General features: G+C 46.9%; 2 protein-coding genes and 1 pseudogene across 2 annotated transcripts; 1 reads left to right on the forward strand and 2 right to left on the reverse strand.

The window, feature by feature from the left end:
* Positions 1-19,675: 19,675 nt before the first annotated feature.
* S100A8 (S100 calcium binding protein A8) lies at positions 19,676-20,781 on the reverse strand. The gene is made up of 3 exons (XM_036864546.1): positions 20,647-20,781; positions 20,024-20,186; positions 19,676-19,873 (listed from the first exon to the last, which is right to left on the reverse strand). Exons 2-3 carry the CDS (start codon positions 20,162-20,164, stop codon positions 19,748-19,750), a joined length of 267 nt encoding a protein of 88 aa, XP_036720441.1. The 5' UTR covers positions 20,165-20,186; positions 20,647-20,781; the 3' UTR covers positions 19,676-19,747.
* Positions 20,782-45,472: 24,691 nt separating this feature from the next.
* Positions 45,473-49,399, forward strand: LOC118886876 (protein S100-A7-like). The gene is made up of 4 exons (XM_036837211.1): positions 45,473-45,553; positions 47,133-47,290; positions 48,645-48,705; positions 49,299-49,399. Exons 2-4 carry the CDS (start codon positions 47,150-47,152, stop codon positions 49,397-49,399), a joined length of 303 nt encoding a protein of 100 aa, XP_036693106.1. The 5' UTR covers positions 45,473-45,553; positions 47,133-47,149.
* A 13,597-nt stretch (positions 49,400-62,996) lies between these two features.
* Positions 62,997-64,661, reverse strand: LOC118902491 (annotated as a pseudogene).
* Positions 64,662-72,089: the final 7,428 nt, after the last annotated feature.

Here is a 72,089-nt window from a genome sequence, read left to right on the forward strand (position 1 = left end):
GTTAACATGTATCCTTCTCAAACTCTTCCAAAATATAGCAGAGGGAGGAACACTCCCAAACACATTCTACGAGGCCACCATCACCCTGATACCAAAACCAGACAAAGATGTCACAAAAAAAGAAAATTATAGGCCAATATCACTAATGAACATAGACGCAATAATCCTCAACAAAATACTAGCAAACAGAATCCAACAACACATTAAAAGGATCATACACCATGATCAAGTGGGATTTATCTCAGGGATGCAAGGATTCTTCAATATACACAAAACAATCAATGTGATACACCATATTAACAAATTGAAGAATAAAAACCATATGATCATCTCAATAGATACACAAAAAGCTTTTGACAAAATTCAACGCCCAATGATGATAAAAACCCTCCAGAAAGTGGGCATAGAGAAAACCTACCTCAACATAATAAAAGCCATATCTGACAAACCCACAGCAAACATCATTCTCAGTGGTGAAAACTGAAAGCATTTCCTCTAAGATCAGGAACAAAACAAGGATGTCTACTCTCACCACTATTATTCAACATAGTTTTGGAAGTCTTAGCCACAGCAATCAGAGAAGAAAAAGAAATAAAAGGAATACAAATTGGAAAAGAAGAAGTAAAACTGTCACTCTTTGCAGATGACATGATACTGTACAGAGAAAATCCTAAAGATACCACCAGAAAACTACCAGAACTAATCAATTAATTTGGTAAATTTGCAAGATACAAAATTAATGCATAGAAATCTCTTGCATACTTATACACTAACAGCAAAATATCAGAAAGAGAAATTAAGAAACAATCCCATTTACCATTGCAACAAAAAGAATAAAATACCTCAGAAAAAACCCTACCTAAGGAGGCAAAAGACTTTTACTCAGAAAACTATAAAACACTGATGAAAGAAATCAGAGTTAACATAAACAGATGGAGAGATAACCATGTTCTTGGATTGCAAGAATCAATATTGTGAAAATGACTATACTACCTAAAGCAATCTACAGGTTCAATGCAATCCCTATCAAATTACCAATGGCATTTTTCGCAGAACTAGAACAAGAAATTTTACAATTTGTATGGAAACACAAAAGACCCCAAATAGCCAAAGCAATCTTGAGAAAGAAAAACGGAGCTGGAGGAATCAGACGCCCTGACTTCAGACTATACTACAAAGCGACAGCAATCAAGACAGTATGGTACTGGCACAAAAACAGAAATATAGATCAATGTAACAAGATAGAAAGCCCAGAGATAAACCCACACACATAGGGTCACCTTATCTTTGATAAAGGAGGCAAGAATATACAATGGAGAAAAGACAGTCTCTTCAATAAGTGGTGCTGAGAAAAATGGACAGCTACTTATAAAAGAATGATATTAGAACACACCCTAACACCATACACAAAAATAAACTCAAAATGGATTAGCAACCTAAATATAAGGCCAGACACTATAAAACTCTTAGAGGAAAACATAGGCAGAACACTCTATGACATAAATCACAGCAAGGTCCTTTTTGACCCACCCACCTCCTAGAGTAAGGGAAATAAAAACAAAAATAAACAAATGGGACCTAATGAAACTTAAAAGCTTTTGCACAGCAGGGGAAACCATAAACAAGATGAAAAGACAACCCTCAGAATGGGAGAAAATATTTGCAAGTGAAGCACCTGACAAAGGATTAATCTCCAAAATATACAAGCAACACATGCAGCTCAATATCACAAAAACAAACAACCCAGTGCAAAAATGGGCAGAAGACCTAAACAGACATTTCTCCATAGTAGACATACAGATGGGCAACAAATGCATGAAAAGATGCTCAACATCACTGATCATTAGAGAAATGCAAATCAAAACTACAATGAGGTATCACCTCACACTGGTCAGGATGGCCATCATCAAAAAATCTACAAACAATAAATGCTGGAGAGGGTGTGGAGAAATGGGAACCCTCCTGCACCGTTGGTGGGAATGTAAATTGATACAGCCACTATGGAGAACAGTATGGAAGTTCCTTAAAAAACTAAAAATACAACTACCATATGACCCAGCAATGCCACTACTGGGCATATACCCTGAGAAAACCATAATTCAAAAAGAGACATTTGAGCTTCCCTGGTGGCACAGTGGTTAAGAATCTGCCTGCCAATGCAGGGGACACGGGTTCGAGCCCTGGTCCAGGAGGATCCCACATGCCACAGAGCAACTAAGCCTGTGCACCACAACTACTGAGCCTGCACTCTAGAGCCCATGTGCCACAACTACTGAGCCCACATGCCACAACTACTGAAGCCTGTGTGCCTAGAGCCCGTGCTCCACAACAAGAGAAGCCACCGCAATGAGAAACCTGCGCACTGCAATGAAGAGTAGCCCCCACTCACCGCAACTAGAGAAAGCCCGTGCGCAGCAATGAAGACCCAATGCAGCCAAAAATAAACAAATAAAAATAAAGTTTAAAAAAAAAACAGCTATAAAAACAAAAAAGAGAGCTTCCCTGGTGGTGCAGTGGTTGAGAATCTGCCTGCCAATGCAGGGGACACGGGTTCGAGCCCTGGTCTGGGAGGATCCCACATGCCGCGGAGCAGCTGGGCCCGTGAGCCACAACTACTGAGTCTGCACGTCTGGAGGCTGTGCTCCACAAGAAGAGAGGCCGCGATAGTGAGAGGCCCGCACATCACGATGAAGAGTGGCCCCCGCTTGCCGCAACTAGAGAAAGCCCTTGCACAGAAATGAAGACCCAACACAGCCAAAAATAAAAATAATAAATAAATAATAAATAAATTTTTTAAAAAAGAGAGAGACATGTACCACAATGTTCATTGCAGCACTATTTACAACAGCCAGGACATGGAAGCAACCTAAATGTCCATCGACAGATGAATGGATAAAGAAGATGTGGCACATATATACAATGGAATATTACTCAGCCATAAAAGGGAACGAAATTGAGTTATTTATAGTGAGGTGGATGGACCTAGAATCTGTCATACAGAGTGAAGTAAGTCAGAAAGAGAAAAACAAATACCGTATGCTAACGCATATATATGGAATTTTAAAAAGCGATACTGATGAACCTAGTGGCAGGGCAGGAATAAAGACGCAGAGGTAGAGAACAGACTTGAGGGCATGCGGGGGAAGGGGAAGCTGGGATGAAGTGAAAGAGTAACATTGACGTATATACACTACCAAATGTAAAATGGATGGCTAGTGGGAAGGTGCTACATAGCACAGGGAGATCAGCTTGGTGCTTTGTGACGACTTAGAGGGATGGGATAGGGAGGGTGGGAGGGAGGCTCAAGAGGGAGGGGATATGGGGATATATGTATACATATAGCTGATTCACTTTGTTGTACTGCAGAAACTAGCACAACATTGTAAAGCATTTATACTCCAATAAAGATGTGGGGGGAAAAAAAGAAAGAAAATGTGAGACAAATGAACCTACCTACAAAACAGAAACAGACTCACAGACATAGAGAACAGACTTGTGGGATTGCCAATGGGGAGGAGAGTGGAGAAGGGATGGACTGGGAGTTTGGGATTAGCAGATGCAAACTATTACACAAAGAAGGGATAAACAACAAGGTCCCACTGTATAGCACAGGGAACTATACTCAATATCGTGAGATAAACCATAGTGGAAAAGAATATAAAGAAGAATGTATATATATATCTATAAGTGAATCCGTTTGTTGTACAGCAGAAATTAACACGACATTGTAAATCAACTATACCTCAATTAAATTTTTTAAAAATTTAAATAAAATAAAGAGCCTTTTAATAAAAAAAAGAATAATTTGTTACAACAAAAGAAATCAGTAATTTTAAATAAGGCAAATACTTCCCCTTAGGAAAAGAAAAAAAAAAAGGAATGATTTGTTAGCTTCTCTACCTCAGACTAAATTTCTTAAGACACTGAGCCTCTTCCGGGAAGAGGGCTGGCCCACAGTGCTTGGATCAGAGGATTCTGGGAATGAGGCCGCCCCAAGGCTCTGACCCAACCCCAGGGCAGTTGGTGGAGCCAGTCAGGTGCCAAGAGGGAGTGTGGTTGATGGGAGTTGACATTACAGTCTCAGGGGAGCATCATTCCAGACAGGACTGGGAACCTGGCTGAAAATTCTAAGAGAAAAGGAGAGATGAAGGAGGTCATGAAACCCTTCAAGATCCATATGGGCTTCACATAGAGAAAGCCTCTGCCACTGTGGTGGAGAAGCAGAGGCCACACAATGTGTACTTGCAGCTGTGATGAATTATGTGGCCCCAGTGGGATTTCCTAGAAATCTGGGAAGGCGACTGATGTTGCTAGATCCTGTGCTCCAGAAGCTGCTGGAGAAGGCGCCACGGCCCAAGGGTGCACCAGGCATACCCGACCAGGCTGAGTCATGGGGATGGGGGGCACCCGTCACAAAGGTCTCTGTGCTGTGGGCCTCCAGCTTGACTGGTGTCCCTGAGGCTAGTTCCAGAAGGCAGGGGAGGGGAGTAGGCTGTGGTCCATAGCAAGAGGGAAAAGAGAGACAGACACATCTCATTTGAGAAAGCAGCTAAGGGCCCCATGCAGGCCAAGGCACCTGGCTGGGACTTTTGAGTTCCACTCATGGCATCAGTCAATGTGAACTTCTAAAGCTCTGAAGGTCTGGGAAGGGGCTATTTCCAAGACAAGCTCTAAAGGCCTTGAAAAAATGAAAATGGCCATCCTCTCACCTACCTGTGGGAAAGATGCCCATTTTCTGGTGACCTAACCCCACTTGGTGAATCTGTCTATAGCATTCCAGAGGCTAAGGTAACGTACACAGGAGATGGCTCCTGAGGAGCTCCCCACCCCACAGGATTCAGCTCAGTTAATACGAGGGTCTCTTCCTTCCCCCGGGGAAGAAACACTAGAGGAAGGTGGTAAAAACTCAGGTCAGGGAAAGGCGGCCATCCAAAAGAAAGTCAGTAGAGATCTCTGCTCCCCCAGCTGCACCCCACCGCAGAGAACAGGAGAGGAAGGAGAGAGGGTTTCCTTGGCAGGGAGCGAGAGCCGCCCCTTCCCAGCCTGGGGAGCCCCAGAACTGGAGAAGTCCACCACCCTGCAGGTGAGAATGGCGTGAGTGATTGATCAGCCACTAGTGTCCAAATCCAGATGGATTAAAGCCTGAAACAGGAGCTGTTTACTTGTTTTCAGAATAGGGAATGCAGAGAGCTATCTTGAAGCAGTTCTGTTTTGCTCTGTGGGGCAGTGGTATTGAGTTGCCTGCCCTCTGACCCCCGGTATGCAGTTAGTCAGCATCACTGCTGGCTGATCTGGGGAAGAGAAATCTCCTGGAGATGTGAGGCAGGAGAAATGTATTGGTGCCATCCAGATCCATAGGCAGGAAAAGTTTCCTGAAGTCAAGTTACCACGAGGAAATGGGGAGACCATGCCAGTGACAAAGGAGACCCAGGGATAATAAGAGTGATGGAAATTCTTCCAAACCCAGCCTTCCTGTGTGCTTTGGGTGACAATGCCTGGGCATCAGAGTAGGAAGTAAAAAGAACAGAACTTGTTTCCCAGCACAGAGCACCACAGAGCCTGGCCTTTATAGAGGGCATCCCAGCAGCTTGCTAGAGAAGCGTCATCTATGGCATTGTGCAGACTGGCCTTCAACATCAGCTCCTATAGCAAATAGAAGCAACCACAAAAGAGACTGCTGCTGTTCATGAGAGCAGAATTGATCCCCAGACCCCCACTGGCCTGAGTGAGCCCTAGCCTCAAGAAGGAGATACCAGGCTTCCTCTTAATAGGGGATGTGGAAGCCTGAACAGCTAACTGGGAAAATAAAAAACACGTGACTGTAATTGATCAAATCATACCTATTGCATTTGGGGGTTCCTTGGAAGACTCCCGTCTGCCTCGTGGATCAATTGATTTCCCTGGAATTGGAGCCAGCTGCTTTATGAGACAGTAGCTATAATTGTGTTGAAAGTTTGGTTTATGGGGACGGATGTGATGTTGACTATCAAATGTCAGTGCTGGGATGGGCTGAGTTTGAAGGATTCCTACAGGATACCTCTAAACCCTTGGACGGTACAGAGTGGTTGGCAGAATATTCTGGAGTAAAAAGAAGGCAAATAAATAAAGCATTTTTTGAAATTAGTGAAAAGGTAATTCTCTGTGAGACCCAAAATAGATAATAGAAAAGGAGTGCATCAGAAATGACTTTTTGAGGTCCCTACCTCAGACTGTAAATTTCCAAATTTCTGAACCGTTTCCTAGAGGAGGGGACTCTTAGTATCTGATGTCTCCAGAGTGCTAGAGTATGGCACCCTCTATTCTGCTCCAAGCCTGGGTGTTCCAGATGCAGGCTATGGAAAAGACCATTCATCCTACAGAGGAAACTAAGAAACACCAACAAGTCAGTAATGTTACCAGTAATGTTTTCCAGTAATGACATTAACAGCCTCAGGGGAGGAACTAAGTTCAACTTGGATGGACACATTCCTGAAAAAATAGTAGCAGTTATACAGAAGAAGAAATAAGGGAGGCAATGAAATGCAGAAACAAGAGTGCCCTGCAGGGTATTAGTGTACTTCACATGGTCAATGCCTCCAGATCTCCCATTACTTCTCATTTAGTTTTCCTTGTCTTATAACACTGGCTAGGGCCTCCAATACAAATATTAAATAGAAGTGGTAATGGAGTCATCATTGTGTTCTTCCTTTCATTAAAGATGAATGTCTGGAATCAACCTAAATGTCCATCAACAGATGAATGGATAAAGAAGATGTGGGGCGGAGGAGCTTCAACATGGCGGAAGAGTAAGACACGGAGATCACCTTCCTCCCCACAAATACATCAGAAATACGTCTACATGTGGAACAACTCCTACAGAACACCTACTGAACGCTGGCAGAACACCTCAGACCTCCCAAAAGGCAAGAAACTCCCCCACGTCCCTGAGTAGGGCAAAAAAGAAAAAACAGACACAAAAGAATAGGGATGGGACCTGCACCAGTGGGAGGGAGCTGTGAAGGAGGAAAGGTTCCCACACACTAGGAAGCCCCTTCGCGGGCGGAGACTGCGGGTGGCGGAGGGGGGAAGCTTCGGGGACATGGAGGAGAGCGCAGCCACAGGGGTGTGGAGGGCAAAGCGGAGAGATTCCCGCACAGAGGATCGGTGCCAAGCAGCACTCACCAGCCCGAAAGGCTTGTCTGCTCACCCGCCGGGGCGGGCGGGGGCTGGGAGCTGAGGCTCGGGCTTCGGTCGGATCGCAGGGAGAGGACTGCAGTTGGCGGCGTGAACACAGTCTGAAGGGGTTAGTGCACCACAGCTAGCCGGGAGGGAGTCCGGGAAAAAGTCTGCAGCTGCCGAAGAGGCAAGAGACTTTTTCTTGCCTCTTTGTTTCGCGGTGCGCAAGGAGAGTGGATTCAGAGCGCCGCCTAAACGAGCTCCAGAGATGGGCGCGAGCCGCGGCTATCAGCGTGGACCCCAGAGACCAACATGAGACACTAAGGCTACTGCTGCCGCCACCAAGAAGCCCGTGTGCGAGCACAGGTCACTGTCCACACCGCCCCTCCCGGGAGCCTGTGCAGCCCGCCACTGCCAGGGTCCTGTGATCCAGGGACAACTTCCCCGGGAGAACACACGGCACGCCTCAGGCTGCTGCAACGTCATGCCAGGCTCTGCCGCCGCAGGCTCGCCCCGCATCCTTACCCCTCCCTCCCCCTGGCCTGAGTGAGCCAGAGCCCCCGAATCAACTGATCCTTTAACCCCGTCCTGTCTGAGCGAAGAACAGACGCCCTCAGGCGACCTACACAGAGAGGCGGGTCCAAATCCAAAGCTGAACCCCGGGAGCTGTACGAACAAAGAAGAGAAAGGGAAATTTCTCCCAGCAGCCTCAGGAACAGCGGATTAAATCTCCACAATCAACTTTATGTACCCTGCATCTGTGGAATACCTGAATAGACAATGGATCATCCCAAATTGAGGAGGTGGACTTTGGGAACAACAATATATTTTTTTTTCCCTTTTTCTCTTTTTGTGAGTGTGTATGTGTATGCTTCTGTGTGTGATTTTTCCTGTATAGCTTTGCTTTTACCATTTGTCCTAAGGTTCTATCTGTCCATTTTTTTGGTTTTTCTTTTCTTTTTTTTTTTACTTAAAAAATTTTTTTTTCTTAAAAATTATTTTTTATTTTTTATATCACTTTATTTTATTATACTTTATTTTATTTTATTTTATCTTCTTCTTTCTTTCTTTCTTTCTTTTCTACCTTGTATTCTGAGCCTTGTGGAAGACAGGCTCTCGGTGCTCCAGCTGAGCGTCAGGGCTCTGCCACTGAGGTGAGAGAGCCAAGTTCAGGACACTGGTCCACAAGAGACCTCCCAGCTCCACGTAATATCAAACGGTGAAAATCTCCCAGAGATCTCCATCTCAACGCCAAGACCCAGCTCCACTCAACGACCAGCAAGCCACAGTGCAGGACACCCTATGCCAAACAACTAACAAGACAGGAACACAAACCCATCCATTAACACAGAGGCTGCCTAAAATCATAATAAGGCCACAGACACCACAAAACACACCAGCACACGTGGACGTGCCCACCAGAAAGACAAAATCCAGCTTCATGCACCACAACACAGGCACTAGTCCCCTCCACCAGGAAGCCTACACAAACCACTGAACCAAGCTTAGCCACTGGGGACAGACAACAAAAACAATGGAAACTATGTATTTGCAGCCTGAGAAAAGGAGACCCCAAACACAGCAAGTTAAGCAAAATGAGAAGACAGAGAAACACACAGCAGATGAAGGAGCAAGGCAAAAACCCACCAGACCTAACAAATGAAGAGGAAATAGGCAGTCTACCTGAAAAAGAATTCAGAATAATGAGAGTAAAGATGATCCAAAACCTTGGAAATAGTCAGGAGAATATACAAGAAACGTTTAACAAGGACCTAGAAGAACTAAAGAGCAAACGAACGGTGATGAACAACACAATAAATGAATTTTAAAATTCTCTAGAAGGGATCAATAGCAGAATAACTGAGGCAGAAGAACGGATAAGTGACCTGGAAGATAAAATAGTGGAAATAACTACTGCAGAACAGAATAAAGAAAAAAGAATGTAAGGAATTGAGGACAGTCTCAGAGACCTCTGGGACAACGTTAAACGCACCAACATTCGAATTATAGGGGTCCCAGAAGAAGAGAAAAAGAAAGGGACTGAGAAAATATTTGAAGAGATTATAGTTGAAAACTTCCCTGGGCTTCCCTGGTGGCGCAGTGGTTGAGAATCTGCCTGCTAATGCAGGGGACACGGGTTCGAGCCCTGGTCTGGGAGGATCCCACATGCCGCGGAGCGGCTGGGCCCGTGAGCCACAACTGCTGAGCCTGCGCGTCTGGAGCCTGTGCCCCGCAGCGGGAGGGGCCGCGATAGTGAGAGGCCCGCGCACCGCGATGAAGAGCGGTCCCCGCACCGCGATGAAGAGTGGCCCCCACTTGCCTCAGCTAGAGAAAGCCCTCGCATGAACCGAAGACCCAACACAGCCAAAAATAAAATAAAATAAATAAATAAAGTAGCTATAAAAAAGAAAAGTGCTAAAAAAAAAAAAAAAAAAAAAAAAACTTCCCTAATATGGGAAAGGAAAAGTTAATCAAGTCCAGTAAGCACAGAGAGTCCCATACAGGATAAATCCAAGGAGAAACATGCCAAGACACATATTAATCAAACTATCAAAAATTAAGTACAAAGAAAACATATTAAAAGCAGCAAGGGAAAAACAACAAATAACACACAAGGGAATGCCCATAAGGGTAACAGCTGACCTTTCAGCAGAAGCTCTGCAAGCCAGAAGTGACTGGCAGGACATATGTAAAGTGATGAAGGAGAAAAACCTACAACCAAGATTACTCTACACAGCAAGGATCTCATTCAGATTTGAGGGAGAAGTTAAAAGCTTTACAGGCAAGCAACAGCTAAGAGAATTCAGCACCACTAAACCAGCTTTACAACAAATGCTAAAGGAACTTCTTTAGGCAGGAAACACAAGAAAAGGAAAAGACCTACAATAATAAACCCAAAACAATTAAGAAAATGGTAATAGGAACATACATATCGATAATTACCTTAAATGTACATGGATTAAATTCTCCAACCAAAAGACATAGACTGGCCGAATGGATACAAAAACAAGACCGGTATATATGCTGTCTACAAGAGACACACTTCAGACATAGGGACACATACAGACTGAAAGTGAGGGGATGGAAAAAGATATTCCATGCAAATGGAAATCAAAAGAAAGCTGGAGTAGCAATTCTCATATCAGACAAAATAGACTTTAAAACAAAGACTATTAAAGAGACAAAGAAGGACACTACATAATGATCAAGGGATCAATCCAAGAAGAAGATATAACAATTGTAAATATTTATGCACCCAACATAGGAGCACCTCAATACATAAGGCAAATACTAACAGCCATAAAAGGGGAAATTGACAGTAACACAATCATAGTAGGGGATGTTAACACCCCACTTTCACCAATGGACAGATCATCCAAAATGAAAATAAATAAGAAAACACAAGCTTTAAATGATACATTAAACAAGATGGACTTAATTGATATTTATAGGACATTCCATCCAAAAACAACAGAATACACATTCTTCTCAAGTGCTCATGGAACATTCTCCAAGATAGATCATATCTTGGGTCACAAATCAAGCCTTGGTGAATTTAAGAAAATTGAAATTGTATCAAGTATCTTTTGTGACCACAACACTATGAGAAGAGATATCAATTATAGGAAAAAATCTGTAAGAAATACAAACACATGGAGGCTAAACAACACACTACTTAATAGTCAAGAGATCACTGAAGAAATCAAAGAAGAAATCAAAAAATACCTAGAAACAAATGACAATGAAAACACAATGACCCAAATCCTATGGAATGCAGCAAAAGCAGTTCTAAGAGGGAAGTTTATACCAATACAATCCTACCTTAAGAAACAAGAAACATCTCAAATAAACAACCTAACCTTACACCTAAAGCAATTCAAGAAAGAAGAACAAAAAAACCCCAAAGGTAGCAGAAGGAAAGAAATCATAAAGATCAGATCAGAAATAAATGAAAAAGAAATGAAGGAAACAATAACAAAGATCAATAAAACTAAAAGCTGGTTTTTTGAGAAGATAAACAAAATTGATAAACCATTAGCCAGACTTATCAAGAAAAAAAAGGAAGAAGACTCAAATCAATAGAATTAGAAATGGAAAAAGAGAAGTAACAACTGACACTGCAGAAATACAAAGGATCATGAGCGATTACTACAAGCAACTATATGCCAATAGAATGGACAACCCGGAAGAAATGGACAAATTCTTAGAAATGCACAACGTTCCGAGACTGAACCAGGAAGAAATAGAAAATATGAACAGACCAATCACAAGCACTGAAATTGAAAATGTGATTAAAAATCTTCCAACAAACAAAAGCCCAGGACCAGACGGGTTCACAGGCGAATTCTATCAAACATTAGAGAAGAGCTAACACCTATCCTTCTCAAACGCTTCCAAAATATAGCAGAGGGAGAAACACTCCCAAACTCATTCTATGAGGCCACCATCACTCTGATATCAAAACCAGACAAAGATGTCACAAAAAAAGAAAACTACAGGCCAATATCACTGATGAACATGCATGCAAAAATCCTCAACAAAATACTAGCAAACAGAATCCAACAGCACATTAAAAGGATCATACACTATGATCAAGTGGGGTTTATCCCAGGAATGCAAGGATTCTTCAATATATGCAAATCAATCAACGTGATACACCATATCAACAAATTGAAGGAGAAAAACCATATGATCATCTCAATAGATGCAGAGAAAGCTTTTGACAAAATTCAACACCCATTTATGATTAAAAACCCTCCAGAAAGTAGGCATAGAGGGAACTTACCTCAACATAATAAACGCCATATATGACAAACCCACAGACAACATCACCCTCAATGGTGAAAAACTGAAACCATTTCCACTAAGACCAGGAACAAGACAAGGTTGCCCACTCTCACCACTATTATTCAACATAGTTTTGGAAGTTTTAGCCACAGCAATCAGAGAAGAAAAAGAAATAAAAGGAATCCAAATTGGAAAAGAAGAAGTAAAGCTGTCACTGTTTGCAGATGACATGATTCTATACATAGAGACTCCTAAAGATGCTACCAGAAAACTCCTAGAGCTAATCAATGAATTTGGTAAAGTAGCAGGATACAAAATTAATGCACAGAAATCTCTTGCATTCCTATACACTAATGATGAAAAATCTGAAAGTGAAATTAAGAAAACATTCCCATTTACCATTGCAACAAAAAGAATAAAATATCTAGGAATAAACCTACCTAAGGAGACAAAAGACCTGTATTCAGAAAATTATAACACACTGAAGAAAGAAATTAAAGATGATACAAATAGATGGAGAGATATACCATGTTCTTGGATTGGAAGAATCAACATTGTGAAAATGACTCTACTACCCAAAGCAATCTACAGATTCAGTGTAATCCCTATCAAACTACCACTGGCATTTTTCACAGAACTAGAACAAGAAATTTCACAATTTGTATGGAAACACAAAAGACCCCGAATAGCCAAAGCAATCTTGAGAAAGAAAAAAGGAGCTGGAGGAATCGGACGCCCTGACTTCAGACAATATTACAAAGCTACAGTAATCAAGACAGTATGGTACTGGCACAAGAACAGAAATATAGATCAATGGAACAGGATAGAAAGCCCAGAGATATACCCACACACATATGGTCACCTTATCTTTGATAAAGGAAGCAAGAACATACAGTGGAGAAAAGACAGCCTCTTCAATAAGTGGTGCTGGGAAAACTGGACAGCTACATGTAAAAGAATGAAATTAGAACACTCCCTAACACCATACACAAAAATAAACTCAAAATGGATTAAAGACCTAAATATAAGGCCAGAGACCATCAAACTCTTAGAGGAAAACATAGGCAGAACACTCTATGACATAAATCACAGCAAGATCCTTTTTGACCCACCTCCTAGGGAAATGGAAATAAAAACAAAAATAAACAAATGGGACCTAATGAAACTTCAAAGCTTTTGCACAGCAAAGGAAACCATAAACAAGACCAAAAGACAACCCTCAGAATGGGAGAAAATATTTGCAAATGAAGCAACTGACAAAGGATTAATCTCCAAAACATACAAGCAACTCATGCAGCTCAATATCAAAAAAACAAACAACCCAATCCAAAAATGGGCAGAAGACCTAAATAGACATTTCTCCAAAGAAGATATACCGATTGCCAACAAACACATGAAAGGGTGCTCAACATCATTAATCATTAGAGAAATGCAAATCAAAACTACAATGAGATATCATCTCACACCAGTCAGAATGGCCATCATCAAAAACTCTACAAACAATAAATGCTGGAGAGGGTGTGGGGAAAAGGGAACCCTCTTGCACTGTTGGTGGGAATGTAAATTGATACAGCCACTATGGAGAACAGTATTAAGGTTCCTTAAAAAACTAAAAATAGAACTACCATACGACCCAGCAATCCCACTACGGGACATATACCCTGAGAAAACCATAATTCAAAAAGAGTCATGTACCAAAATGTTCATTGCAGCTCTATTTGCAATAGTCAGGACATGGAAGCAACCTAAGTGTCCATCAACAGATGAATGGATAAAGAAGATGTGGCACACATATACAATGGAATATTACTCAGCCATAAAAAGGAACAAAACTGAGTCATTTGTAGTGAGGGGGATGCACCTAGAGACTGTCATACAGAGTGAAGTAAGTCAGAAAGAGAAAAACAAATACCGTATGCTAACACACATATATGGAATCCTAAAAAAAAAAAACTAATTGGTCAGAAGAACCTAGGGGCAAGACGGGAATAAAGATGCAGACCTACTAGAGAATGGACTTGAGTATACGGGGAGGGGGAAGGGTAAGCTGGGACAAAGTGCAAGACTGGCATGGACATATATACACTACCAAACGTAAAATAGATAGCTAGTGGGAAGCAGCCGCATAGCACAGGGAGATCAGCTCGGTGCTTTGTGACCACGTAGAGGGGTGGGATAGGGAGGGTGGGAGGGAAGGAGGTTCAAGAGGGAAGAGATATGGGGACATTTGTAGATGTATAACTGATTCACTTTGTTATAAAGCAGAAAGTAACACACCATTGTAAAGCAATTATACTCCAATAAAGATGTTTAAAATATATATATATATTCAAAAAAATTTTTTTAAAAAGATGTGGTACATATATATGATGGACTATCACTCAGCCATAAAAAAGAATGAAATAGTACCATTTGCATCAACATGGAGGGACCGAAAGATTATCATACTAAGTGAAGTGAGCCAGACAAAGACAAATGTCATATGATATTGTTTATATGTGGACTCTAAAGAAAAAATGATACAAATGAATTTATTTATAAAACAGAAACAGACCCACAGACAGAAAACAAACTTTTCGTTTACCAAAGTGGAAATGGGGGAGAGGGATAAGTTGGAGGTTTGGGATTAACATATACACACTACTACATATGGAGTAGATGATCAACGAGGGCCTAGTGTATAGAACAGGGAACTATGCTCAATATTTTGTAATAACCTATGAGGGAAAGGAATCTGAAAAAGAATCGATATATATATGTATGTATAACTGATCACTGTGCTGTACACCTGAAACTAACACAACATTGTAAATCAACTATACTTCAAAAAAAAAAGATAAATTTCTCCATTAAGTATGACATTTATGATTGGGTCTTAATAGATACACATTATCATGGAGGGTTCTAGGACCAAAGCAGGAAAGAAATCCAGAACATCCTATCTGGGTTAGATATTTTGCTCTAGAAAGCACAGGGGGGAAAAAATGTGCCGTAGCAAAACAAGATGCTGAGCAAGCTGAACTGGATGGAGCCCTTGCTGGGCTAGGTTGATGAAGAGCCTCCTTCTGGCTTTGGCTGCAAGATAGTCCCATGCTTTCTGCTGCTAATGAGGCCTATTCAGGAGGAAGAAGAGGAGGTTTCTGTCCAAAGAAAGAAGAATGGTTACAGATCATTTGAATGGGTACAGATCATAAATGTCTATGCCCTGATCTTAGCAGCCAGTTCAGACCGTGATTTTGCAACTGAGAATTATTCACATGGGAATTTCCACCACTCCTAAGACTGGAAGGAAGCTCCCCAACCCAGAAGGAGGCACAAACCCTAAGAGCTTACAGACCTCAAAATGTCAGTCCTCTATTCTACAGTCATTGTCTGGAGGACTGCTCATACCAGGAAAAAAAAAAAAAAACACAGTAATCAGCCCCAAGGCAGGGTGAGGTCCTGGGCAGAAGAAAGAGGCCCAAGAGAGAAGTTCATTCTGGCACCTGCTGGCCCTGCTCTTCACCCCTGGAAGGCAGAGACCCTGCAGGGGGTCCTCACCCTTCTGTCCTCACAGAGACCAGAAAGGCCAGCAGAGGAAGGGCGGGCCCTCTGCACTCACAGGATGGAAATCAGCTAAAAGAAAGCGCTTTCATGTCTGAACCAGGGTTTCTCACCTGGAGACAACCACAGATCTAATCCTAGCTCTGACATTTGCCAGATTAATAATTTGGTCAAGTTTCTTAACTTCTCGGAATCTCCTCATATGCAAAATGGAAATAGTAATTACGTGTCTTATAAGGTTGTTACAGGATAAGCTATCACAAAGTCTAGTGCTTAAAAGCAAAATTATCAACAAATATAGTGGGCCCATGTCAAAATTCTTGTTTGAATTCATTAATGAGAGAATCAGCAAAGAAGGTTTTTTAAAGCTGGTTTGAAGAATATTTGAGAATACATAAAGACATTCAGGAAAGGAACGCTTAAGTAAGATTCTTAATTTAAATATGACTCTTTTAACTTTCAATAGGGTGATAAAAATTAAAACAGGGGTTTAACATCTCTACCAGGCTATAAAATCATATTACCCCATCAAGCAGATATATAAACTGCCTACTTCTTTATCCACTGTGACTTGTTAATCAAATATACTGTGCCGACCATGTTACATTCCCCAAGAGTGCCAGACGATAGAAGGTTAACAAGTAGCAAGGACTTGCTTCCATTCAGGCAGACTCTAGCATGAGATCAAAGATTTAAGCAATCACCAGTTTGTCTTTCTCTAGGTTTGAGATGATTTTTTTCCTTTCACACCAACAACTAGAAGGAGCCCAGTAAGTGTTAGCAGCTTTCCCTCCCCTCCTCAGCCCATATGAAATTAGGGTGAATTCCCTAGGTCAGGAGGCCAGAAGGTAGGCTGGTATCTGGACCCGACCAGAATCATTCTGGCTCCCAAGTGGAGGGATGTACGGGGAAGTCTTTTCCACTGGAATAAGCTCTGTGTTCAGCTGCTAGACACCAGTTGCCCAATTCCAGATACTCCCCATGCTCTGTAAGACTTTTGTCACAACTGTGAGACACTTGGCTGAAGTCAGGAGTCTTGGGTGGAGAAGTGGGATTTCAGACAGGTCATACTCTAAGGCCCCAGAAGTCTCAGTGGCCAGATCTGCCGCAATTGGTGAGCCAAGGTCTACTCTGTGGGCTCAAACATTGCATGAGGTTTCCTGCTAAACCACTTATTTCTCAACTTCCCACCGCCTTGTTCTTCTTTTGTAGCTGGGGAAACAGGAAACCAAAACATCTTGCTCTGTGCTACAAGCCCTGTCTGATTCTGCCCAGTAGGTCCTGTAATGGCACAGCCTTGCTTGTAAATTACCATCTGCAAGCCTGGCTACTCCACGGACCTTCCAAGGATGGCCTCCCTCACCTCCTCCTCGTTCTCCAGGTGGCCAGTGCCAGCTGGGCCACGTCCCCACGTCCCATGTCCAGCCATGAGCCCAGGTATCAACCATTTGATAGCTCCAGGTCAATGCAATTCTTCACAACCAGTGGCCCATCACTTATGGTGAAACTCCAAAGGACACTCTGGGCTCCCTTCTGCATGGTCCTCTGAGAGGACTCAGAGAAAGCAGACTCATTGGACTTTCAACTAAAGGCAAACAATTAATAATGGTAAATCTCCCCCAAAGGATCCATTAACAGCAAGTCTAACAACGCATTTTCAAGGAGAGAGAAAGGCACTGTGATATGTTGCCCCTCACCCACACTCAGACACACACACACACACACACACACACACACACACACACACACACACACCCCACCACCACCACCATCAATGTGGATAACTGAGAGGCAGAATCAGGTTGCTCTCTCCTTTTGTGCATTCACCCATTATATTCCCTAAATATTGAGTGAAGCCTGGGATGCTGCTTGGTGAACCCTGCCAACCCTTCCTGTCTTTTTTTGCCTGGGCCACATTTGCGCCAGCAGTTCAACTTTAAAGGTGCCTCTGAGAGCTGCATGAGAGTTTCCTCAATGCAGAGAGTGTGTTCACACTCCTGAATTAGGTGGAAGCACTTGCTTTGGGAAATAGATAAAGTGATCCTTCAGGAAAGCTGAAAAGGAAGTAATTTTGTCCCTAGCCTTCCCAGGCTTGCCCAGAGGAGCGCATCTCCATATCTGATAACTAGACCCCCCCTATCCCATTTTATGTCCCAATCTTAGTTCTCTGCTGGCTGCCAAACATTTTCACTGGTACGTTAACTGATAATAAAACTGGTTGGTAATTAAAGCCTTGGTCAGTGAATAAGGGTTTAAGCTGTTACCTTTCCCTGTTCATTTGCATTTCTATATAAGTAAAGTCTACTACAAAGGAAAAACCCTGTGATCTGGGGTGAGTAATCTTCAGCATTGTGATCCAGTTCATCTGAGTGGCATTTTGTTGGGTGGGGGAGGGACTTGCTCCTCCTGGGCACGAAGCACTTCTGTCTTCTCCAAAGATGCCCTCCTTCCCCCACCCCCACCCCTCATCGTCGGGTTCCTCTTCAGCCCAGGCTCCTGGGGTCAGAGGCACACAATCATCCCAGAGAGGGTTGAAGGGCCCCTACTGTTTATGCAGAGGCTCAGTGCCTCATGCACACAGTGGGACCCCAAGCCAGCGTCCATCTCCCGGGACATAGTGCACCCCGAGCTTCACAGAGCAGGAGCGTTGTGAAGGGGTAGGGATGGCAGCAGAGAAACTGATTTAGGCCTTAGCAGCACACGTCCCCACCAAGTCCGGCCACACACAAAACAACAGTAGAAATACTCCACCTTTCATTACTAAAATCCAGCAGCCATGACAAGTGTTCTTAACCTTTTAGGGGCCTTTGGACCCTTTTTTAATAGTGAAAGAGGGGTTTCCCTGGTGGCGCAGTGGTTAAGAATCCGCCTACCAATGCAGGGGACACGGGTTCGAGCGCTGGTCCGGGAAGATCCCACGTGCAGCAGAGCAACTAAGCCCGTGCGCTACAACTGCTGAGCCTGTGCTCTAGAGCCCGCAAGCCACAACTACTGAGCCCACGTGCCGCAACTACTGAAACCCACTCGCCTAGAGCCCGTGTTCTGCAACAAGAGAAGCCACGACAAAGAGAAACCTGCGCACCGCAACGGAGAGTAGTCCCCCTCACCACAACTAGAGAAAGCCTGCGCATAGCAACGAAGACCCAACGCAGCCATAAATAAATAAATAAATAAATATTTTTAAAAAATAGTGAAAGACTCAGAGGAATGAGCATCTACATATACACTCAAAATGATGCATTCAACTTTGATTCCATTCCAGAGATATACTGTAGACCAAGTTAAAACCCCTGGTGTAGAGATTCTGGTGACAGCTCCCAACCCCCTTCCCCATTACTAACACCACCGCCCCATCACCTAAGTGGGGACAATAGAAAATGTCCCAAGGCACAGCATGGAAACTCAACTTGGGAGTTGGGTTCTGGTGAGAGGTGCCCATTCATCTTCTGGCCCTCCCATTTCCCCAGACCCTTGGAAATCCAGAGTAATGATGGGGAGATTATTTTAGATAAATCACTGATTACCAAAGCATTCACCCCACAGGGAAGCATTTGAGTACCCTATTCTTTGAGTTGATCTTTATTAATGTATTAGCCTATCTGCCCATTCCTTTATTATTTAATCACGTTAGGAGGTTGGGAATGGAGAGACAAGGAAAGCTTCCAAAATCTCTTAAGGAGAAATTACAAGTGTAGAGCCAGGGGGCTTATTAGTGTTACTTAGTGTAGAACTCTAAGCATCCACTTAAAGTCACACCACACATAGAATCAATCTCTCTCTTTCTCTCATACACACACAGACACACTTCTACATAGTTATCTCCCTAATTTCCTAAAAGTTACATCTAAGATAATTAGCTGGAAATTACAACTTAGAGAACACTATGAGCTTTCCTTGCGTCACCCTGTTCTCATATCACCCATTTGGGAACAAGTAGGAAAATCAACAGCTATAGTGTGTTGGACTTTGTAGAATCCTTAAGTCAATGGAACCCATGACTCAGGACCGTGGGGCTGGAAGAGCCTTGGGAATCATTTAGGGAGAACACGGGGAAGAAAGCAGACAGGACTCGTGAGAGATGGGGAGTGGGGGCAACAGAGGTTTGTTTTTCTTCCTTGGGTTTTCCAACCCTCCCTCCAACCCCCAGGACCCTCATTCCACAAGAGAAAAGCAAGAGACCAAGAGAGGCCTGAGGTATCAATTACTTTATTACTCTGAAGGGACAAGTCCAGGGGACCAGCCCCAGGGCTCTATAGCTCTGCTATTTGTGAATGTCTTCATGGGCTGCCAGGCCCACCTTTATCACCAGTGAGAGGAACTCCCGGAAGTTAAGTGCGTCATCCTCATTGACGTCCAACTCTTTGAACCAGGTGTCTGCATCCTTTTTCTGTGAAGATTGGAGAGAAAGAAGCCAGAGTGTAAAGATCTCAGGGAAGCTGAGGCATGGCTGGCTGCACAGGGCAACGCCAGGGACCAGTGACCCGGGGTGTCATCAGAGTCAGGCAGAGAACCCCGACCACACCCAGCCCCTCCTCACCTCCAAAAACTTAGGACACTCCGTCTGTAACAATTTCTTCAAGTCATCCCTATAGATGGAGTGGTAATTCCCTTTCACCAGGGAGTACTTGTGGTAGACGTCAACGAGGCAGTTCATGGCACTCTCCAGGTCCGTCAGCATGGTGCCCAAGGATTTGTCCTACCTGGAAGACAGAGCACACGGGCAACCCTGGCATGGGGATGGTGCCTAAGGGGACACTCTGAAGGCTCATACTCCAAGGGATGGCTCTGTCCTGGATGGCACCATCCAGATAACTAAACCCAGCATAGGCTATGGCTATGATGGGAAGTGGGGGACGATGTGGATGAGGGTGTGGAAGGAAGCAGGGTACACACACACACACAGTTACTGCCAGCTCTCCCCATGCCCCCAGCCGCTGCCCAGGAAGGGCCCAGCTTGGGAATCAAACGTGCCCTCACCCAAAAATACTAGAGCACTCGGCTCCTTCTTCAGCCCCGGCTCACGCTTCTCTTCCGGGAGCCCTGGACTCAGTCCAGACCTCCCCGAGCTTTCTCTCCCCTCCTCAGAGAAGGCTGCTGCACTCCTCAGCCCTCCCCAGGGGAAGCCCAAAGTGTGGGACAGACTGGGGCAGTTCCACTTACCAGGTCTCCCCAAAACAGAGTTGACAAAAGACATGCAGGGCTGAGTGTCGGCTCCCTTTTATAGCAATGAGGCTTGGCCAGCTGCCCAGGGCCTCAGGCCACTCAGAGGCAGCTGCTCCCTTCGAGGATTGCTACAGCCTCTGGTTTCCCAACAAGGTGAATGGGGCAATCACTGCACAGAATGAAAAGTTCTGATGCGGAGCTTGGAGCGGGGTGGGGGGAGCACAGGAAAGGTAGAAGGAGGAAAGCTTTTGCCGGGCAGTGATGCCCAGCAGGAGAAATCAGGAAGACGGCATGGTGAGGACTCCTCTTGTAAGCTGCTAGCAACCCCTGGCTTGGTCAACCAGGATGCCCACTCCTGAGTCCTTCCCACGGTTGCTGTGGCTATTCCTGTGGCTAGTGGCCAGTCTGTGCATCTCTGAAATGGAACTGAAGTTGAGTGCATCATTTTGAGTGCATGAGTATAAGCTCATTCCTCCATAGCTTTCATCACATTCTCAAAAGGGTCCAAAGGCCCCTAAAAGGTTAAGAACACTTTTCATGGCTGCTGGATTTTAGTAATGAAAGGTGGAGTATTTCTACTGTTGTTCTGTGTGTGGCCGGACTTGGTGGGGACGTGTGCTGCTAAGGCCTAAATCAGTTTCTCTGCTGCCATCCCTACCCCTTCACAACGCTCCTGCTCTGTGAAGCTGGGGGTGCACTGTGCCCCAGGAGACGGATGCTGGCTTGGAGTCCCTCAGTATGCATGAGGCACTGAGCCTCTGCATAAACAGCAGGGACCCTTCAACCCTCTCTGGGATGATTGTGTGCCTCTGACCCCAGGAGCCTGGGCTGAAGAGGAACCCGACGATGAGGGGTGGGGGTGGGGGAAGGAGGGCATCTTTGGAGAAGACAGAAGTGCTTCGTGCCCAGGAGGAGAAGAGGAGGTGGCCAATTCCCCCCGGATTTCAGGAGGACCAAGTCCCTCTCCCACCCAACAAAATGCCACTCAGATGAACTGGTTTCCAACACTGAAGATTTGTGGTGCATTTCTCTTGCTACAAAGCCCTTCGGACTCACATAGCCTATTAAGATACTGAGAACATGCCTATCAGGAAGGCGGGGCAGAGCCCACTCAGTCTACACACACAGAAGTCAAGCCCCCAGGAAGGTGAAGTGATTCCTCCAGAGTTTCCCAGTGCAGATGTGTCAGAGCCCAGACCGGATCCCAGAGCATCAGGCTCCCAGAGTGTGATCTGACAAGAACATGACTCTGCTGAGAAAACTCCTCCCCTCTCTCCCTCCTTCATGCATTCAACAAATATTTACCCTGTGCTCCTCCAAGGCCTAGGCCATCACCGCCTCCTAGGGGAAGTAGATAGGATTAGCCTCTCTCTCCTTCATGTTTCTACAGCCCTTTGGGCTCCATTTTGTCATTAACTTTATAGCTGTGTGACCTAGGGCTAATTACTTACCCTCTCTATGCTTTAGTTACATCAATTATTAAGTAGAGATTAAAAATAGAGTCTACCCTCAGCCTACAGAATAGGAGAGAATATTTGCAAATCATATATCTGAGAAGGGATTAATATCCAGAATATGGAAAGCCTACAACTCAACTCCAAAAAAAACAAACAACCCAACTGAAAACTGGGCAAATGTCTGAATAGACATTTCCCCAAAGAAGACATACAAATGACCCATAACCACAGGAAAAGATGCTCCACCACACTAATCATTAGGGAAGGCAAATCAAAACCACAATGAGATACCACCTCACACCCATTAGAATGTCTGCTGTCAACAAAGACAGAAAATAACAAGTGTTGAAAAGGATGTGGAGAAATTGGAACCCTTGTGTACTGCTGGTGGGAATGTAAAATAGTGCAACCACTGTGGAAAATTATGGTGGTTCCTCAAAAAATTAAAAACAGAATTACCATATGATCCAGCAATTCTACTTCTGGGTATATACCCAAAATAATTGAAAGCAGTCTCAAAAAGATATTTGTACACCCATGTTCACAGAAGCATTATTCACAATAGCCAAAATGTGGAAGCAACCCAAGTGTCCATCCACAGATGAATGGATAAATAAGTGTGGTATATACATGCAATGGAATATTATTCAGCCTTTAAAAAGGAAGGAGATCCTGACACATGATACAACATGGGTGAACCTTGAGGACATTAAGCTAAGTGAAATAAGACAGACACAAAAAGACAAATACTGTATAATTCCACTTATATGAGGTACCTGGATTAGTCAAACTCACAGAGACAGAAAGTAGAATGGTGATTGCCAGGGTCTAGGAGGAGGGGGAGGTGGGGAGTTATTGTTTATTGGGTGCAGAGTTTCAGCTGCGAGATGATGAGAGTTCTGGAGATTGGATGCACGACAACGTGAATACACTTAACACAACTGAACCGGACGCTTAGAAATGGTTGCAGTGGTAAATTTTATGTTATTTGTATATTATCACAATTTAAAATATTTTAAAATTCGAAAGCCTTCCACCTAAAAAAAATAAAATCTACCTGATTGTGTTGTTGTGAGGATTAATAATAGATGAAAAATATTTATGATTTGTGGGCTTTATTAATTTGCATTATATTTTAATTAAAGTTTACACACACACAAAAAAAATGTGTGAAGTGCTTAAAGCAGCGCATAGTAAGCAAGCACTGTGTGAGTGTACAACGTGATTACTGCTCTGTAAATGTGCCTGATTCCCCAGCTGGGCTGTGAACCTTCGAGGACCCTGACTGGCTCATCCATCTCTGCCTCCCTGGGACCCAGCACAGTGCCTGGCATATACTATAACAGCAACAACAATCAATAAGAACAAATAATAGCAAAATAATAGCTAGTATTTACTGGGTTCTTACCATACACCAGGAATCATTGCAAGTGCTTTACTTACATCAGTCCATTTAATCCTCACAGTAATCCTATGAGTTATGTTCTATCGTAATTCCCACTTTACAGAAGAGGAAGCTGAGGCCCACAGAGATACAACATTTGTATTGTACAATGTACAATACAATGTATTGTACAACATTTGTTGTGGCACAACATTTGGTACATCAAAGGACTTAGGCGACTTATGACCCACTGTGACAGCATCTACTTTCTGCACCTGCCTGGAATGCCTCTTTGCCAATAAAGTCCTCCTCATCCTTCCTGCCCCAGCCCAGGCACCATCTGCTCTCGTCCACCCCTGACTCTCCTTCCCCCACCCTTATCAACACTGAGTTCATTCTTCTCTCCTCCATGCTACCAAACCCTTCTGCATCACAGCATTTGCCCTGCTATATTAGAGTTCATCTGTTTATTGCCTGTCTTTTCTTTGGGTCTGGGAGCCCCTTTAGAGCAGAAATCACATCACATCCCGGGGCCTGGTGCATACTAGGGGCTCAGTTAATACTTACTGAGGGGATAAGTGAATGCCAAATTGAACACTTGATCTAGCCCTTACCCAATGTGAAAATTCCCTTTATCATACCCAGCCATTTTAAGTGGTTTTTGGAACAAGACAGGATATAGATCCACCAACCAAATGCAGTCTACCTTCCTTGGCTAGTCAACCTCTTGACAGGAAAATAGGGCTGTTTCTGACATCTAATATGACAAGTTTTCAGCCAATGATCAAGCACTTGGTGCATACCTATTATTTGCCAGGCCCCTTCTATATGACCTGGCACAATACCATCTTACCCCAAATAGCGCATCATATTATCAAAGTGTTTTTACATCCACTAACTCTTTTGATAACCCTGTGAAATGGACATCACAGGTACAATTATTCCTACGTGACAGATGAGAAAACTGAGGCACGGGGAGTCACCTAAGGTCCTCTGGGCATACATTCTGCTTTGTGTTGGTGCTTAGGTGCCAAAAAGCACACTTTAGAACAACAGGGTCGCTTTTTCTGAGATTCTATTTCGCGTTTGTTCACTAGCCCGGCATGGAGCTCACACTGACCTCTTTCAAGGGGGGTGATGGTGAGGTTGATGAAGATGATGTTTTTCCCAGACCCTGGACCCCTCGGGAGATGCCTGCCTTGAAGCCACTCCCCTGAGAATGTCCCTGTGGAGACAGCTTTCTTCATCCAGAAAGGAAGGAAAACAAAGCCCCAGGTCCAGCAAGGGAGACATGAGCCATGACCCCCTCCAGCCTCATGCGCTTGTCCGTGGAGCCTGCTGACCAGCGAGGCCGTGAAATGCTGCCCCCAGAGATGCTCCCCCTGGACAGGCAGCCTTGGGGGCCTCCAGGAGGGCAGGACCAGGCTGAGCTGACCTGGCAGAAGAGGGCGTCAGGAATTGGGTAAGCACATGGGGGAAAAGGCAGCTCCTGTAATCAGACTGACAGACGTGGGGCAACCATGGGGAGCGGAACCTAGTCCTGTTTACAAGAAACAGCTCAGTCCCAGCACACACAGTCCCTGGTGAGTCCCAGTACCAGGCTTTTGCCCGCAGCTAAGGAAATGCGGACAGAGCCCGCAGGGTCGGTGGAGAAACCCCCCAGGAAGGGGCAGGAGGACTGGGCTGAGCCGCCCCTTCATGCTCCAAGCCTGTAGAACTCAACACATTTCAGGTGAGACAGGCAGGGAAGACCCACCTGGGTCTGGGGCAAGGGTGTCCTGAGTCACCCGGCCAACTGTCTCCAAGTCTCTGGACGTGACTAAGCGACCTGCAGGAGGCAACACAGACCTGGGTCATGGGATTCCAATCAGCAGGCGCCATCCCTGCGTCACCCCCTCCCTGAGCACGCTCTGTGTGACAATGCCGGGCCCTGCGCGGGACACGGAGATGACAGGACGTGGTGCCTGTCTTGGCGGAGGACACAGACAGTAACACACCTCCATGCAGCAGGACAGGCACCTCCACAGGGGAAGTCCAGACGGAAGCGGGGTTGGGCGGCTGCTGACTTTTAAAAGGCGGGCACTGGGGATTGGCAGGCGTGGACGGGCGTCCATGGCAGGCCTGCTCCCAAGCTCCACTGATCAGGAACAAAGGTCCCTGGCTCGGCCTGCAGGGCACTGCTCCCCATGTTTGGTTCACAGACCCAGCTGGCAAAGGGAACCAAACCAAGTCCCTTAAATGACACCCACAATCATCTGCACAGGGGAGCAACACAGATGATTACCCATTATTCTTCTGAAACTCATCGTTTCTATCACAATGCGCTCAGGACGTGGGTCCTCAGACCATCCTCAGAGAAGAAACCCTCCAGGAAGGACCCAGCAGGGCCTAAAGGCAGAGGAGACCACCACCCCAAGAGATTCTGCATCAGATTCGTGGGCTCCCAGGGAGAGACAAAAACAAACAACGCAGAAACAGGGCAGGGGCAGGTCTCAGCAGGGAGGGATCAGGGCGTCACAAATAGCCCAGAGTCAGAAAAACGCCCGCATGTCTCATCATTTTTTTCTTAGTAAAAACCAGACCAAACCCTCCTCTTCTCCAGGAAGCCTTCCCTGATTGACAGTCACCCACGTCCCACTCATCACTCTTCCCTTTGACAGGCTGCATTGCCGGCTTTGCCCTTGACTCCATCTCTGACTCATAGTGGGAAAAACCCACCTCACAATCTTCCCTCCCAGACTGGCCCGGACCTGCCACCCGATGTCAATTACCAGTGTCACCTTCCCCTCCCTGTCCTGGCCCCTTCCCAGGCCCAGGCTGCTCTGCCTTTGTTGGGACTCTCTTTTGAAGTTGGAAGAACTTCTGCCCTCCTAACTCGTGTTCAGTCCTGTATGTGTGGTGAACGACTGATCAGAACATCTCTGGTGTCACCTTCCCCTCCCCGTCCTCGCCCCTTCCCAGGCCCAGGCTGCTCCACCTTTGTTGGGACTCTCTTTTGAAGTTGAAAGAACTTCTGCCCTCCTAACTCGTGTTCAGTCCTGTATGTGTAGTGAACGACTGATCAGAACATCTCTGGTGTCACCTTCCCCTCCCCGTCCTCGCCCCTTCCCAGGCCCAGGCTGCTCCACCTTTGTTGGGACTCTCTTTTGAAGTTGGAAGAACTTCTGCCCTCCTAACTCGTGTTCAGTCCTGTATGTGTAGTGAACGACTGATCAGAACATCTCTGGTGTCACCTTCCCCTCCCTGTCCTGGCCCCTTCCCAGGCCCAGGCTGCTGCACCTTTGTTGGGACTCTCTTTTGAAGTTGGAAGAACTTCTGCCCTCCTAACTCGTGTTCAGTCCTGTATGTGTAGTGAACGACTGATCAGAACATCTCTGGTGAGCCCCGGCTTCCTTGTCAAGGAGGCAGCTCCCCAGGAGAACAGACTCCTCGCTCTCAGACTGAAAGCTGAGGGCAGGGGCTCTGTCTACCCCCCTCAGACAGGGGCTCCTGGGGGCAGGGGCTGTCTCTCACCCAAAATGGATGATCCTCAAAGTAGGACCAAACCTCCTCTTTCTGGACCCGGAGCAGAGGCCCAGAACCAGGAACTGAACAACATCCAGAAATGTTTACGAGGTTGCTTTATTCTCTTCCTTCACAGCTGTCCTTACCGCAGACACACAAGGCAGAGCTGTACCTTCAGCTGCCCGTAGCCAGGTCGCACCTGCCCCCCAGCCGGCCCCTGTGGGGAGGCTGCCTGTGCTCCCCCTGATAGAGTCTGTGGTGGGCGCTGCGCTGGGCGCACAGCTGCCGGTGCTACTGCGGGTGGCAGTCCTTCACCAGCTTGCCCAAGCGGTAGAGGGCCTCCTCAAAGCAGATCTGCTTGTCCTTGCTCTTGTCTGCCACCCGGAACAACTCCGTGATGGAGTATGGCTCCTTCTGGCCCTGAGGGGTGGGCAGAGGGTCAAGCACGCCCCCAGGCATCGCCCCGCAGCAATAGCCAGGCCACCCCCCCCCCCCACCCGCTGCCTGCCGGTGGGAGGGCGGGGTGGGGGACTGTGGCCTGGCCCTGCCTGGAAGGGGCTTGCAGGACGCAGATCCTCACTCACACAGTCAGTGGCCAGGACAGCCTATGCAGCAGAATCCAGCCAAAGAGGCAGTGGCATGGTGGGCACCTCAGCTAACTGGACCTGGGGCTGCGTGGCAGACAGAGGGTGCAGGCAGGGCTCCATTTGCTGACTGACTGCACAGCCCACAACACAATCCACATTCGTCCACCATCGGAGGCTGTTTAAGCCCCTCTCCCCTGCAGGGACAGCCCAGCCCAGGGGCTTCGGGGTGGAGAGCTGTGCCTAGCTCCTCCACACTGGGAGCTCCCAGGGCAGAGCCCACCGCCCCCACGTTTCTGCGTCTCCAGCACTGCTGCAGGGCCAGCACCAGCTGGGGTCACATGTCTGCATGCCGTGGCACCGGCCCAGGAACTGTTTATGACACTGGGCCCATGTCACCTATGGGAGGGGCAGATCAAGGGAAAGGCCAGAGCCATGGGCCCCGGAGCTGGCCAAGATGTCCCAGAGGAGGTGGCCCTCAGGGCTGAGAACTGGGGATGGTGTAGGGAGGAAAGGAGCATCTGAAGTGGAAGGGACAGCAGGGAGAAAGTCAGGGGTCAGAGGGCAGGTGAGGACAAGTTGGCGCACTGGGCAGTGTGGATGAAGCAGGTTTCAGCAGGATTTGGCTGACAGGCATGGGGAAGCCGGCGTGAAGTTCTCAGAAAGCTTCCGGGAAGGACGTCGCTGCAGCCGTAAGCAGCTGTGGGCCTGGGGGCGACCCTCATCCTCATGGCAGGTCTCCCCCTCCAGCTCCCCCACTGCCCCACCATCTACTTCTTATAATCTTATCTCCTCTGCAAAGCTGGTTGACCCGGGAAACTGGAGGCCTACGGCTTTGGGCAGGCTCACCCCGGCTTCCCTCATCTCAGCCCCCTGCCCAGGCTGCTATGTCTGCCCTGTGAGCCCCCGAGTGCAGGGTCTGAGGGTCCTTGCCCAGCCCCACGACATAAGCAACTGGCCCTGGAAAGAAAAAAGTCTCCCTAGAAACAAGGACTAAAAAGTCACCCTAGCCCCCGCCTTAGTGATCCTCGTGGCTACACTCCAATAAACTGAGGGCAAGTCATTCTCCTCTGACGTGTCCCAAAGGCAGTCAGGGGACACAAGAAGTGACCAGAGGAGGTGCCCCTCCTGGAATGCAGGGCCTTGAGTCGGGCACGACCTGAAGTCCTCTAGACATAACAGTCCAGAGACCCCGCCGGGGCTGGGCACCAAGGGCCGAGGGCAGCGCCCCACAGACACTCCTGCCGGCCTTGCAGTCCCCAAGGAGCCCAGTAATCATGGGGCTGGGCCTGATGACAGAGGAGATGCACCGGCCTGCAGAGGGTGATTGAGCCCAGCCTGGGTTTCGGGGGGGGGGGGGGGGGTAGTGGCTTGTGCAGACCCCAGGAGAAGGGGCTGGGGTTCAAAGGGCAGTCCTGGGGCCAGGCGCTGATTGAACTGGCCTGTGGGCAGAGGGAAGATTTAGGACCCGTTCTCGCCAGAAGCAGGTCAGGCAGAAGAATAAACAGGTTTGGGGTTAGGACTAAGTTTCAGGCAGGAAATTTCAGGACAGGGAAGGACAGAAAATAAGGCTGGGCTGGGCCATGTTCCCCCCACCACAGATCCTGCCCTCCACCCTCCCTCAAGGCCCCTCCCCTAGGTGAAAATGCTCTTGGGAGACAGCTGTACCTGCACTCTCACCACTCACTTCCACCCCCACAACCAACCCCATACTTCATCTCCACCCGACCTCAGACCCCACACACTGTGGTCCCCACGAAGCGGGGCACGTTGTCCACGAGTAGGGCCTTCAACTCCTCCAGGGACAGGGTCTCCAAGTCCCCCTCCCGGGCCGCATACTGGTGGTAGCAGTGGATGATTTGGAAGAGGGATTCTTCCACTGGCGTGTCTGTCATGGTGGCTGGGCCTGGGCCCAGGACAGGGGCAGCTCTGGAGATGCAGGGGGCGAGCAGCAGGGGACAGTGGAGAATCTGGGGGAGAGCACAGCACAGCAGGCCACACTGAGGCCAGGCCACAGCAGGTGGGCACTTCCTCCAAGAATCCTCTGCCCAACCTGTCTCAGGCCCCCTCCCTGCCCTCCATCTGACCCCTTGCAAACCTAGCTCAGAGTCCCCGCCCTGCAGGAAACTTTGCCGTGAACTCTTAGGACAGGGCTCTGTCCCTTCCCTGAGACGGGAGCCTTGCAGGGGACAGGAGCTGTGTTCTCCACGCCCCAACCCTGCCCTCGGCTTAGGAGTCCCCGAAATCAAGAATGAGAAAAAACTAGACTCTTCGAAGCAAGATGGTGTTTTCCAATGGAAATATTTTTAAACCCCTTGAGAAGGCCAGATCCCCACTACCATAGACTATTTTGTACCACAAACAGAATATTGAAATAATTACACCACCCCAAAGCCCAGGCCTGCTCAAATATCATTTTCCTTTCTTGGTTGAATACAGACTGCACAGGGATCCCCATCTTTCTCCTACCCCTGCCCTGACCCTCTCTGAAGGAGTCTGCGTGCCATCTGCATGGCCCCGTGGCCTCCCATAGCTTCTGTGTGCTGAGGCTGTTCAGTGCCCAAGTGGCGGGGGCAGGCAGGGGCGCCGCAGCCTCTCCCATCCCCCTGCAGCCCCATCCCGGTGCTCTGCACAGGTGAGGGACAGATGCCCTCAACCGCCCGCTCCCCACTTCTTTCGGAGATGAGATCCCTGTTTTCGGGAGGCAGGGCTGTCCTGTCGGGTCAGCTGTCCTCCTTGGATTCTGGGCAGATAAGACTCAGCACAACTGGTCCCAACTCTTACAGAGCCAGCCAGGCACTGGGAGAAGCCCCTTATACACAGCATCCCATGTAATCCTCACAATGACCTTGTAAGGGAGACATCATTCCCTCATTTTCCTGAGGAGGAAATGAAATTCAGAGAGGTTAAGTAAATTTCCCAAAATCACACAAATGACCACCTGCAGCTAGATTCAATCAATGCCTTTGGGAACAACCCCAAAGACTTATAATTTTGGGCCCTTAACCCCTTCGGGGCCACAGTTATGCTGTTGGGACATCCATCTACACGGCACACATCCTCCAGAATGGGTAAGCAGCCCCCCTCTGCTTTCCTGGACCTGTGCAGACCCAACACAGCCCAGCCCACCCCTACAGCTCTCTTGGACGGGGTGCTGACCTCAATCACTGCTGGGCTGAGGCTGCTGTGAATCCACCGTCCCGATCTGTGTTTTATCCTAGAGATTCCCCTGTGCTCAGGCAGGAGGCAGTTGTGGGAGCACAGGCTCCGCCGCCCAGTCCCGCATCCTGCCCATCCATGGTGCCTCCAATTATGGCAGCCAGTGCTGTGATTCTTCGCAGGTTCCTAGCAGCATGACTGAGTCTTAATTGCATCCCTGAGATGCCATCACGTGACACTTGCCTCCCACAATTAACTCAGCCAGTTTCAGGGACCCACCTGCCCTTAGCGCCTGGTCTGAAACATCTCAGAACCACAGAAGATCATGTTATCCATCTTCCTGCCTCAGAGTTCATCATCCCAGCTCCAGGGCTTGGGTGGGGTCAGACACACAACTTAAATACATCTTCCTGGGATGTCCTCCCCCAATTAACGAACCCCCAGACTCCACAGTCGTGAAGCACATTCACTCATCCAACAAATATTTCTCGAGCACCCGGCCCTTTCTAGGCAATAAGAGTAAGACATGGGGCCGGCTCACAGGATGGGGATGCGTGGAGGGGACAGAGTCACACACCGGCAAGAAGCACTGTGAACATCACTAATTTAGTGGCATGAACAGGGTACCCTGGGCACCCAAGGAGCACCTTCTGCCTGGAAAGGTGAGGAAGATTTCCTTAGGGTGATGCTATTTGTGATGGCACTTGAAAATTTGGTTGCAAGGAGGCGCATGGAGGACCAGGCACTCCAGACAGAGGAAACAGCATGGACAAAGGCTCAGGGGCATGAGAGAGAGTGGCCTGCTTAGGGGATGAAGCCCACAGGGTACATCATGACAAGCTGGAAGAAACAGGGCTGGAGAGGTGGGATGGAGACAAAATGTGAAGGGCCCTGTGTGCCAAACTAGAGCTGCAACTTTATCCTGCGCATAGAAAGTAGCTGATAGAGGATTTTTAAATGGGTTGAGTGATGGGTGAGAGGTGAGAGAGAAGTAGTAGGAATACCTTTACTATAAGGAAATAACCAACTGCAAAGTGGAAGTGATCTGCTCAAAGAGGGCCCAGATGTGTAGGCTTGGCCTCCATACAGGTGCCATCTGGGTGACAGGTCCTTGAGCGACAGATGAACTGCCTTCCCCCATCTCAAGCCCTCTCTCAGCCACCCTCTTCTACCGCCATCTCACCCATGCATCTCCCCTGGGAGGAGCCACGCAGGCTGATGAGTAAACCTCCCAGAAGGGGGCGCCAAAGGACAGGTAATTGAAGCAGAGATTAAGTCGCCGCATCCCTGAAGGTTTGAGGGAAAAATAGGTAAACACTGAAGGCAAAACATTTTCCAGGGTGATCCTTCATTCATCTACCCAACATAATGATTTCTTCAGCAAAAAAGTGGTTCATCAGTACACTTTTATGTTTTGAAAATAAAAACAGGGCTCAAATTGCTAAATGGTAAAACAATTTGGCAATGCCAAGCTGCAGTTGCAGAGAATGTTATTGAATACGTTTGATTCAGCCATCATTCCCCTGGGAATTTATTCCAGGAAAGTAATTAAACAGACATTTAAAAGCAATAAATAGGGATTTCCCTGGTGACACAGTGGTTAAGGATCCGCCTGCCAATGAAGGGGACACGGGTTCGATCCCTGGTCCAGGAAGATCCCACATACCACGGAGCAACTAAGCCCGTGTGCCACAACTACTGAGCCTGCGCTCTAGAGCCCAGGAGCCACAACTACGGAAGCCCACGCGCCTAGAGCGTGTGCTCCGCAACATGAGACGCCACCGCGATGAGAATCCCAGGCACTGCAACAGAGTAGCCCCCGCTTGCCGCAACTAGAGAAAGCTCACGCACAGCAACGAAGACCCAACACCGCCAAAAAAATAAAAATAATAATTTTTTAAAAAGCAATAAATAGGAAAATGTTCACAACTACAATCTCTATAGCCAAGGGACAAAATAGAAATAAAAACCTTGAAAACAACAAATTAACAAATTTCATATGGCAATACATCCTTGGACAATCTCTGCATGATAATTTGTCACTCAAAAGGAGCTCCGTTTTTGGCCCATAGCTTGAAGGGGGGTGGGAGGTCATAGTGCACCCCTCTTCACCCTGCCTTTGTTCAATCTGGGAAAAAATTACTCTCCATACCATCCCAGTACATAATGATGACCTCCTTCCACAACTGTGATGTAACTACTGTTTTCAATTATTGTTATGCTGTGGACATGTTCTCACACTATTAATCAATGTGAGCCTGATTTTTAATAACTGCATAGTGATCATTTGTTTGCATGTATCTAAATTTGTTTTATTAATCCATTATTGGTAGACATTTAAATTACTTTAAGTCTGTACATTTTAATCAACTCTTCCTTAATGTTGATGTTTCTTCAGAATTTTGCCCTGTGTTCTAGGTGCTGGGAGAAGGGGAACAGAAATGAATTGATATCCCCCTTCCCCTGCCAGAGCCACCACCCACCTCTCATTACCACAAGCAAATGCCTGAACCAAGCCGACCCCCACACACCCACACCTGGACAAGGGCATCACCGCTGCAGTGAGAGCTCCCATATACCAAACCCAAGAGGGATCCCCCCAGCCATGACTTCCTTCCGCGGGAGAAAAGGAGTAACCCAGCAGCCTTCCCCATCCTAACATGAAAGTCAATAGACACCTTTACAGTGTTACATTAGACTGTATGTGTCCAGATATTTACCTTTACCTGGGAGATTTATGCTTTCACATTGCTGTTTAGTGAGTTTTCATTTCAATTTGAAGAACTCTCTTAAGCATTTCTTGTGAGGCAGGTCTAGTGATGACAAAATCCCTCAGTTTTGTTTGTCTGGTAAAAGAAAAAAGAAAAGGCCAGGATCTAATCTTTTTATGGGAGAATTCTACCAAACATTCAAAAAAGAATACCACTGCTTCTTAAACTCTTTCAAAAAATAGAAGAAGGAGGAACATTTCCAAACTCAGTTCTTGAGTCCAGCATCACCCTGATACCAAAACCAGACAAAAATTATACAAGGAAATAAACTACAGGCCAATACCCCTGATGAACATAGATGCAAAAATCCTAAATAAAATCCTAGCAAACTGAATTCAACAGTACATTAAAAGGATCATGCACCATAACTAAATGGGGTTTATCTCAGGGATGTGAGGATGGTTCATATGCAAATCAATCAAGGTGATATAACACATTAACAAAATTAAAGGAAAAAAACACATGATTATCTCAATAAATGCAGAAAAGGCATTTTACAAAGTTCAACACCCATTTATGATTAAAACTCTCAACAAAATAGGTACAGAAGCACCTTATCTCAACACAATAATGGCCATATATGAGAAGCCCACAGTAACTTCATAGTTCATGGGGAAAAAAACCTGAAAGCTTTCCCTCTAAGATGTTGGCATAAGGCAAGGATGCCTACTCTTGCCACTTCTTATCAACATAATAATGGAAGTTCTAGCTACAGAAATTAGACAAGAAAAAGAAGTAAAAGGCATCCAAACAGGAAAAGAAGAAATAAAAGTATCTCTGTTTGCAGATGACATGATTATATACATAGAAAACCCTAAAGACTAAATGAAAACAACAAAAATCCTGTTATAAATACAAAACCAATTCAGTAAAGTTGCAGGATACAAAGTAAACCTATGAAATCAATTGTGTTTCTATACACAAACAACAAACTATCCAAAAGGGAAATTAAGAAAACAATCTCATTCACAACAACAACGAAAAGAATAAAACACTTAGGAAATAACAAGACAGGTGAAAGACTTGTACTCTGAAAAATTATAAAAACATTTATGAAGGAAATTTTAAAAGACACAGACAAAGGGAAAGACATCCTATGTTCATGGATTGGAAGAATTATATTGTTAAAATGTCCATACTACCCAAAATGATCTACAGATTCAATGCAATCCTTATCAAAATCCCAGTGGCATTATTTATAGAAATAGGAAAACAATTCTAAAATTTGTATGCAACTGCAAAATACCCTGATAGCCAAAGCAATCTTGAGCAATACGAACAAAGCTAAAGACTTCACATTTTATGATTTCAAAATTCATTACAAAACTACAGTAATCAAAAAACTACAGTAATCAAAACAGTGTGGTACTGGCATAAGAACAGACATATAGACCAATGGAACAGAATAGAGAGCCCAGAAATAAATCCACACCTTAAGGTCAACTGATCTTCAACAAAGGTGCCAAGAACACAAAATGAGGAAAAGTCAGCCTCTTCAATAAATGGTGCTGGGAGGGCTTCCCTGGTGGTGCAGTGCTTAAGAATCCGCCTGCCAATGCAGGGGACACGGGTTCGAGCCCTGGTCCGGGAAGATCCCACATGCCACAGAGCAACTAAGCCCGTGCGCCGTGACTACTGAGCCTGCACTCTAGAGCCCGCAAGCCACAACTACTGAAGCCCGCATGCCTAGAGCCTGTGCTCTTCAACAAGAGAAGCCACCGCAATGAAAAGCCCGCGCACCGCAATGAAGAGTAACCCCCGCTCACCACAACTAGAGAAAGCCCGTGCACAGCAACGAAGACCCAACACAGCCAAAAATAAATTAATTAAATAAATAAATTTTTTTAAAAATAAAATAAATGGTACTGGGAAAACTGAATATCCACATGCAGGAGAAGGAAATAGAACCCTGATCTCATGATATACAAAAATCAACTAAAAAAGGATTAAAGACTTAAATATAAGTCCTGAAACTGTGAAACTCCTAAAAGAAAACATAGGGGAAAAGCTTCTTGATATTGGTCTGGGCAATAATTTTTTTTAAATGGACAGATCATGGAAAATAATGGAGGTGTCCTCAAAAACTCAAAAACTTAAAAATAGAATTACTTTATGATCCAGCAATCCTACTTCTGGATATACATTCAAAGGAAATGAAACCAGGATCTCGAAGAGATGTCTGCATTCCTGTGTTCATTTCAGCATTATTCATGTAACCAAGATCTGGAAAAAACCTAAATGTCTATAGACGAATGAACGGATAAAGAAAATGTGATATGTGTATATAGTGGAACATTATTCAGCCATCAAAAAAGAAAAAGATCCTGCCACTTTCAGCAACATGGGTGAGCCTGGAGAACATTATGCTAAATGACATAAACCAGACACAGAAAGACAAATCCTGCATGATCACACTATGTATGAATCTAAAAGGGCTGAACTCATAGAAACAGGGTAGAAAGGTGGTTACCAGGGGATGGGGGGAGAGGGAAATGGGAAGATGCTGGTCAAGGGATGCAAAGTTTCAGTAAAGCGAAACGAATAAATGCTAAAGAGCTAATGTACAGCAATGTGGCTATAGTTAACAATACTTTATTGTATACTTGAAATTTGCCAAGAAGGTAGATGATAAGTGTTCACACTGCTGGAAAAAATAAATATATATATGTGTGTGTATAAATAAATATACATATATATACATATATTTCAGGGTGATTAATATGTTAATTAGCTTGCTTGCAGTGATTATTTTACAATGTATTGTGTATATCAAATCATCAAATTGCACACCTTAAATATATATCATTTTGGTCAAATATTCCTCAATAAAAAATAAATAAATTGTTTAACATTCTGCCTTCTAGAAGCTCATAGTCTGGAGGTAGAGACAGACCCCTAGACAAACCTTCAAGGTAGTGTACTTAGAAAAGAACCACAAGCTTGGTGCCAAACACGCATCCCTACCACCACTGCCAGGACACAATCCCAACCTTCACAAACATCCCAGCCTTCAACATCTTTCCAATTGTGAAGACCAGCCATTGAAAGCGACACCATGTGGCAGCCAGCAGTCACTGCAGCAAAGGACTCTCTCTGGTTAACTTGAGAAAGAAGATTCACTCCCATTGGCCTTGAAGCCCCCAGGGTTCAGACAACTCAAGGATAGGTAAAGACCTCAAGAGAGTAATATTAGATTTCTGGTTGGGTGGAGAGGGGAATTCAAACAATTACTTTTAAAAGTAAAGAATGGGACTTCCCTGGTGGCACAGTGGTTAAGACTCCACGCTCCCAAGGCAGGGGGCCAGAGTTCGATCCCTGGTCAGGGAACTAGATCCCACATGCATGCTGCACCTAAGAGTTTGCATGCTGCAACTAAGGAGCCCGCCTGCTGCAACTAAGATGGGGCCCAAATAAATAAATAAATAAAATTTTTTTTTGTAAAAAAGTAAAGAATTATGGCCACTTTGGTACACAAGATGATGAATCAGATTATACTGGTTAAATATCGAGGCTCCATTTGGGATTTTTGCCAGTTCTCATTATGCCTACTTTCTATTTTACAGGCCAATTTTGTCTTTATGATTAGAGCAAACTGATATCATAGTCAATGACTTCACCGGTATCTGAAACATGGGATGGCCTATGCTTGAAGGGGGATTACTAGATACTTTAGAATCCTTAGGGGGGAATGTTTAGGATGAAAGAGAACAGAAGTGTGATATTATTACATTTTCTGAGCAACTTAATTTCTTTACCATGTAGAAAATAAGAAGAGTATCAGAGTATGGGGAGTGCCTTCTGTAAGATCGAGAGATCTCTGGAGACTGAGAAAATAACTAAAAGTATAAAAATAACTTTAGAAGTGCTTCTTCTGTACTGAGTACTTCCCCATGGACTTTGCATATATCCATTCATCTCATCTTATAACAGTTGCTGATCAGGAACCCAAGGAACAACAAGGTAAAGGAACGTGCTCAAGGTGACTCAGCTAGTAAATGCAGAGGCATAATTCAAACCTGGCTCCACGTCTGACTCCACGGAGCCTGTTCTTTTTTTTAAAAAAAACAGCTTTATTGATATATCATTGACATATAAAAATTGTATATATTTAAGTTATACAACTTGATGTTTTGATATACATATACATATACATTGTGAAGTGATCACCACAATCAAGCAACACCTCACATAGTTACCATTGTGTGTGTGTATGTGTTGAGCAGACTTAAGATTGGTCCTCTTAGTAGACTACAAGTATACAGTACAGTATTGTTTTGGGGTTTTTTTTAATTATTTATTTATTTATTTGGTTGCACCAAGTCTTCATTGCAGCAGGCAGGCTCCTTAGTTGCAGCTCACAGGCTCCTTAGTTGTGGCATGCAAACTCTTACCTGCAGCATGCATGAGGGATCTAGTTCCCTGAACAGGGATTGAACATGGGTCCCCTGCATTGGGAGGCCCCCTGTGCCACCAGGAATGTCCCTACAGTACAGTATTGTTAACTATTATCACCATGTTGTACATTAACTACTATATTACCTTGCCTCTAAATAACAGTAGATCCAGCCAGGGGAAGAGTCCTGCCGTTAGAGAAGAGAGCTAATACAAAGCACACTCAGATGGGAGCCAGCCTGATGTGTTCAAGGGACAAAAAGAAGAACCAGAAGGATGTAAAAGAAAAGCAGAGAGAGAGATGGGAGGTAAGGTCTGAGAGGTGGGCAGAGGCCAGACCAAGAAGGACTTTGCAAATTGGGAGTTTACTCGAAATGGGATAGGAAGCCACAGAAGGATATGCCATGTTCATGGACTAGAAAACTCTGCTATTGTAAAGCTCTCAGTTCTCCCAAAAGTGATCTATAGATTCAGGGCAATCTCTATCAAAACTCTAGCCAGAATTTTTGTACAAATTGACAAGCTTATTTTAAGAAAAAAATGCATAGAATTGCAAAAGGCTAAGAATAGCCAAAGCAATTATGAAAATGAAGAGTTGGAGGATTTATAATACAAGACGTTAATTAAGGTTTATTATAGTAGCTAACATAACTAAGACACTGTGGAACTGGTTCAAGGATAGTCAAATAGACCAAGAGAACTGTAAAAAGTTAATAAACAGAAACCTCGAATAGAGTTGGGAGACCAGCAGGGGGCGCTCTCACACTGAGACAATAGCAGAATCCAGCAGGAAGACTCTTCTTTCCTGTCAAGGACTTGGTCAATGGAAAGACCTGGTGTCTTTGTTTGCTATAGCCCTCCCAACTTCTTTTTCTTCCCTATAAAAGTATTCTTCTTCCCTTGTTGTCAGGGACTCGCACGTGGCTCTCCATGGTTGCAGACTGAACTGCAATTCTCTACTGATCCCAAATAAACCCATCTTTGCTGGAGAAATATCTGGCGGTCTATTTGTTTCAAGTCAACAGAAATGAATGGAGAACTGAGATAAAGACATATTCATACAGTATACTTGTTCTATGACAGAAGCAACACTGCTGAGCAGTAGGAAAAGGAGAAGTTTTTCAACACACTGTACTGGATCAACTGGATATTCACGTGAAAAAAAATGAAACTTGACCTCACAAGTAGACAAAAATCAATTCCAAATGGAACGTAGGTCTAAATGTGAAAAGTAAAGGAATAAAGCTCCTGTAACATAAGAAAATATCAAGACCTCGGTCTAGGTAGGCAAAGATTTCTTAAACAAGACAAAAGGAACACTAATCCATTTTGCAACAGAAAGAGGATGGCAAGTGGGGCTCAGGAGCAGCTAGGCAGGTGTCCAACCCCAGGGTCCCTAAGTGAGCCCAGGTTCTCCAAGGGCCACACCCATGCCCCCAGGGTCTCCCCGCTCTGGGGGGGTCTCTCCCTGCTCCAGATCCAACCATACCACTGGTAAAGATAACCAGGTAGTCAAGAAAATGGTCTTTCTTCAGACTTTTCCTCTCTGACCGATTTGGGCTTCTCTTCGATGCATCTGTGAAATAGGGTGACCAGGTCCCTGGTGGCCTCCTCAGACACATTGCCACTCATTTTTGCTGTCAACAGGCTGTGACTGACAAAGCAACAACATAGGTGTATTTTCCAAACTGAGAGTCTGTAGGAAAGAAGAATGAGAGATGAGGGCTGTGGAGGGGATGAAAATGGAGCCAAAAAGAAAAACTATGGCCTTGCTTTTCCTTTGATCCAGATGACTTGGTAGGAAGCTCCCTAAGTAGGAGCAGGGGGTGGGGTGAGGGGTGAGGGCTTAGACTGTGAGCCCAGGAGAAGATGCCGTGGAAGAGAAGGGGTCAGGGGTGGGGAGATGGGGCTGAGCTGTGGGGTTAGGAATCGCAGGTTCTGCTTATGGAGTGCAGGGGACACGGGGCTGAGGAGAGGTCATAGAGACAAGAACAACACCCCCGGGGGCCAGAACCTGCCAATCAGTACCCACCTTCCTCTACTACCACCCCACCTTGGCATCCCTTCACCCACTAACCCAGGGCACTCAAGGCTGGGGTCCTCAAGGAATGATCCAAGTTCTGGTCAGAACAGAACCAGGATCCTGGGGGACCTCACCTGCCCACTCAGGGACTTATATCAAGGGAAGGGTCACGTCTATAATGAAAGGGACAGGCTTTCATATCAGGGACCTGACCTACCCAGACCTCCATATGACAAAGTCACTGAAGGGCACTGGTTTTAAGAGAAAGTGAGTGGAGGCAGAGACATCTTCTGTACACTCCTATCCCTGTACACAAAGCCTCAAGATGGAAGAGAGAGAAAGAATGATTCATTAGAGAGCAAAGTTTCCAGTTGCTGCAGAAGCATTTGCATCTGGATTCTGTCAGTAGATGAGCTAAAAGCAAAAGGACCTTGGCAGAGAATTTTATAATCAGCCTAAAGGACAAACACCTAAACGACAAGAGAGCTGGCCTTTGGTTTGGGGCTTAAATCAAAAGACAGAATCAATCAGTTTTTACTCTATCCCATGTCTCCCCATCCCTGTCCCCCAGAGTGAATGATTCAGAGGTCTATGCTCATTGGAGCTGAGAGATAATAGAAAGTCCATATTGGCCTCTTCCCCCAGTTTCTGGCACAGAGTTCCTGAAACCCTTGCACTAGAAGCATCTTTTGTTCTAATACTTGGTCTTTGACCCTGGTTCCTGACACAGGGCTCTTGAAACCCTTGTAATTTCCTGGGTGATAGGAGTGTCTTTTGCTTTAACGAGGCAACTCGGGGCGGGCTCCTGGTTGAGGGCTGGTCACCAGAAATACCAAGCCATAATTAGAAGCTTGGAATTTTCAGTCCTGCCCCTCATTCTCTTGAGAAGGGACAAGGGTTGAAAATGGAGTTAATGATCCATCATCCTAAATGATGAAGTCTCCATAAAATCCCAGAAGTATAGGGTTCAGAGGGCTTCCAGGAGGTACGGGAGAGTGGTACACCCAGAGGGGGCATGGGAGCTCCACTTCTCTTCCTACATACCTTGCCCTGTGCATCTCCTCCATCTGGATGTTCATCTGTATCCTTTATTGTATTCTTCAATGAACTGGTAACTGCAAGTAAATGTTTCCCTGAGTTCTCTGAGCCACTATAGCAAATTAATCGAATCCAAAGTGTGGGAGAAGGCATGGGAACCTCCGATTTTTAGCCAAGTCGGACAGAAGTTGTGGGTAACCAGGAGACCTACTTGCGATTGGCATCTGAATGGGGGGGGGGGCAGTCTTGTGGGACTGAGCCCTTAACCTGTGGGATCTGACTCTATCTCCAGGTAGATAGTGTCAGAATTGAGTTAAATTATAGGACACCCAGCTGGTGTTGCAGAGAATTGCCTGTTGGTGGGCTGGGGGGTTGGGAGCAGGGAGGTGGGAAACCCACACACTTGGTGACCAGAAGCGTCGGAGGTGAAATTTTTTTGTCTGAGAGTAAAGGAGACACACAGGAAAGAAACTCACAGTAGCGAAGAAGTGGGTTTTTCCCTACTCAGGAGGGAGTACTGTGCGTTTTACCAATCTAGGCTCGCCTGAGGAGGATGAGATGAATGGTCAGAAAGATGGCTGTCCACAACTGATGATGCAATGGCGACGTCTCACTCAGAGGCGTTCACCCCCTCCCGCGGAGCCACCCGACTCATCCCCGGGATTTGTTAATTACCCATATCTGTGGGCCCCAGGGCTAGGTTTACTCAACACCACAGTCAGCCCAGAAATACCTAAACCAGCTGAACAGAAGAGCCTTCTAAGTGACCACCTGCACTCGCTAGCCTGTGACCCAGCCCAGCGAGAGGGGACTTCCCTCTCAATGCACAGGACCCTTGAGCTGTGATGGAAACCAGCACTAGTGAGGGGCAGAGGATAGAGGTCCCTTTATTTAAAAGATACAACAGCTTTATTTAATTCACATACCACATAATTTACCCATTTAAAGGGTACAATCATTTTTAGAATATTCACAGAGTCGTGCAACTATCACCACAATTAATTTCAAACATTTCCGTCACTCACAAAGAACCCCTTACCAATTAGCAACCATCCTTATTTCCCCCAACCCTCCTCCTTTAACCTTAGGCAACAACTAATCTACTTTCTGTCTTCATAGGTTTACCTACTCTGAACATTCCATATAGATGGAATCCTACAGTATGTGGTCTTTTGTGGCTGCCTTCTTTCACTTGGCATGATATTGGTGATAATTAGACATTAACGATGCTTTTCTCTATTAATTTTCACTTTCCCATTCTTTGAAAATCATACAATGCCTCTTCTTGTTTTGATTTTTGGTTGGACTTGGATTGAAATGCTTCTTTGATATTGTAGCAGAGATAAATATTTTTATTCTCCAATTTATATTATCGTTTTCCTTAAACATCAAGAATAATGAATAAAACACATTTTGACTTTAAAATAAAAATAAATAAAATTTAAATGTGATAAAAATAAATAAAATTTTCCTGCTTCTATTTTCATTAACAACTGCATCCCCAAAACATGATTTTATGCAAAGCTCTGTGGTAGGCATTGGGGAAAGAATAGAATACAAATAAATAAGAAAATCCCTCAGTCCTTCAGAAGCTTTCATTGAAGACCAGAAGGCACGCACCTGCAAAAAAAAAAAAAAAAGGTGCAAGATTGATGCCCCATGTGGCAACAAGCAAAGACAGCCCAGCAGCCCTGGAGAAACCTCATGTGACAACTATGTGTGACAAGTGCTCAGTGGCACCACCAAGTGGAAGCTAGAGAAACAGAAAATCAAATCTCCAGGCTTAGGGCAGGAGTCTCCCACTGGGCCTATGACTGGGACCGCCAGGAGAGGAACACTGCTGCCTGGAACCAGACTCCCAGGGAGCCTTCCTGGCATGCCCCCACCACTTCCTCCCACTTACCAGCTTCAGCCTAGATGCACCAGACTTAGCTTGATGAGATTGGGTGAGAGATCAGGAGTAATCTTTGCAAGTTTGAGTGGATTCTCCACAATGTCTCAAATTTGAACAGAGGAGTGCCTAGGGAACTCCTGGGTCACCTCTCAAAACTGCCACTGTATGTGGCCTCAGAGAAATCAATTCCTTTGGTTATAAAGGTCACAGAATTAATACCAGTAAATCCTCCCTACAAACCCATTGCAGACAGGATCTGGAAAGCTTTCCAGGAAGGGACAACAGGCTCTGGGCTGCATTTGAGTCTTCCCACCCTCCAGGGTGATAGCTGAGAGGCAGAATTGTGTCCTAATACCCTCCACTGAGTACCCACCCGCCACTCCCTCACCTCCTGGCACTCCCCTAGCTGCTGCTGGAAGCCTGGGGTGCCTGGCCAGCACAGCCCTGCGTGACCACAGACACAGCAATCCCTAGCTCTGATCATCGACTCACTGCCGCCTGCCCACTGTGTGTCAGCTGCTGGCAGTGCTCCAAGGCCTACTCAAAGGATGCCCCCCAACCACTCTTTCCCTGATTCCCCCACCTGAAAAGTCATTTCACCCTCCTCAGAATTCCCACACGCTTCCCCCGAACCTCTCTGACGATACCTCATTTGCTAGTTCAGCCAGTGTCCATGGAGTTCTCACCCAGCACTGGGCACTGGGGCCAGTGTGAGTGAGACGTGGTCCAGATCTCAGTGAGCACAGCCAGGGGACAGCACGGGAAACGAACCAACATGCACAAGGACATGGGGACTGTGGCCCTGCCTGGAGGTGTCACACAGGAAGTGACCTCTGAACTGCAGGAGGGCTGGGGTCTGTGTGCCACGGCCTTCCACCCTCTCCACTGCTACCGCCACCTGGCCTGGGTGCCCCCGCACCCCGGGTCGACTGGGTTACTGGCATGCCCCCCAGAGTCGGAGCGATGCTCAAGAACCGTCCACACCTGCAACATCTCTCTCTCCTCCCCACGTGCACATCCAGATCAGAGTCGGCTCTCAAAACGTAAATTATATATAAATATAAACAATATAATAAACAAACTACAAAAAGAACAAGTTGTTCCCTGTTTTCTTCCGCCACCAAATTGGGATCTCCTAGAAAGCCGGGACTGTGGCGCCTCTTTGGAGAAGCCCTCAAGAGGTCCCAGGATGGGGAAGACATCGACCACCAGTCTGGGTCTCCACCCCCCTTCTGTGAGCTATCCTATTGTCAGCCAGGCCCCCAGTTGGTGGATAGCTACTTGGGTGAATAAGGTGGTTCCAGAAAATAGGCCCTGTCCAAGGGAGACGTCAGACCAGCTCAGGAGAGCCCAGGGAGCCTGAGGACGGCACACCAGGTGAACCAGGGATGCTCTCGTATCAGACAGGGAAATTCAGGGCGGAGGTGCAGGAAAATGTTCAGTATCAGCGATTCATCATCCCCTTTCCTCACCAAGCCTTGACAGGCCCCCCTGACTCCCCCATCTTGTTTCCCAAGCCTGGACCAGCCTTTCCACTGCAGGTTGGAACACAGCAGAGCCCAGGGTCTGGCTGCCAAGCCCCAAGCAGACTGTTTTGCATGGAGGAAGGAGGAAGGTCATGAAGACTTATGGGAAGTCTGCGTCAAGGAACCGGGAGGGAACTTGGCCCAAGCCCCTGCCTGCAGGCTCATTCCATGGCAGTCACCACCACTGGACCTAGACAGTGGGGCCCCAGTGGCTTTGGCACCCTTGGGGCTGTGAAGGAAATTCAAGAGTGAGGAGGTGAGGTCAAGACTCAGGGTTCTGACCCCCAGGGTCCCCTCAGCAACAAGTGACAGGGCTGAGCCCACTGCCCTCTCTGGCTTCCCTCGTCTGTCACTGTGGGTCGTGAAACCCGTCTCCCTCCCAGGATCCACTGAGGACCTGGTGTGAAGATGGCAGTGAAGTGACCTGCTTCACTCCTCTGGACTTTGAGTCCCAGAAGGCCGGTCCTGATGTGACCCAAGAAGTTTCATTGAGAGATTAAGAGTAAGGATGTGAACCAGGCTTTCCTGGGATCGATCCTGACTGCTGTTTCCTAGCTGTGTAGTCTTAGTTCACTTCAAATCCTGATGCACGTATTTTCCACTCCTACGTGGAGACAACAGATCCCCCTCGTAGGTGGGGAGGGCTAAAGAGACAGCAGCAGCAGCAGGTATCTTGGTGCCTGGCACATCCTAAGCTCTAAGTAAGTGGCGGTGGTGGTGATTATTGCTCTCAGGCCACGTCCGTAGAAGGACTGAGTGAACGAAAGTGGAGACCATGCTGCCTTCAGCATCCAAAATTCCATCCTCTTCAGGTCCAGAAACCCAGTTTTCTCAACCCGGTTCCCTGTCCTGTTGCGACACACTGCACGGGCCACCCAGCCCCAGATCAAGCTGGGGACAGCAGAAGGCTCTAGGGAAGGTTCCTTGGAAGGTGCAAGACCCGGTGTCCTGGGATTCAGCCGGGAACGGCTGAGCACACCCTCCTGGGTGGGGCCCACCCGGGTGGGGCCCACCCAGCTGCATGGGGCAATGTTCCAGGAGACAAACAGCAAACATGGTCTCACGGCTCCCAGCCCCTGGGAAGAGCCCGGCTGAGCCTTCTAAAGGGACCGGTCTCTGCCCAGGTGCACATCTCACTCATCCTTCTCCTCGGTGATGTCTCCTCAGCTCAGGTGAGTCTGCACCTGCCTCTCTGTCTTTTCTAGGAGGAGTGCACGGGGCCCAGCGTGGAGGAGGGGAGAAGCAGCTCTGGGAGGGGATGCAGGAGCCTGTGGTCCAGTCCCAGCTCTGCCACCAGCAAGGCTGTGTGCTTTCACCCCTGCTGAGGGCCTCATCTGTGCGGCAAGATGACTGACCAGATACTCCCTGTTCCTCCCGTGGGCTCCTCTGTGACAACTCTTGTGGAAACCGCCCCACTGGGGCCCGAGGACCATCCTCAACCTCCTTGTCTTCTTTCTTCTCTGGATCCACCTGCCTGTCAGGCCCCAGGCTGGTGAAACCCACCCCACCCCACCCTTGGGGAGAGTGGGCGCCCCTGACAAAGCCTTGACGGCTCCCTAAGCCCAGGCCTGGGACCCCCACTCACCATTAGTCCAGTGAGACATCCTGCCCCCACCCAGGTAAGAGACTGATCCACCAAAGCTCCCCATCTGCTCCCCAGCAGGGAAATGCTCAGGGACCGTCTGGACACGGGACTCAGCTCTGGTCTTGGCCAAGTTGACAGAAGGCCTTGCGTGGCTCCTCTTACTGACAAAACAGCGGGGATCTTTCTCCTACATCAGAAGGCCATGGGGTTTATCTGAGATGCCCACACGTGTGAAAGGGGGTCATTTCCTGGGTGCTTTGGAAAGTCTGGGAAGCGAGGGCTGCTCTGTCCAATTTCTCTGGTTGGGGTCCAGGGCAGCCCAGACCTCTGACTGTTGGGGGAAGAACCTGCTTAGGGAAGTCAGACCTTCTCTTTATTTAAATGAGGTCAAGCCTTGGAGATGCAGAGAGCAGAGAAGTACAAAGGGTTGATACGGCCCAATAGTCAGCAATTCTAATGAGCCCCATCTCCCACATTCCACCCAATAGCCTAGAACTGGGGCAGGTATTTCTGTTCACTTCAATCCCAGGCTGACTCTGGTCCCCAGTCCCTCCTTCTCACTCTCAGGCATGGTCCAGGAAGAGCCCCACCAAGTCTCAGGACAGGGCTGCGTTTCTCTGCTCACACTCATGCCCGGGACCCTCCGCAGTCCATTTCATGCAGAGCTTGCCTTACGGTCATGCGGGGCCTCCAGGGGGTCTTCCTGAAGCAGCCCAGGAGGGTCAGAGCAGATCAGAGATGACCCTGCTCGGCCCCCGTGACTCTAACCCTGATGCTGAACTTGAACCGGGAGGAGATGGATTTGCTGCTGTTTGAAGTGTGGGGTCATTCAAATGCTCTGGCTGCTGGGTCCCATCTCAGGCTCAGTCCTTCTCACTGTGGCTGACCGCTACATCTCTGCTTCCACATTCTGTGGCTCTACCCACAGTGGACGTCTGCTGACCTCCTTCATCTTCTTCGACCCTGCCCTGTGGGGACCCAGGCCCCACGCTTGGTCCCACCCTCCTCCTTTCCAGCAACTCCTCCCACCACATAGAGAAGCACACTTGCTTCTGTTCCACCTGAGCCTCCCTTCACTGGCTGCTCAGTCCCCATCCCGTTATCCTAACTTGGAGACCCTCCCCTGGGGAAAGGATACAAAAGCTCATTGTCTCTCTTTCTGGCAGCTGTGCTCAAAGTCAAGATGAGCAGCACTGAGGCTGAGAAGACCACGATAGGCACGAGTGACCTGTCTCACAAATACTCGGGACCCGAAGACACCATCGAGAAGGGGGACCCGCCGAAGCTGTTGAAGGAGAATTCCCGCAACTTCCTCAGTGCCCGTGTGAGTCGGGATCTGGCTTCCCGATGGTGCTCGGGCCCTGGCACGCCTGAAGACGCTTTGCTCTGGGACCTTGGACAAGTCACTCTCTTTCTCTGATCCTCAACTTTCTCAACTGCAAAATGACATAGTAGGACTTCCTATCCTGGCTTATTATCAGGGTAAAAAGAGGTGATGTTTGTGGCAAAATAGGAAAACGTGTGGATATAAATGGTTGCTATTAGGTTGTCAAAAAGGGCTACAACTGGAAGGCAGTGAATGTGTCCCCTCACCTCTGCCACACCCCCTGCGTGAGACTCAAGCTCTTCTGCTCAGGCGCTGAGAGGCTCGAGAGGCTCCCACAGGATCCTTGAGATAAGAGGGAGGGTGATAGAAATTCCATCACCGACAGAATTGTCTTTTAGAATAGGAACAAAATTTTAATTTATTTATTTTGAAGTATAGTTGATTTACAATGTTATATTAATTCCAAGTGTATAACCTAGTGGTTTGATATTTCTATAGATTATACCCCATCAAAGTTATTATCAAATAGTAGTCATGTTTCCTGTGCTGTACATTACATCCTTGTATCTTATTTATTTTATACCTAGTAGTGTGTACCTCTTTATCCCCTTCCCCTCTCTTGCCTCTCCCCTCTGGTAACCACTCAGTTGTTCTCTGTATGTATGCATTACCGACAGAATGTAACACCCCTTATTACAATGAAGAACTCATTTGCAGACCTGTTTTAACCTGACAGTTAGAATGTTCTGAACTGATTACAAAAAGAAGGCGTTACCAGGTAACAAGGAAATTGGGTAAGCAAGAAGAGGGACCTCAGAGCAGGTAAGATCCTGGAGGCCAAAAAGCAAACAGGAGAGGAGGGTTAGGTTGGAGAGGACAAGGATGGGGCTTATTTCTTTACTTACTGGTTTACTTGAAGTATAGTTGATTTATAATATTGTGTTAGACTCAGGTGTACAGCAAAATGATTTAGTCACGTATATATGAATAGGACTGATTGTGAGCCCCTGAGGAGAACTTAGGTAGGTGGTAGCCTTGAAGGGGGGTGGGGCAGCGGGTCTGGGGCTGGAGACCACCCACCAGCACACTGGGCAGCGCAGCTCTGGGCAGAGCCTGCTCACCATGTGAGGTCTCTTGTCCAAGTTCGCATTTGGGGCAAGGACTCTCCCTCAATGAACTGCAGGGCAGTGGCAATGTCCCCACCCCATCCCACACTTGCCCTCAGTCAATGCCACACCAGCCACATCTGTGCTGCTCTGGGTCTCGTTTCTCTGTCTCTGCCTCTCCCTCTTCTCCCAGCTCATAACTCCTGTGGGACTGAATTTGCCTTGTTTTGTGTCTTTTCCCGCAGACCAAAATGGGCACAGATTACTTGTCCACTGTCTTTGAGAAAAAGGACAAGAATAAGGACAAGAGATCATGACTCTGAAGGGAGTAGATTTATCTTTTTTGGGGGACTTGACAGCCATCAGGCTAGAGGAAGATAAGTTTAACACGGATAATTGAAATTCACATACAATCCTAACTCCTCATTGTCGGTGGTGGTAACTACAGCCTCTCTCCTCTAGCAAGGAGGCAGTAAATCAGATTATCATCATCCTCAGGAAGGAGAGCAATCTGGAATGTTAATTTTCCAGCTGAGATTACTGGAAGTTTCCTTTCGGTTTTTTTTTTTTTAAGGGAGAGAATAAAAAAGGAAGAAAGCCAAAGCCGTGTGACTGACCGGGTCTTGGTGCTCTGGCCAGGTGTCAGGCCTGAGCCTCTGAGGCGGGAGAGCCGAGTTCAGGACATTGGACCACCAGAGACCTTCCAGCCCCACACAGTATCAATTGGCGAGAGCTCTCCCAGAGATCTCTGTCTCAACGCTAAGACCCAGCTCCACCCAGCGACCAGCAAGCTCCAGTGCTGGACACCCCATGCCAAATAACTAGCAAGACAGGAACACAACCCCACCCATTAGCAGAGAGGCTGCGTAAAATCACAATAAGTTCAAAGAATAAGGACGAGAAGGTTGACTCGTCTGAGCTCCTCTCCTTGCTGGGGGATATAGCCACAGACTACCACAATCAGGGCCACGGAGCGCCACCCTGTTCTGGGGGAAATTAGTGAGCCCAGCGGCCTCCAGACAACCCAAGAAACAAAGTGTCATCCCCCCCAGATTCTGGTCTATTTCCTTGTTTTTGTTTTTTTTTTTGGCTGCCTACTCTTTCAAAACTACCATTTTTTGGCGAACATTATGTGGAATCTCCTCCTGGTGGATGGATCGAGAATGTGTCCGCAGTGCGCCCTCCAGTGGCCTCCAGTATAAATGACCATTTCTCTCAGCAGGGCCTTGCGTCCACCTATGTCTCTGCTCCCTAAATGCAGCTAATATTTGGGGTCCCAGAGGTGGAGGCCAGGACAAAGCATTCCACCAGGCCCCAGCCATGCTTTTCCTTCTGATGGCATGGATCAGCTTCTGGTGATCCAGAAACTACAGTGGGCAGGAACCAGTGTCTCCACACTGTGCCTCATGTCCCAGCATTTCCCTGAGGGCATAGGGGAGACTGGCATCACTTAAAAACGGCTTGCTTGGGAGGTACTGGGGACACAGGGCCACATGTTGCTGTGAACAGGAGGCTCAGCAGTACCCAGAGGGTTGGCCCTCTTGTCCTGTGACCTGGGCTCCCTGGGCTGTGTCCTGGTCCCTGTGCACTGTGTGATGGTTCCTGTGGAAGTGAGAGAGAGTCACTCTGTCTGCTGAGCTGATCCTCAATAATGGTTTGATACATGCCGGGAGCTGGGCATCTAGGGAAACTACGTGGTAATGGATGCTCCAGGTATGAGAAGCTCAAGCTAGTCCAGGGGTCCAGGCAACCTACAGGAGCCAAGTGAGGAGACAGGACTGCAGAGGGAACACAGAGGAGAGTCCGCTCAGGGATGAGAAGGAGCGCTTGTGCCGAATGTGTATGTTACCACTCCTTTTATCTGCCACAGGCAGGGGCATGTCGTTACCCATTGGCCCTTCAAGGCCATGCAAGGTGCTAGGGACTGAGGATTTAGAAACAAGCACTCCCCAGAGATACAGGGGTTTCCAGGGGGCCATGATGCAGGGTCAGCCCTCACCTCCCTCCCCAGTGCCACTTCTAGACCGTGTCCCCTGCAGATTCAGCCAGCACTCTCTCCTTGAGGTCACCTCCTCTGGTCCTATCACTCCCTACCCTCCTACTCACAGCTTCCCACTAACCTCTTAATCAGGCAAACATTCTTCTTAGATGAATCAGGCAACGGTCTCCACATTCTCCTTCTATCCCTCCAGCAGGTGACATGTAGGGTGAGTTATTTGTCCATATGGGTGACTGCTCTGCTCCTTACTACACCTTTCCTTGGGCACCTCCATTCCCAGACCATCATCTCCTGTCCACTTCAGGAACATCCTTTCCAGACTATTTTGCCAACATTCATGATCAACGAGAAAGAAGAAAAATAACACCAACAACCAGAGCAAAGGAGGCAACAGTTTACTGACTCCCAGGAGGTCTCTGTGGAGACTTCCGGGCTGGGCTGGGCCTGCTAATCTCTGACCCTCAGAACAGGGCTTCTGGCCATGGGACTGAGTGTGTAAAGCTATGGCAACTGCAGCCACACTGGAGAGAAACTCAGGAAAACTGATCTTCTCATCCCGATTCATGTCTTCCTTCTTAAAGAACTCTTCTAAGAAATCTGGCTCTTTCTTTCCTGTGGGGAGAAGATATCAAACAAAGGAAAACTAGATTACAACCCTGGCCTGGACTAGGAGGGAGAGGAGAGGATGGCAGAGGCTGAGGGAAAATAAGCATGGGTGAGTGTGGGGCTAAAGGAGGGTGGGCATGGGCGGCCGTAATGGACGGGGCAGGAGCCCTGGTCCTGGGCTTTCCAGCTGATGGCTGTTTAGCTGTAATGAGAGCATACACTGGACACCAGGAAGTTCTGAGGTAGAGCCTGCCTCTGCCCCTTGGATGCTCAGTATTCATTCTCCCTAGTCTGACATCCTTTTGACTGCAGTCTCAAAGCTACCCACACTCGGGCTTCCCTGGTGGCGCAGTGGCTGAGAATCTGCCTGCCAATGCAGGGGACACGGGTTCGAGCCCTGGTGTGGGAAGATCCCACATGCCGCGGAGCAACTAGGCCCCTTGAGCCACAGTTACTGAGCCTGCGCGTCTGGAGCCTGTGCTCCGCAACAAGAGAGGCCGCGATAGTGAGAGGCCCGCGCACCGCGATGAAGAGTGGCCCCCACTTGCCACAACTAGAGAAAGCCCTCGCACAGAAACGAAGACCCAACACAGCCATAAATAAATAAATTTTAAAAAAAAAGAAATACAACCAAATTAATTTAAAAAAAAAAACTACCCACACTCATCATTATTCCCATAAAAATGCATTAATTCCGAATCCCCTGCTCTTTGAATCCCACTCTCAGTGATTTAATTTATTGAATTATTTGTGCTAGTGAGTTCAGTGTGTGCTAATGGTTTAATGGTGAAGTTAGATAATAGAGTCAGTGAGAATCAAAAACTTCTAGAGTTTTAGGGCTGCAATGCTTCACTTGACATTATGACTTCTATTGTGTGACTTCTACTCCTAGGGGTATATGAAGGGAAGCTACCAGAAGCAGCAGCTGACCCTAAAGACATCAGTCTAAAACAGAAGATTTTTGTTGCAGACAGAAGAGACATTTTAGGCCAAGAGACCGTTCCCTGAGCCACAAATCACCATGGATTGTTGATTATCTAATAACAATAATTAGCATCTCTATCCCTCTTTGCATTTTACAGAGCATTTTCACATACATCACCCCATTTAAATGTTCATGATGACCCTGGGACATAGGTGCTATTGTCCGCATTTTACACCTAAGGTAACTAAGGCTCAATGAATAGGTGATTTAGCATATTTGTAACACCATTATAAGTAAAAGTAAAGTAAAGTCATTGTAAATCAACTATCCTCCAATAAAAAATAAATTTTAAAAAAACAAAGTAAAAAAATAGATTAAAATGACGATCCATTTTTCTGATCCAGCAATAAAAGTTACGCATGTAGCTGAAAAAAAAATAAGTAAATGTCATGGCTGTGCAGGAACCTGGGTCATCTAACCCCCATCCTGATGCTGTGCACCCCTTGGAGGCAGGGAGTGGGTCCTACAGAAGTCTGGGGAGAAGTGAGAGATGCTTGCCCCTCCCCCAACCATATGGGAGCCTCCCAGTGAGCTGGAATCCTCAGGCAAACAGGACCATGGGTCCCGCCCCCCCCCCTCCACTCCCCACTTAGCCCCCGTTTGGTCCCTACTCACACATGTCAACAGGAAGGTGGAGAAATTCTTTTTCATCTTCTTCTCCAAGCCAGATTAGTCTGTGGTCTCTGAATCTCGGGTGTATTTGTGATACAGCTTGAGCGAGCCCATCGGCATCTTCTCAGCTTCACTGTTAATCACCTTTGTTTTCCAATAAGCTGCAGGAAAGAAAGTCACCTGGCTTTGCCTTCTAATGTGTAAGACTATGGGGAATGGGGATGCGGGAATGGGCTAGGCTGGGAATAGTGGAGGGACAGGGGCCATGGACAGAGTGAGAGAGCAGGGCTGAGATGCAGCAGGATGAATTGGGTATTTCTTTGCCAGGTGAAGTTCCGAGGAGGGAATAAAGGTTTGAGGAGAGAGTGGGGAAAAGTCTGGGGATTGTGAGGCCTAGGAGAGGATGTGTGGGCAGAGGGTAGAGGAAGTGGGCTGTGAAGAGTAGAAGTATGAAGCGGTAGAGTCTGATAGACCCTGGATTCTAGATTCTGGGAAAGATGAGAGTCAGCCTTTAGATCTGTCAGCCCTGAAATCAGGGATGAGACTCCCTGTCAAAACATTACCAAGGAGAAAGGCATGAAAACCCCCTCATTTCCCAGAGCTCTGTGTTCTCAAATATAATATTAAGGAATCCCAGTATTGCCCTGTCAGTGTGGAGCTGCCACAAACCAACAATCACTTCCTAAGGGGAAAAGACTTCACCGACCTTATTCCCTGGATCTCCCAGATCTCTGGGCTTAGGTCTACTCGCAGGACTCCCAGGAAGGCGCTGAAGAGCTCAGTCAATCCTTCATGTTTATAATATTCCCTTGCTCCCGGTCCTAGGACCCCCCTTATTCTGGATGCATTCTATGGCCCAACGAGAGGAGCCCCCCAGAGCCCTGCTGGAGTTGAGGCTGGTTGTCACCAAGGTCATGCGATGCAAGTGCAGCCCAGAGGGTAATGGGGCATTTGCTCTCAGAACTTGTGGGCTGGACCATCCTTTTCCCAGATCTCAACAGGCTGAGGCCAGAATAATGGTGAATATGGGTCCCGGCAATGGAAGAAGGGGGATATTACAAACATGCAGGCATGGGCTGTGAGTCCCCCTGGTGCCTCTCTGAGCACCTTGAGGAGACCTGAGCCCAAAAAGCCAGGGGATGCCACAAACCAAGGAGTAAACAGAACTAAGGGCAGCAGGGGGTAGAGACGGCTCTGGAAATCCTAGACTTGGGTCTGTTCTCAGTTACCTACAAAGACATTCTCCCCAGGAGTTCTTCTGTGAATCTCTCTGGATGTCACAGAGCCACCCAAAGTCCAGGCAAAAAGGACATAGGAGGTTATCTAGTCCAGCCCCTTGGTGTCCAGAAGAAGATGCGGAGGCCTGGAGGGAGAAGAGGAATGACTCTCCCTGATTCCTCCATGACTCCGGGCCCAGGGGTGCTCCCCTGGGGTGAGCAGGAAGCAAAGCTGGTGCATCGTGCCTTCAACCTGGAAGAAGCAAAGAGGCACGGAAGAGGAGACAAGTGAGAGCTGTTCTCTGAGGTGAAAGGTGGTCCCTTTTACAGTCCTCAGATCTAGACTTGTTCCATCAGCTGCCCACGTGACACTGCTCTGAGTGGGGACTCACATCCAGGACTCTGTCCAACCCAGGCCCCACTTGGAGCCCCACGGGGCTGGCCTGGCAGGTGGTGACAGAGGGAAGATGAGAGGGCTACTGAGCCTCAGGAAATAGGGCATTTAGGGATTTGCAGGTAGAACCAGAGTGTCCGATTATGTATCCAGTGGGTCATTGGACTAACTTTCATTAACTATCAATCATGTTAGAGCTGCCAGCATCAGTGACAGGTTACTGCGTGCCAGGTGGCGCGGTAAGAGCTTTGAAAGCATAGTCTCATTTAATCCTCAGAAAAACCCTGTGCCATGGGTATCAGTATCCCAGTTTGCAGACATGGGACTGAGGGCTTAGGTAAATCTCCCAAGAGTGCTTCCTGGTAAATGGCAAAGCCAGGATTCAAACCTGAGACCTGCTGACTCCGAAGGCCAGCTTCTAGCACTGCAGAAATCCAGTCTCTGTTCATCTCTGGGCTGAGCGAGCAGGGTCTCCACTCGGGGTCTGCCCCATTGGAGCCCACCATCCAGGGCAGGTGCTGGGCGCACAGACATGTGATCCGGAAAGTGACAGCAAAACAACCAGGGCGCTGACATGGACAAGGCCTCGGGAACCTCCATCCTGGGTGCTCTGCAGACTCCAGGGCCCAGGCAGTGGGAGGGGCCTCTGTGGTCTCCAGAGCCCTGGTTCTCACACTCCTGTTGATCACAGGCCACGCCACAAGGGTCTGTTACGAAGGAAACACTTGTGCTTTCTGAGGAAAACCACTTTTACTGGAAACATCTTGCCTAGCCAGAGGCCCAGAAAGGCAACTGGGATGTATCTCATTTTACAGCTGAAGGAACAAAAGTCCAGGAGGCAGGTTGGCTTGGCCAAAGTCACAGAGCTGGGGAGGGGCAGACTCAGGGTCAGGCCCAGGGGTCCCACCTCCCGATGAGCATCCCAGTTGCTCGGGCTCATAGCCCTGAGGTTCTGGATCCTGCCAGTAGGATGTTGTCATCTCCAGTCACCAGCGGGAACTGCAGGGGCCAGGACAGCGGCCTGATGACTCACTGGGTTTACTCTGCCTGCTCTGTGCTACAAATCATCACCCATGGAGTGAGGGGAGCTTGGGATATTCCGTAAGCACCCACCCAGGCACCCTCATACTCCTCGGGGCTGCTTCTCATTCCTCTCTGGAGCCCTTCCTATTCCCCTGAAACTGCTCCCCCCAGCTCTCAAGGTCTATCAGGAGCACCAGGGGTCTCCCTAATGTCAGGCTTTCTGGCTCTGCTCTTTCCCCAACACACACACACACACACACACACACACACACACACACACACCATGCACTCACGTGCACACATATACATGCATCCACTGAATAAATCTGCACTCTCTTCCTTCGAAATATCTCTGCATCCTCAGCATGGCCTCCCATCAAGCCTCCTCCAGGCAGGCCCTCCTCCACAAGATTTTCAGATGACCTTATTCCAAGATCTCTTCTGCAATCAAAATTGTATGCCGTAGCCAGAGATATCAAACTGTAAAAAGCAGAAGTGTTTTGGGAAGGGGTGGAAATGGGGCCAGCAGCAGCCACCCCAGAAGCACCTCCAAAGCATCCTAGTTAAAATCATAGATTCCACCCGCAGGCTGCCATGAGACCTACCATCTCTGCACCTCAGTGTCCTCATCAGTAAAAGGGGGTGACAGTAATAGTATGTGCCTCGGGCTTCCCTGGTGGCGCAGTGGTTAAGAATCCGCCTGCCAGAAAGAAACCAGTGTTCCATCTCTGAAGAAAATGCCTGTGTAGTAGAATTACCACCGTAGGGTGATGTCAGCCAGCTTAAAGATAGCAGATGCTGATGAAGGATATTGAGGTTTATACATCTTATGAGTCAGAAAGAGTGAATGCCTTATACTAAAATTGGTTATAACAGGTTTATTAATTTAACTCTGGTGAATTATTATCAATTGATAAAAAACGGATAAACTTTTTGATATTTGTTTTCATTTGATTCTGGACTGAAGGGAAATAGAAGCAAGCCACTTAATATTAAAAATAGTAAAAGTTACTTATAAAAAAAAAAAAAAAAAAATCCGCCTGCCAAATCAAGGGACACGGGTTCAAGCCCTGGTCTGGGAAGATCCCACATGCCGTGGTGCAACTAAGCCCATGTGCCACAATTACTGAGCCTGTGATCTAGAGCCCGCGAGCCACCACTACTGAGCCTGTGTGCCTAGAGCCTGTGCTCCGCAACAAGAGAAGCCACTGCAATGAGAAGCCCGTGCACCGCAACAAACAGTAGCCCCCGCTCACCACAACTAGAGAAAGCCTGTGCGCAGCAACAAAGACCCAACGCAGCCAAAAATAAATAAATAAAATAAATAAATTTACTTAAAAAAATAATAATAATTGTATGTGCCTCCTAGATTGTTATGAAGATTAAAGGAGTTAACTTAGATAAAGCACTTTGGAGAGTGATGGGCAGGTGGTATCCGCTATATGAGTTTGCTATTATTATTCTGTTTGTATTCAAGAAAGTAGACTGAACGATGTTACTTGTACTACCTTTCCCCACTACAGGGTGGGTAGGGGGTACCTGAAGCATGGTTTCATCCCTAAGAGACAAGGTGTAACCCCTTGCTTATCTCAGGAATGCAGGGTCTCCTGACATCACCTGGGAGTCCCAGAATGAAGCCAAGTGGTAGCTGGCTGCCAGATGAAGCTCCCACCCTGAAGAGGGACTTGAGGATTTTCTTCTCTCATGTCCCGTACTTTCACCAGAACCTTCTTTGTTGTAAACATTTTTGGTGCAAACATTTTTGCTGCATACCCAACTGGCCATAAGATTGAAAGATAAATAACCAGTTGACAGCTTTGGGTTTGACAGTTTGATTTCAACTAGTCGAAATGCATTAGCATTTCTCCCAGTTATTGATGTAATTCGTGGTTTTATCCAGAAAACCGATGACAATGATTTGCCCCAAGAGCTGGTTTCTGATTTTGAAACACACACTGGAGGAGAAAGAGGCCAAGGGCCTCAAAGGCGTAGAGTTGAATCCACCTTTCCCATAGAACTTTGGAACGTCTATCAATAGATATGTGATAAAATGCTAAGAACAAGCAACAGTGTAGAGGTTTTCACAGCACAATACATAGCTCAGGTACAAATACGCATCCTAGTATTTGGCAACTGATACCTCGTTTAATAAAGGAAGACATTTTAGCAAAACAGAAAAAAGTGTGGGACTTCCCTGGTGGTGCAGTGGTTAAGAATCCACCTGCCAATGCAGGGGACATGGGTTCAAGCCCTGGTCCGGGAAGATCCCACGTGCCATGGTGCAACTCAGCCCGTGCGCCACAACTACTGAGCCTGTGCTCTAGAGCCCACGAGCCACAACTACTGAGCCCGCATGCCATAACTACTGAAGCCCGCACGCCTAGAGCCCGTGCTCCTCAACAAGAGAAGCCACCGCAATGAGAAGCCTGTGCACTGCAACAAAGAGTAGCCCCCACTCGCCACAACTAGAGAAAGCCTGCACACAGCAACAAAGACCCAATGCAGTCAAAAAAAATAAAATAAAATAAAATAAATTTTAAAAATTAAAAAAAAAGAAAAACGTGTGATGCTGAACAAGGGGATGAATCAACAAGCAAAAAAAAAAAAAATTATAAAATAGTATGAACAAAAGACTTGTAGGACAAGTGCTTAGGTGCAACCCACAAAATAAAATCAGTTATTTGGGCAGGATTGTTTTGAATCTACACATTTTCTTTTTTTTTTCTTTTTTTGGCCGCTCCGCGCACATGCACAGCATGCAGAGATCCTAGTTCCCCAACGAGGGATGGAACCCATGCCCCCTGCTGTGGAAGCGCAGAGCCTTAACCACTAGAAGGGAAGGCCAGGGAAGTCCCCACACATTTTAAATGTATTCAAATATTTTGTATTTTGCAATAAAGACCTTTTAATTTTATTTATTTTTTTATAAATTAATGTTTTATTGGAATATAGTTGATTTACAGTGTTGTGTTAGTTTCTGCTGTACAGCAAAGTGCATCAGCCATGCATATACATATATCCACTCTCTTCTAGACTCCATTCCCATAGAGGTCATTACAGAGCACCGAATAGAGTTCCTGTGCTATAAATTAGGATCTTATTAGTTTTCTTTTACATATAGTAGTGTGTATATGTCAATTCCAATCTCCCAATTTACCCCCCCCCCTTCCCCTTGGTAACCATAAGTTTGTTTTCTACATCCGTGACTCAGTTTCTGTTTTGTAAAGAGGTTCATTTGTACCAATTTTTTTAGATTCCAAATATAAGCAATATCATATTTGTCTTTCTCTGTCTCATTATGTCCTTTTTATAGTCCCTGTTTTATTTTTCATTATTATGTCTTTTATGGTAAAAATTGCCTTAAAGCCACTTAGTTATGCAGTGAAATGTTTGCAGCAAAGATGCTTACAGTGAAAGTACCTAGAACCATCTTCTCTATTGTGCCACCCAGGCTGTGGCTCCCTTTAACTACTCAGAAGAGCTGAGGCCACTTGGGAAGAATCAGCTGGCCCCAACCAAGACCTAATCATTGAAAGTCTTTAAGCGTGAGGCCCAGGAACCTACATTTTAACAACATCCATAGGAGAATGTATGCAGGGGAGAAAAAACAGTCTGAGAACCAGTGGTTTAGGTGATGAGCTCCCTGAAGGAAGGACCAGCCTCATGAGGGCCCTACACCAGATGCTGTAGAGACTGCAACAGGAAGAGAAGTGTCGGTTTTCTCTTCAAGGAGAAAGCCCCACACTGCACACTCTCCTGATCACACGTGTGCACATCCGAGCCAGTTCTCAGACCCACAAGCCACCAACTGAAACAGAGACTTGGTCCCATAAAGAAAACCATGCAACAACACAGCAAGTGTATATAGCAGTGCTTTCCCCAGATTTTTCCCAAAGGAACCTATGAGCATTTGCTTCTTCCTGGCCACCAAGGACTCCCTGTGCCTGGACTCCAGCGGGCAAAAAGGGAATAACTCTGGTGCCATGAGGCCTCGGGCTTACCTGCTGCAAACCGTGAGCTAGCTGTCGGCGCGCGGGCGGCCTGGCCGGGGCTCCGACTGCAGCTGTGTCAGCGTGTTATGACGCCGTCTCATACCAACCTGGCTACTGGAATCCCCAGTAGTAAAGTGAAATGCTCAAGGCTCTCCAGTACAGACGATGGCTACATTGACCTTCAGTTTAAGAAAATCTCTCCTGGGGGCTTCGCTTCCCTGGTGGTGCAGTGCTTGAGAATCTGCCTGCCAATGCAGGGGACACGGGTTCGAGCCCTGGTCCGAGAGGATCCCACATGCCGCGGAGCAACTAAGCCCGTGCGCCACAACTACTGAGCCTGCGCGTCTGGAGCCTGTGCTCCACAACAAGAGAGGCCGCGATAGTGAGAGGCCTGCAAACCACGATGAAGAGTAGCCCCCGCTCGCCACAGCTAGAGAAAGCCCTCGCACAGAAACGAAGACCCAACACAGCCAAAAATAAATAAATAAATAAATAATAAAATTCCTAACAGTGAAACAATAATTACCCCCAAAGGAAAGAACATTTTTTTTTTTTTTTTGGAAAGAACATTTTTTAAAAAAAAAAAAAAGAAAAGAAAAGCCCTCCTAAGATTTCATATAAGGCCATCGCGCTTGCTACGGTGCTGTTTTTGATTGGCACTTTTCTCATTATCATAGGCTCCCTCCTGCTGGCAGGCTATATCAGCAAAGGGGAGGCAGACCGGGCCGTTTCCGTCCTGATCATTGGCATCCTGGTGTTCCTGCCAGGATTTGACCACCTGTGCATCGCCTACTATGCATCCAAAGGCTACCGGGGATACTCCTATGATGACATTCCAGACTTTGATGACTAGCACGCACCTCAGCCCTGAAGAAAAGAGTCACAGGTGGGACTGAGCCCAGCTTTAAGACATTGAGCAGATACTATGGCTGAGGGCTAAGGAGTTCTGCGATTTGCAGATGTTTATCAAAACAGTGGCCAGATTTTATGAGTCCGTCCTAAAGATGTTAACTGAGCTTACAACTATCCATGTCATTAGCACAGTCTTTATTTTTCATCTCCTGGCCCTGGCAAAAGCTCCTGACAAGTTTTTCCGCATCAATATGTATCATGAAAGGTAGCAACGTTAATTGGGAAAGTGGGAGTTTATTCTGTAGTGGAATGTGTTGCTGCCACCACCCTTTTTAGAGCTGAGCATTGTTTTCAATAGTCCTCATTGTCAATATGTTCTTGTGGCAAATGGAAGAATGCAGTATGTCAGATTTCTTATTACTAAGTAATTTATTTTGAAAATATCTAAGTGTCTTATCCCCATACTCTAACTGTGTGTTCTAGTGGAAAACCTTGGCAAAATCAAATATCAGTGTGGTGCATCTATAATATTTTTTACTTGCTTTCTTAATAACAGCAACTAGGAATTTTTTAAACCTCAGAGCAAATTTTCAAACTGTAAACACACTCTCTGTTCACCAGTCCTTGGCCAGCTCTGATCTGGTTCACCGACAGGTTGGCCAGCGTATAATTTGGATCATTCTGTCCTCTGTAGATCTAGGTGTTCTGTATATCATGCCTTTAAGCACTGGACTTTTGTCTGTTTCCTAAGGAAAAAATGTAGATAAGTGGTTATTATTTATAGTTTTTAACCCTGTTATTAGCACCTCATATTACGATGTCATTCTGCTGAAGATTGTAAGAACTGGCCTGGATCTCTAGAGGACAAGACTGCCTTAGTTTGATTTTGTTTCCTAGCTTGCAAAAAGTGACTTGTATTCAAAAGAAATTAAAATGTCAAAATCTAAAAACAAAAAAAAGGGAATAACTTTTTTAAGGTTTGGAAGGAGAATTGATCCTGATCACCACGGGGGAGTACAGCTACATAACGGGGGCAGGAAGGAATATTTCGAGCACTCAGGTGACCCACTGGGCATCCACTCGTACGTCCAGCTTTAACTGTAAATGGGTAAATACAGCACCCAAAGCTTGATAAGGGCATGGGAACCAGGAGCCCACCCACTTCAGGAGTGATGGTGTGGGTCACCCCACCAGGCAAGCTACGTAGACCAGCAGAAGGAGAGAAATCTCGAAAGGGCGGTAGAGGAGGAAGATGATGAGTGTGGGTTGTGACTTTAATAACATGTGCAGCTGTGAGGACTCTAGTAGTCCCCGAACCCTCCTCTCATAAGTTGCCCAGAAATCATAGCTGACCCGACCTGAAGAAACTGTTCCTGGAGGGAAGGAACTTGACATGAGAACCAAGGGGTTCTGAGTGGGTCCAAGGGGTGGACTGTAGTAGGTACTGTGATGTGCCACCCAGATCCCTGTTACCTGGTAAGAGTGCCCATCACCCAGCTCCTCTCAGTGTCAGCCGCTAATAGGTAGCAATGGTACCCTTCTCCTAAGAATCGCTCTTGCCCCAAAGGAACCTGCAGGCCCAGGAAAGCCAGGCTCTGCCTCCACCTGGGGATGGCTGGCAGTCAGGGACTACCTGACAAAGGGGAACAAAAGGTGGGCCTCTTTGCCTCAAAGTGGGACTACCCTCTGATTTCATTCATGCTCTGGAGCCCCCCGTGGAATCAGGCTGAAGCTAAACTGAAGCTAACATCTTGGTCTAGCTTCTTCCCCTGTCCTGTGCTGTTCCCCTCACTTCCTGTCAAGCTTCACTTGAGAGCACTCCCCCAATAACCCACTTACACAAGGATCCCCATCTTATCTCTCCTTCTAGGAAATCTGGCCTAAGACGGCGGACTTACTCCAGGTATTCTGTCCTGGTGAGACAGAAAGGGTGAATGTAAGTTCAGTGTCTAACCCCTCTATGCACCAGAAGTGTGCGCGACTCAAACAAGAAAGGAAGATAACTCTTACGGCAGCATGACGTGAGCCTCAAGGATGGGGGAAGGTTGTAGAAGCGTGAGGAATAGTGGGGAAATGGTCTGAGAATGGCGCTGGCAATGGAGACAAATGCTGACTGTGTCCCTTGGCCTGAAGGGTTTGAAGGGCTTCAAACTGGGGAGAATGAGCAACCCCCAGCAGAAAGGACACAGAAAATGGGCATTTTGGGGGCCAGGGGGCAGTCATCACATCATTTTTATTTCTGCATCTTCATTTCCTAGCAGAATACCTGGCTCAGCAGTGAAGATCACACACTGTCTGCTCCCAGCCAGCCCCTGCATCAGGTGCATGAATGTTAGCACTGATCCGAAATGAACACCCAGAACTATTGACCAGAACCAACTCGACTTGTTACCAGTTTCATGTGTGTTGAAAGGACTCCTCCCCCTCGACCAGGGACTGACTCATTTGCCTTTGTCTCCCTAGTGCCCAGCGGCATGCGTAGTCTTAGCAAACCGTATTTGAGAGAAAGACGACAGAGTCTGCTCATTGCCCTCATGACAGTTGTCTAGGGAGCAAGTGCCCATCTGGCCCCTACAAGGCCCTGAGTGAGAGTTCTGGTTTATACCCTGCCCAAGGCCCACCTAGTTGCTGGGTATAATACTGGGTTCCAGATGCAAGGAGCACAGGTGAATCTCCAGGTCCAACAGGCAAGAGGGACCCAACCAGGGCTCAGGGCCGTGGATGGAGCACTCTGGGAGTGGACATTTGCTAGGAAGGAATTGCTGTTCGTCTAGTGGAGAATCTACAAAGCAGGTAGCCAACACTTGTGTATTCTGTCTGAGACACACACATCAAAGAAATGGAGGAAGTAATGCAAGCTGCTGGTAAGAAAAGACACTTTATTGTTTCTTGAGTTGTCTGGAGGCCTCTGGGCTCACTAATATCTCCCATAATAGAGTGGCACTCCATGGCCTTGATTGTGGTAGTCTGTGACTATATCCCCCAGCAAGGAGAGGAACTAGGAAAAGTCAGTCTTCTCGTCCTTATTCTTGTCCTTTTTCTCAAAGTCAGTGGACAAGTAAACTGTGCCCATTTTGGTCTGCGGGAAAAGACACAAAACAAGGCAAATTCAGTCTCACAGGAGTTATGAGCTGGGAGAAGAGGGAGAGGCAGAGACAGAGAAACGAGACCCAGAGCAGCACAGATGTGGCTGGTGTGGCATTGACTGAGGGCAAGTGTGGGATGGGGTGGGGACATTGCCACTGCCCTGCAGTTCATTGAGGGAGAGTCCTTGCCCCAAATGCGAACTTGGACAAGAGACCTCACATGGTGAGCAGGCTCTGCCCAGAGCTGCGCTGCCCAGTGTGCTGGTGGGTGGTCTCCAGCCCCAGACCCGCTGCCCCACCCCCCTTCAAGGCTACCACCTACCTAAGTTCTCCTCAGGGGCTCACAATCAGTCCTATTCATATATACGTGACTAAATCATTTTGCTGTACACCTGAGTCTAACACAATATTATAAATCAACTATACTTCAAGTAAATCAGTAAGTAAGTAAATAAGTAAAGAAATAAGCCCCATCCTTGTCCTCTCCAACCTAACCCTCCTCTCCTGTTTGCTTTTCGGCCTCCAGGATCTTACCTGCTCTGAGGTCCCTCTTCTTGCTCACCCAATCTCCTTGTTACCTGGTAACCCCCTCAATTTGTAATCAGTTCAGAACATTCTGTCAGGTTAAAACAGGTCTGCAAATGAGTTCTTCATTTTAGTAAGGGGTGTTAAATTCTGACAGTAATGAATACATACAGAGAACAACTGAGTGGTTACCAGAGGGGAGAGGCAAGAGAGGGGAAGGGGATAAAGAGGTACACACTACTAGGTATAAAATAAATAAGATACAAGGATGTAATGTACAGCACAGGAAACATGACTACTATTTGATAATAACTTTGATGGGGTATAATCTATAGAAATATCAAATCAGTAGGTTATACACTTGGAATTAATATAACATTGTAAATCAACTATACTTCAAAATAAATAAATTAAAATTTTGTTCCTATTCTAAAAGATAATTCTGTCAGTGATGGAATTTCTATCACCCTCCCTCTTATCTCAAGGACCCTGTGGGAGCCTCTCGAGCCTCTCAGCGCCTGAGTAGAAGAGCTTGAGTCTCATGCAGGGGGTGTGGCAGAGGCGAGGGGACACATTCACTGCCCTCCAGTTGTAGCCCTTTTTGACAACCTAATATCAACCATTTATATCCACATATTTTCCTACTTTGCCACAAACATCACCTCTTTTTACCCTGATAATAAGCCAGGATAGGAAGTCCTACTATGTCATTTTGCAGTTGAGAAAGTTGAGGATCAGAGAAAGAGAGTGACTTGTCCAAGGTCCCAGAGCAAAGCGTCTTCAGGCGTGCCAGGGCCCGAGCACCATTGGGAAGCCAGATCCCGACTCCCACGGGCACTGAGGAAGTTGGGGGAATTCTCCTTCAACAGCTTCGGCGGGTCCCCCTTCTCGATGGTGTCTTCGGGTCCCGAGTATTTGTGAGACAGGTCACTCATGCCTATCGTGGTCTTCTCAGCCTCAGTGCTGCTCATCTTGACTTTGAGCACAGCTGCCAGGAAGAGAGACAGTGAGCTTTTGTATCCTTTCCCCAGGGGAGCGTCTCCAAGTTAGGATAACGGGATGGGGACTGAGCAGCCAGTGAAGGGAGGCTCAGGTGGAACAGAAGCAAGTGTGCTTCTCTATGTGGTGGGAGGAGTTGCTGAAAAGGAAGAGGGTGGGACCAAGCGTGGGGCCTGGGTCCCCACAGGGCAGGGTCTAAGAAGATGAAGGAGGTCAGCAGACATCCACTGTGGGTAGAGCCACAGAATGTGGAAGCAGAGATGTAGGGGTCAGCCGCAGTGAGAAGGACTGAGCCTGAGATGGGACCCAGCAGCCAGAGCATTTGAATGACCCCACACTTCAAACAGCAGCAAATCCATCTCCTCCCGGTTCAAGTTCAGCATCAGGGTTAGAGTCACGGGGGCCGAGCAGGGTCATCTCTGATCTGCTCTGACCCTCCTGGGCTGCTTCAGGAAGACCCCCTGGAGGCCCCGCATGACTGTAAGGCAAGCTCTGCATGAAATGGACTGCGGAGGGTCCCGGGCATGAGTGTGAGCAGAGAAACGCAGCCCTGTCCTGAGCCCTGGTGGGGCTCTTCCTGGACCATGCCTGAGAGTGAGAAGGAGGCACTGGGGACCAGAGTCAGCCTGGGATTGAAGTGAACAGAAATACCTGCCCCAGTTCTAGGCTATTGGGTGGAATGTGGGAGATGGGGCTCATTAGAATTGCTGACTATTGGGCCGTATCAACCCTTTGTACTTCTCTGCTCTCTGCATCTCCAAGGCTTGACCTCATTTAAATAAAGAGAAGGTCTGACTTCCCTAAGCAGGTTCTTCCCCCAACAGTCAGAGGTCTGGGCTGCCCTGGACCCCAACCAGAGAAATTGGACAGAGCAGCCCTCGCTTCCCAGACTTTCCAAAGCACCCAGGAAATGACCCCCTTTCACACGTGTGGGCATCTCAGATAAACCCCATGGCCTTCTGATGTAGGAGAAAGATCCCCGCTGTTTTGTCAGTAAGAGGAGCCACGCAAGGCCTTCTGTCAACTTGGCCAAGACCAGAGCTGAGTCCCGTGTCCAGACGGTCCCTGAGCATTTCCCTGCTGGGGAGCAGATGGGGAGCTTTGGTGGATCAGTCTCTTACCTCGGTGGGGGCAGGATGTCTCAGCGGACTAATGGTGAGTGGGAGTCCCAGGCCTGGGCTTAGGGAGCCGTCAAGGCTTTGTCAGGGGCGCCCACTCTCCCCAAGGGTGGGGTGGGGTGGGTTTCACCAGCCTGGGGCCTGACAGGCAGGTGGATCCAGAGAAGAAAGAAGACAAGGAGGTTGAGGATGGTCCTCGGGCCCCAGTGGGGCGGTTTCCACAAGAGTTGTCACAGAGGAGCCCACGGGAGGAACAGGGAGTATCTGGTCAGTCATCTTGCCGCACAGATGAGGCCCTCAGCAGGGGTGAAAGCACACAGCCTTGCTGGTGGCAGAGCTGGGACTGGACCACAGGCTCCTGCATCCCCTCCCAGAGCTGCTTCTCCCCTCCTCCACGCTGGGCCCTGTGCACTCCTCCTAGAAAAGGCAGAGAGGCAGGTGCAGACTCACCTGAGCTGAGGAGACGTCACCGAGGAGAAGGATGAGTGAGATGTGCACCTGGGCAGAGACCGGTCCCTTTAGAAGGCTCAGCCGGGCTCTTTCCAGGGGCTGGGAGCCCTGAGACCATGTTTGCTGTTTGTCTCCTGGAACATTGTCCCATGCAGCTGGTTGGACCCCACCCAGGAGGGTGTGCTCAGCCTTTCCCGGCCGAATCCCAGGACACCGGGTCTTGCACCTTCCAAGGAACCTCTCCTAGAGCCTTCTGCTGTCCCCAGCTTGATCTGGGGCCGGGCGGCCAGTTCAGTGTGTCGCAACAGGACAGGGAACCGGGTTGAGAAAACTGGGTTTCTGGACCTGAAGAGGATGGAATTTTGGACCCTGAAGGCAGCATGGTCTCCACTTTCGTTCACTCAGTCCTTCTACGGACATGGCCTGAGAGCAATAATCACCACCAGCGCCGCTTACTGAGAGCTTAGGATGTGCCAGGCACCAAGATACCTGCTGCTGCTGCTGCCTCTTTAGCCTTCCCCACCTACGAGGGGGATCTGTTGTCTCCACGTAGGAGTGGAAAATCAGGTTTATAAAGATTTTAAGTAAAGTAAGATTATACAGCTAGTAGACAGCAGTCAGTATACACTCCCAGAAACACCTAATTCAAAACCTTCTGTTAGGGACTTCCCTGGTTGTCCAGTGGCTAAGACTCCACCCTCCCAATGCAGGGGGCCCGGGTTCGATCCCAGTTCAGGGAACTAAGAGCCTGCATACCGCTACTAAAGATCCCAAGTACCGCAACTAAGACCTGTCGCAGCCAAATAAAAAAATAAATGATTTTTTTTTAAAAAAAACCTGTTAATGCTTCAACTTAAACCTCAGGGCCTGCCCTCTGGGAACTCACAGTCCAGAGGAAAGAAACAGGGTCCTTCACTGCCATCTTCACACCAGGTCCTCAGTGGATCCTGGGAGGGAGACGGGTTTCATGACCCACAGTGACAGACGAGGGAAGCCAGAGAGGGCAGTGGGCTCAGCTCTGTCACTTGTTGCTGAGGGGACACTGGGGGTCAGAACCCTGAGTCCTGACCTCACTTCCTCACTCTTGAATTCCCTTTACAGCCCCCCGGGTGCCTGACTGTCTAGGTCCAGTGGTGGTGATGTCGGCCATGGAATGAGACTGCAGGCAGGGGCTTGGGCCAAGTTCCCTCCCGGCCCCTTGACGCTGACGTCCCATAAGTCTTCATGACCTTCCTCCTTCCTCCGTGCAACACAATCTGCTCGGGGCTTGGCTGCCAGACCCTGGGTTCTGCTGTGTCCCAACCTGCAGCGGAAAGGCTGGTCCGAGTGCAGGAAACAGGAGCCTGGATTCAGGCTGAGGCCTGTGGGCTTCTGGGCAACTGCTCTGCTGACTCACTGGGGACTCTCATCTCAGCTCCTGTTCCCCTTAAGACTTCCTCCCTTGGAGTGTGGGAGCTGATTCAGGCATTGGCGTCCCTGGCCCGGCCCCACCATGAACCCTGGTCGGGCCCTCTCAGCACACTGACGTCCCTGTCCCCATTATGTCCACCTTCCCAGCACCACTCCTCCCTGGTTCACTCATATAATCCATTCTCATCCCTGCTGAAAAGACTCCCAAGCAGAATACACAGGACACTTTGAGCAGGGGAACTGAGACTTCATTCCCACTTAAGCCCAATTGTAGCTTAAAATTTTGAACTATGTCAAAATACTTAAAATTAGTTTTTAATGTTTATAATCAATGCTCCTTTTGTTCAATTCTCAGCCTCGGTTTCAGAGGCTGGGCTATTTATAATCTTCAGCTCCTGGAATATAAACACCTCTGATCCTTTGCAAGGTCCTGCTCTTCTTTTATTTATTTTCCTCTAATCTCCATTCCCATTCCATTCCCCCCAAAAGCATCCATTTTTCCTGTATATGTATACATTCCCACAAACGTGAATAGTTATTTTGGTCCATGTGCTATTAAAGTTTTTTTATTTTATATAGATCAAACTTATACAGAAATGTACGGCAAACCAAAATATACATGCAGCCCAATGACTTCTCGCTAACACCCATAACCATTGCTTAGATCAAAAAAGAGAACATTGGGACCTCCCTGGTGGTGCAGTGGTTGAGAATCTGCCTGCCAATGCAGGAGACGTGGGTTCGAGCCCTGGTCCGGGAAGATCCCACATGCCACGGAGCAACTAAGCCCGTGTGCCACAACTACTGAGCCTGCACTCTAGAGCCCGCAAGCCACAACTACTGAGCCCGTGTGCCACAACTACTGAAGCCCACGTGCCTAGAGCCCGTGCTCCCAATGAGAAGTTACCACAATGAGAAACCTGTGCACCACAATGAAGAGTAGCCCCCACTCGTCACAACCAGAGAAAAGCCCGCGCACAGCAACAAAGACCCAAAGCAGCCAAAAATAAAACAAATACAATAAAATAAATAAATTTATAAAAAAAAAAAAAGAGAGAGAGAGAACATTGGTGGCACCCGCCTGCAGTCACTGTCCCCTCTTCTCTCTTCCCAAGAAAACCACCATCTGGACTTATATGATAAAGCTCTGTCTTTATTTTCTTTATATTTTACCACTTAAGCATATATCCACATACACTGTAGTGTCTGCCTAATTTCTGAATTTTACATGAATGGAAAAATAGTCTTCTGTGTCTGCCTTCTTTAACTCAGTAGTAAATTTATAAGTTTTATCATGTTAGGGTGCATACTGTGGTTTTTCATTGTTGTGTCATATTCCTTTGTGTGAATGTGACCATGATTGCCAATAATTCTGTGTCAGATACCACATGCTGTTCACTTTCTTATCTTCCTTTCAGAGTGGTATCCTGCCTAGGTGACCAGAGATTTTGACCTGTGACCTCATGTTCCCCTGATGCAGCAGCCTCCCTGTCTAGTGACCTGTATGACAAAGGGCCCAGGGCAGGCCATGGTTGTGCCTGTGCTGGGTGTTTAAGGAATAAGGAATGGATGAGTCTCAGGACACAGAGCCCAGGTCTTGGGGAACAGCTTTGGATCAGTCCTGTTTGCTGTCAAAGAGATCAGTGTTTCAGACCTACTAGAGAATGGACTTGAGGATATGGGGGGGGGGGGTGAGATGTGACAGGGTGAGAGAGTGTCATGGACATATATACACTACCAAATGTAAAATAGATAGCTAGTGGGAAGCAGCCGCATAGCACAGGGAGATCAGCTCGGTGCTTTGTGACCACCTAGAGGGGTGGGATGGGGAGGGTGGGAGGGAGGGAGATGCAAGAGGGAAGAGATATGGGAACATATGTATATGTATAACTGATTCACTTTGTTATAAAGCAGAAACTAACACACCATTGTAAAGCAATTATACTTCAATAAAGATGTTTAAAAAAAAAAGTGTAGGCAGCAAACGTAAAAAAAAAAAAGAGAGATCAGTGTTTGCAACCATTCTCAGCAGCCCAGTCACACCCCCAGCCTCTCCAATTATCACTCACCACAACCAGAAGGGCTATAGGGAATCCTCCAACACCTTAGCCAAAAAGGCCTTTGGTACCCATGAGCTGCTCATCCAGGTCAAATCTGGCTTGAATCATCTGTAAGGCTTTGGGTCCCTGGAAGGGAAGATTGTTCTGTTCACCCATCCAGGCATCGAGGAATAATAGCTACTTATAAAAGAACCACCATTTATGACCAAACACTGTGCTAGTGATTTAGTCTCCTAAGGTGGAAGCTTAGATTATTGTTCCCCTGTGTGAGTGGGCAGCAGAGAAGGCTGGAGCATTGAACATTGGAAGCCAAGGGGCAGACCTAAGTCACTAGCCTGACACAGAGCCACAGAGGAAGAAGACCCATGGAAAGTATGGATCTAGGCAACAGAACAGGATCTTCTGTGAGGCTCAGAGCTTGCCTGGTGCCTCCAGCCAGGAACACTGGCTGTGTTCTACCAACTTCCCAGAGCATGGCAGCTCTGCCCAGAATTTCCCATCAGAACCCTAAGACCTACCAGTGCACACTCCACCCAGGCTGACTCCTGAACCTTTGCCCCATCGCAAGTCCCGTGGGGCTAGGGTAAAAGTGATGGGAGACTATGGGTTAGAACAGAGATGAAGGGCTTGCTGAGCTCTAGGAACTGTGGCTTTGGGTGTCTGGAAAGGAAGATTGTTTTTGTGCACCCATCGGGGCATTAGCAGAAATAATAGCTAATAGTAAAAGAACTCCCATTTATGAACAATCTGTACTAAGTATTATGCTAGTGATTAAATTTCCTAAAATGGAAACATTATTAATTTTAGACCCTCCTTCTTTTCTGATATATGTATTCAACACTAAAAATTACCCTCAAAGCACTGCTTTTGCTGCATTCCAAAATGAAAAGTTTTGATAAGCTGCATTTTCATTTTTATTTAGTTCAAAATATTTTTTACTTTCTCTTGATATATCTTTTTTGACCCACATGTTATTTAGAAGTGTTTTATTTGACCTGTGAAAATGTTGGGATTTTCCAGCTATCTTTCTATTACTGATTTCTATTTTTTTTCCACTGTGGTCTGAGAGCATACATTGTATGATTTCTATTCTTTTAAATTGGTTAAGATGTGTTTTATGACCCAGAATATAGTCTGTCTTGATGAATGCACCATATGAGCTTAAGAAGAATGTGTTTTCTATCTGCCTGCCAATGCAGGGGACACGGGTTCGAGCCCTGGTCTGGGAAGATCCTACATGCCACGGAGCAACTGGGCCCGTGAGCCACAATTACTGAGCCTGCGCGTCTGGAGCCTGTGCTCCGCAACAAGAGAGGCCGCGATGGTGAGAGGCCCGCGCACCGCGATGAAGAGTGGTCCCCACTTGCCGCAACTAGAGAAGCCCTCACACAGAAACGAAGACTCAACACAGTCATAAATAAATAAATAAATAAATAAAAGAACGTGAATTTCTTTAAAAAAAAAAAAAAAAGAATGTGTTTTCTACTGTCGTTGGATAAAGTAGCCTGTAAAAGTCAACTAGATCCAATTGCTTGATGATGCTGTTCAATTCAACTATGCCCTGATTGATTTTCTGCCCACTGTATCTGTCCATTTCTGATAGAGAGGTATTGAAGTCTCCAACTTTAATAGTGGACTCATCTATTTCTCCTTGCAGTTCTATCAGTTTTTGCCTCATGTATTGTGATGCTCTATTATTGGGTGCACACACATTAAGGGTCGTTACGTCTTCTTGAAGAACTGGCCCCTTTCCATTACATAATGCCCCTCCTTGTCTCTGATCATTTTTCTTGCTCCGAAGTCTGTTTTATCTGAAATTAATAATTAATTAGTTAATTAATGAAAACCTCTAGCTTTCTTTTGATTTGTGTTAGCATGGTATACCGTTCTCCATCTCTTTACTTTTTATCTACCTGTGTCTTTGTATTTAAAAGGTGGTTTCTTCAAACAGGTATTTGCGGGGTTGGGGGATGAAAGGGAAAAAAATGGTAATTATTTGAGGTAATGAATGCTAATCAGCTTGACTGAGGTGATCATTTCATAATGTATATTTATATGAGACCATCGCATTGTACATCTTAAATATACACAATTTTTGTCAATTATACCTCAGTAAAGCTGAAAAAAAGATTTTTTTAAATAAAAATGGAATAAAAGCAAGTTTTTGTAGACAGCTTACAGATGCGTCTCATTTTTTAATTCACTCAGACAATCTCTGTCTTTTAATTGGTATATTTAGACCATTCACGTTAAAAGTGATTATTAATAGAGTTGGATTAATATCAACCATATTCATAGCTGTTTTCTATTCATTGGCCTTTTTGTGGGTTTTTTTCATCTTTCACTCTTCTTTCTGCCTTCT

The sequence above is a fragment of the Balaenoptera musculus genome, chromosome 1 (assembly GCF_009873245.2).
Source record: "Balaenoptera musculus isolate JJ_BM4_2016_0621 chromosome 1, mBalMus1.pri.v3, whole genome shotgun sequence".
Classification (NCBI taxonomy): Eukaryota; Metazoa; Chordata; class Mammalia; order Artiodactyla; family Balaenopteridae; genus Balaenoptera; species Balaenoptera musculus.

Bases quoted from the DNA above. Each gene is read 5' to 3' on its own strand.
- S100A8 (XM_036864546.1), bottom strand. From the start codon at position 20,164: ATGCTGACGGACCTGGAGAGTGCCATGAACTGCCTCGTTGACGTCTAC. The intron at 19,874-20,023 runs GTGAGGAGGGGC...CAATCTTCACAG, and splicing joins AGTGTCCTAAGTTTTTGGAG to AAAAAGGATGCAGACACCTG.
- LOC118886876 (XM_036837211.1), top strand. From the start codon at position 47,150: ATGAGCAGCACTGAGGCTGAGAAGACCACGATAGGCACGAGTGACCTG. The intron at 47,291-48,644 runs GTGAGTCGGGAT...CTTTTCCCGCAG, and splicing joins GCAACTTCCTCAGTGCCCGT to ACCAAAATGGGCACAGATTA. The intron at 48,706-49,298 runs AGAGATCATGAC...AGAATAAGGACG, and splicing joins AAAGGACAAGAATAAGGACA to AGAAGGTTGACTCGTCTGAG.